Source organism: Notolabrus celidotus, chromosome 4, assembly GCF_009762535.1.
Source record: "Notolabrus celidotus isolate fNotCel1 chromosome 4, fNotCel1.pri, whole genome shotgun sequence".
In the NCBI taxonomy this organism is placed as follows: domain Eukaryota; kingdom Metazoa; phylum Chordata; class Actinopteri; order Labriformes; family Labridae; genus Notolabrus; species Notolabrus celidotus.
Genome location: NC_048275.1, coordinates 30,750,513 through 30,822,601, shown reverse-complemented (window position 1 = coordinate 30,822,601; position 72,089 = coordinate 30,750,513). Strand labels below are relative to the sequence as shown.

General features: G+C 40.6%; 1 protein-coding gene and 1 long non-coding RNA gene across 2 annotated transcripts in view; both read right to left on the bottom strand.

Annotated features, from left to right (window-relative positions):
• Positions 1 to 1,258, bottom strand: part of LOC117811663 (cytochrome P450 26B1) — a 9,203-nt gene extending 7,945 nt beyond the window's left edge. Inside the window, exons 1-2 of the mRNA XM_034682072.1 lie at positions 1,052 to 1,258; positions 1 to 191 (exon numbers count right to left, since the gene is read on the bottom strand). The exon at positions 1 to 191 is cut by the window's left edge and continues 34 nt beyond it. Of these exons, the coding sequence (XP_034537963.1) occupies positions 1 to 191; positions 1,052 to 1,258 (398 nt within the window). The remainder of the gene's footprint in view (positions 192 to 1,051) is intronic.
• A 40,909-nt stretch (positions 1,259 to 42,167) lies between these two features.
• On the bottom strand, positions 42,168 to 71,741 carry LOC117811898. The gene is made up of 3 exons (XR_004631078.1): positions 71,353 to 71,741; positions 42,972 to 43,037; positions 42,168 to 42,654 (listed from the first exon to the last, which is right to left on the bottom strand). It is a non-coding gene; the product is annotated as an uncharacterized LOC117811898 (long non-coding RNA).
• Positions 71,742 to 72,089: the final 348 nt, after the last annotated feature.

The following is a 72,089-nucleotide window of genomic DNA, read 5'->3' as shown; positions in this document are numbered from 1 at the left end:
TTGACCAGGGTGCAGGGTCCCAGGATGATGCGGGTGCTCTGGGGCCATTGGGTGCACACCAGGCTGTGCTCACCCAGAAGGATTTTGCGGATGTTTTCAGCTCCGGTCACCCGGATGACAGGCTTCCCGAGGAGGTGGGTCTTAAACACGTTGCCATGACGCTCTCTGCGCGAGATGTGGAAGTTGGAACCCTGAGGCAGAACGGAAAATGTCAAGAAGTGCTGCATATCAGGACAGAATTATTTATTACAAATGTCTTTCATTTTTTTTATTCAAGCATTTTTTTTTTAAATTGTGTTTCCAGATTTTATTTTATTTTTATTTTTCAAAGATCCCTCAACTATAGCCCGATTTTCGTCTGTTTTCTAGTTTGTATGATGTCTTACAAACTTGCAAATAGCTGTCAGTCACATTTCTTGAAAAGTGTCTCCATGGGTGTAGAAACAAAGCATGACGTGTAGGTCTTTATTAATTTACACCTCACAATAATTTGGAGGAAGAATTAAAAAGAAAAATGAGAAAGTGAAGGGGGAAATACGCAAAACCACCATAACACAGATCACGTGTGCTGTGCCGAGGCGCTGTGACTGACGTCCTGCAAGGAGCGGATAGGTCGTTGGATTGAAAGGGAGATGGAGGGATGAGAAAGCGCATTCCTCACTGTTGAGGAGACAGACGGAGAGAGAGGGGGGAGGAAAGAAAGAGGTGGAAAAATTGAACAGAAAACGTCTGTTTTCGCTCCACGAGAAGGACCATCAAGTCCGCACATGTCGCATTAACAACACAACTCAGAATGCACAAGAAGCTGCATTTCAATGTTTTCCGCGCGCTTCCAAATACATCATCAATAATTTTGTTGATGTGCTCTGCAGCACCCAGGGGGTAGGTTTATTTAATTTATGACAGCAAGAGAGCGTAAGACGTGAGAAATCTCGATGACAAATACAGATTTACACGTGCAGACGCGCAGGAGGCAGATAGCCTATATTTTGGAACGCTTGTAAAAATGAAAACTACAGAAGCCCAGACGTGTCGAACATCTCTCTCTCACCTGAAAAAGCCAGTGGAAAGTCTCTCCGACCAGCGGCCAGCCCATGGAACCCTTCGGCAGCGGTAGGCTGCTCTCTTTGTCCCGGGTCAGGCTCCAGCGGAGACCCCACAGCTGCCGGGTCAGTGCCAGCAGAAAGAGCGCGGACAGAACCGAGGTGAGCGCGGTGGCCAGGGCCGACAGCACCCCAAACTGGGCCAAGGGAATCATCTCCTCTGAGCCGATCCGCTTCCCAGCATCCACCTGTGTCTGTGCGTAAAGGCGCTTCTGCCCCTTTCCAAACTCTGTTTGGGAATGCTGCGTAAATCTCCTCCGTATTGGCTCTTCCCTTTCCTCTTCTTTGTCTTCTTCTTTTCCACGAACTCTGTTAAAAAAACGTTTTAGGTCAGTCTATGTCAGATCCCTCTCAGTCCCGCAAGAGAAAGCAGAAAAAGAGAGAACCTAAACTCTTTCTGAACTCATCTCTGCAGTGGCTGCGAGCCGTTATAAGCTGTTATTACAGCTGGTTAGACAATAATAACAGTAATCATGCAGACTGGACCCCAGTGTCCTGATTCATTCTGAAATATGCAGCAATGATGCACTTCTTTAATTTGTGGCAACTGGGGGAAGAGTAAGTTACATCGTGTTTTAGTGTTCATGGCAAAAGTCCGAATTTATTTCTAACTTTGTTCAAAATATTAATTTACACCATTTTAAATGATATTCAACAGATTTAAGAGTTTCCTTAGGCATATGTCAAGATAATAAATAATGTAAAATATAATAAAGGGTCATTAGACCGGATGGATACGTCTGCACACATTCATGTTTGACTGTGGATAAACTAAAGAAGAAACGTGCTTCTCCGGTAAGGAAACTCCCCTTCATTCCGCTGCTCCTTCGAAATGAGGAGTAGCTGTCAAGTATTCCAAATAGTTTTACAGGTTTACATGCGCCGGCTTGTCTATTAGGTTATGCGCCTTTATAGGTACAGTTGAGGGGGCTTAGCCACCCCCGGGCGGCCCGAGGTTTATAGAGCAATGGCAATAAATCAAGTTTTTAAAAAGCGGCAGAATAAAGGCGGATTTGAATACAGTAGGCTACAGTGTGTGGCGGATAAACAGACTGGTAAAGTAAGTAGAGGTGAGATGTGAGGATCTTGGAAACGAGGCGTATGAAACCGAAAAGTATGTCTCTCTTTTCCCCAGTTAGATGTGAAAAATAAGTTTTTGTGTGGAGAAAACTTACCTCCAAGCTGCGCCCCCGAGAGAAATCCGTGCGCGTTAAAGCAAAGTGTCTTTCGTGTCTTCTCTTCCAAACCGGTGACTATGGTTCCTCAGTGAGCGGGCTGCTGGGGGCTTTATAGAAAAGGCTGCACGGCATGATCCACCTTCATCGGATGACGTTGGTCTGAATATGTTAAAGAGGCTCGTTCATTCACCGCGCGGACCGGAGAGAGGGTTTTTTTTTTTAAAAAAAGGAAAAAGTTTGGAGATCAGATCAGAGACGCAGCGGTGCGATCAGACAGAGAGAGGAGGACCTTGGAACAGAAGAGAGAGGGAGAAAGAGATAGAGGAGGAGGAGAGAGAGCGAGAGAAAGTGAGAGAATTTGTGAGTCTGGAGGGGAAGAAGTGAGAGAAAGAAACAGACAAGTGAAGAGAGAGGGTTAGATGGCAGTGGATGGAAACTCGCAGGTATCCAATCAGCCGGTCTGCAGCCAGACTTTGTGTTCAGGAAGGAACACAATAAGGAAGATCAATGGGAGTAGTGTGCCTTGAACTCAGACTTAAGTCTAGATTTCAGGTTTTTGTTTTTTGTTTTTTTTGTCTGCTAAAATCTGACAGATGACGGTGATTCAAAATAGCATTCATAACTAATCTTTTACGCACTTGACATACGCAAATGTAACCATTTCGGTGTAATGAGACAGATCAAAATTAGAGAATTGAGAAGAAAGTTGAGATAAATAATGGTTATTTTGGTCATGTTGTTTTTTGTATTCGATACAGATTAATCTTGAGGGGAAGATTCAGTCTGGAGACATGCGAACTGATGCCCTTAAAAACACACAACACATGGTCAAAAGTATGATGTAGAAATAGATGGTGCAAGAGGTAGGAGGAGACGTTTCGTTAATTTATTTGCTGAAGCTGTGCAGTTTGCCCTCCGCGGCCTCCATAGCAGGAGAGAAGTGAATTGAAACCAGAAAAGGCCTTTTTGCAGCAAATGTATCGGCCCAAATTTAAATCAGACCGTGCGTAAAGGTTATTTATCATTTTGCACAAGTTTGAGGCCTACTTTTAAAGAGCATGTGGTCTCCCTAATTAAGCCGGCATATATTCACTGAAACGCCAAATAGATAGTACACGATTAATTCGTAATAGTTGTTAGACTTTTTAACAGGACAGAAAGTGATGATCCGTCATGTTTGTGGCGACTAGACTATTTAACTCCCTGCCTTTCTGAACGCTGTTGTAGTTGAGGTGCTGGGGGTGAATCAGATTTGGCTGTTTGTCAGCGTTTCAGTTCACGAACAAAAGCGTCAATTAACATCCTCTGGGTTTGACGCGGTCCGTTTGCTGTGTGATCTCTCGGCCTCACATTTTTGGCCATTAGAGCTGGATGTGTTAAACCGGACCAATCAGCGCCACGTGCGCACACCTCCAGCTGTTATCGGTTTGATTTCTCAGCCAGGGACGTTTACATTTAACCCGTGTTGATTGGAGGGTTTGTCGGGTTATTCTGGGAGTTGGTTTCCTTATCTAAACTAACGCATTGAGGTGAATGAGCCCCGACCGAGCAGGCTGATGGAAACACGGCCACACAGTTGGTTTTCCCACCTTCAATTAAAGTGACTTTATTAGATTCAAATGAATCACCCCCGTGGGCCTTATCTTCTACAGCAATGAAGCTGCCAACGCTACGAATCAGATGGATATCAGAAATCAAGTCCGCTGCGTAATACAATTACGTTTTCACACATTTGACAGAGCAGACTGGAAATTGATCCTTCAAAGCATCAAAGCATTTTCGGTGATTTCTTCATTTGTTGAAGTGATTCAAAAAGATCCATTATTTTCTTCACACGCTGTTATTTTTCCCATGTCTTGCAGTCGGGTTATTTTTTTCTGTGTTACTTCATGTCTGGACTTGATCATTAAAAGTCTCCATATATCATTGACAAAGCAGTAAATCTGTAGCTGACATTCAACCCCTTTGAGCTGCGGGGATTCCCCAAAAACACACGAATCGCACATCAAAATGAATATTAGAAAAATGATCCTCCATCTCAGCTTATAGGAGACAGCAGGGTTCATCCACAGAGGTGATCTGATGACATGCCTGGAAATTGCGTTTGAAGCTAAATGCAGGCCTACAGGCGATTGAATGTAACGTAAATGTTATCATGTAATTGTTGATTTTATTGTTTCTTTTTATTAAAAAAAACATTCCTCCAACTAATTAGCTATTTATAATAATTATTTTATAATCATTTTTTTATTCTTTTTTTTTTCATTTTATCATTAACTTATGAAACACAGTAAATGTACTCAAGTACAGTCATGGGTATTTATTAAATGTTTTTTTTTTTTTTTTTTCGCTGCTATACTCTGCTGCAGGCCCATAGTGGGTTTTTTTTATTGCAGTAATGTATTTGACAATTTTACTTTGTTTTGTTGTAGTCAGGTTTAGTGTTTCAAATTTGTAAAATAAATATATAAAGATGTATTATGTCAGCTTAATAATATACCCACCCCTCAGTAAAATTCAAAGGCCATACCCTGCAGTATTTTAAGAAAAAAATAAGCCCCAATCTGCAGCAACATTAAATTAATAAACACATACATGTATCTATAGGGGTAATATGAACATACATCTAAAAGTGAAAAAATGAGTTATTTCACTCTTGTTCTTTGGGGTACTTTTATGCTTATACATATGTATTTTTAAAATTATTTATAATAATAGAGGAATCAATTTTTGAATGATTATTTGAATGGACGTGTAATGCTTATCATTTGTGTCATGAGCTAAAAATATGAACTCAATTTGATTAGCTAAAAAATACTAATCAGAGTCCTAGAGAAAACTTTTTCATTAAATATAACTATCCACAAATTTGAACTTGTGTTCATATTCTGCTCTACCAGCTACTTTCAGTCATATCAGACCCATAACTCAGATTATTTATCATCCCAGTGTGCAGTAGTTTCAGAGCTGACTTCCTTTAAATGATTCCAGTTTAAAAATCAAGCTTCTTTAGGTTATCTTCCAAACAACTCTTCTTCTCTCCCTCCTTTAACCCTGCCCTCCTATCTGTTTCCTTTTTGTTTCCCTCCTTCTGCCTCCCTCCCATTCTCCCTCCCCCTCCTCTTTCCCATTGTGATAAAATTCAGTTCATACTTGTGTCAAGCGTTCCTGCCTGTCAGCTCCCATCACACACAGTCTGATCATTAATTGAAGCAGCAGGAGGAGCCGTGAGACGTCAGCGCTCTCCTGCAGTCAGGTCATTCAGGGGTGCAAAGCAGAGGATCAGCCACGTATGAAACTTGTAACTTTGCCCTCATCTTATACTCATAATAATATTACTTTCACACTTCTCTCGTCGGGTGTTTCAGTGATGATGATATTGTTTATATTCCAGCACATTTTTATGTGTAAATATTTTAATAAACTATAGAATTCTTCCTTCAAATCAGCCACACACCCTGCATTTGGACAGCTTGTGCCTAAGGATTCATAGAAGCTGCCAGAAAAAGTTAATTTACCACCTATAGATGCCCAAAATCCACATTAAAAACAAAGAAATAGTTTTGAACAACTCTTTTTTTTTATTTCAGATACTTAAATTCTGACATCAAGTTGAAATAAATAAAAAGTAATCTGATATAAAACAAATGTTTTGATTTATTTTCAGTATTTGTGAAATGAAGCATGGCAAATGTCTTTAAATGCAGAAAATATACAGCTATGAGCTGTAGAGGAGCATTGTTTATTTGTGAAGCACTCTCTCACACACATACACACACACATACACACACACACACACACACACACACACACACACACAAACACACACACACACACACACACACACAAACTTGCTGAGATGCATTTCCTGTCCTGTTGTCCCATCACACCATGCAGCTCAGCTCCGCACACTTAAAGGGCCATTCCACTAATCCTAATCCTGAGCTTTTAAAAGCTTCTGTAATGGAGATGTTCCTCCTGAGGAGCCCCGGGCTGCTGCGCTTGCAACCATTTTATTCTCTACAACATAGCTCTGGTTTCAACCTCAGACACTCTGGAGATGAAGGTGACTGAAAATATATCACATCCGCTTCTTTTTACTTCAAAAACAGAAACTTTAGGGAATAAAAACCACATCCTCTCTTAACACATTATAAGAGTATTGTAACTGTGTGCGTGTGTGTGTGTGTGTGTGTGTGTGTGTGTGTGTGTGTGTGTGTGTGTGTGTGTGTGTGTGTGTGTGTGTGTTTGTTTGTGTGTGTGTGTGCGTGTGCATGTGCGTGTGCGTGTGTGTGTGTGTGTGTGTGTGTGAGAGAGGCCTGAGGGCTGATGGGTTGATAAGTTAAGCCTGAGTTTAAAGCAGCACTGATCCTCCATTCTGGCTCAGATGTTCACATTACTGTTCTCAAAACAGTTACAAAATGGGGGGCGTGGTTGGGTCAAACTTCTAAGACTAAGACTTTAAGACTCCATGATATTTATTTAACCGTTGAGTGAGGAAGAGAACTCTGCCACATCATTTTTGCTTTCTCCATAAGGTTAATTGTCCCAAGAAAAGCAGTTCACTGGTGTGTAACAGAGGACACATATTCTTGGGAACACATGCATACTCCCTCTAGATCTTTTAAAAATGAAGTCTTGGATTCATACATAATATTCACTTTGTAGGTATATGTTTTGTAGGTTTCTTAAAGCTCCTGTGAGGAACTTTTGGTTTGTTGATTTTGACAAAGAGGTACATTCTACATCTTTGCTGATCTTCTGGCTGTGTAAGATGCTTTATTCTGATTGGTCAAAACCCCTTGACAACTTTCACCAACATGATCAACGGAAGAGGCAAACTGATCACACAAGCAGGTTGAGACAAGACCTCTATGCTTTGTGTCAGGGTTCTCTCATCCCGTCAAGATTCTATTTCCCATAACTACCTGCTAACCATACATTATCCCATACTTATCATCAAAAAACTGTAATTCCGATTTTTTTTACAGTCAAACAAATTGTCATAATTTTCTGTTAGAAATATATAAAAGCTGTTTCCTAATTGCACTGTAAATTGTCTCTTCTGGCACCTTCTCATCTGGCAGCACTTTCAGGCATTAACAAAGACAGGAAAGTAACTAACCAAAATTATTGCTGAAGGTTTTGTTTGCTTTTGTAGGTCATAAAGAGTCTATTTTATAACCAGTGAAAAACTCCTCACATGAGCTTTAATATGGACATCTTGCCTCTGTCATTTGTTGGAATGAAGTGTTGAGAGTTCACTTCGTGGTGATTTAAAATTGAGGATTTTTTTATTTTTCTTCATTCATATTTCATAAAATTGACTGTTCAAGGGTAAATCAGAAATAAGTTATTTGTCAGGGTTAGTCAGTCTCACAAAATATCACTAATTTGTGGTCTTCCGAATTGCATACATTGACATTAACTTTGTCTGTGATTTGGCTTTAACTGTAAGATTATCTGTTTCAAAAAGAAGTCAATTTTAATACCTGCAATATAGTATAAGCATTATTTGTCTGTTAATATGGCTACATCATGTGGTGGTCACGTCAAATACAAAGTAAGTAATGTCTAGCACATAATGAAAGTTATGTAAGTTATAATTGTTTAATAACATAAAATTTGAGTGTTTCACAAAGTGACCTCTATCTCCTGCAGGATTTGTGGATCTACACCTTGCTTCTCTGAAGGCTTTCATGTTACCAGTGGAAAAGACTCCAAAGTGAAATTGGTGCAGGCTGATACAACTCAGATCCATGCACATGTTTCTATACATGACATTTTTGTGACTCTGTCATGATGTGACTTCAGTTCAGTCAGGGACATTCTCCTGTCTCTATATTCTCCACTCAGCTGACATTAATCGTTTTAAAGGTGAAGAAGGGAGAAAAAAGGAGAGAACCACAGCAGACACTAAAGACAGGCAAGTAGAATCATGCAGCAAACACACTCACACACACACACACAGGAATAAGGAGCTTCAATCACAGTTAGGGACATAGAACTAACAAAAGCATCTGATGATGCATTCAGTTTTGCTTTAATCTCGGCCGTATGAGGCATACGGAGGGATTTAATCAGGTTTAGAAAGTTTGATATTTGGGGTTCGTTGAAGGATGAACTCACTCAGACACTTTGACCAACTATATGAACTGATAAATCAGGCATGTCCAAAGTACGGCCCGGGGGCCAATCGCGGCCCACGGTCCACTTAATTATGGCCCCAAGCTTCCATCTTAAATTGTGTTATCTATAGCACAGAAATTAATAACAATCTGAATCATCTGTACATTTGCAGTTTCTTTCAAGCGCACAAACAAAACTAAAGTCAATCCAGAAACGTCTCAAAAGCTTCATATGGACTACTTGTATAAAGCCATAGCTCTGGATATTCTGCAAGAATATGATTAGGAGGAAACACAAGAACTCTTAAAGCTGACAGGTTTTCAAATTAATGATTTTATCATGATGTGAAAATGTTCTTCATGAACACTAAAAGTTCAGAAGACACAAAAGAGGACACAAGACAAGATCAAAATTATGAAATTGTGCAGAAAATGCAAAATTTGGTGAATAAAAATACTTCAGAATGCAGGACAAGAATTATTTAGTTCTTAAAATGTTGTCTGCTGGTCAGAGAAGTCCTAAAAACAACACAAAATAGAAATGTGATGAAATCCAGATCGTGATCCTGCCATAGGAAAATAATCATGCAATATTTTTTCCCACATTGCCGACCCTAATGAAAAACATTTTCCTCCAGAAGAAGATAAAGTTTGCTAATGTTTACATGGCTTGTGGAGAACTGAGGACTACATAGTTACTGATTTATTGAGAGAAAAAAATAAAATAATTGTTATCAAATAGACATTTCATATCTAACTTTTATGAGTCCTAAGTCTCAGTAGGAGCCACTGGCCCTGAGGTATTCTGACAACATTAAATGTGGCCCTCTTTAAAAAAAGTTCGGACACCACTGTGATAAATAGTAGTGAAAGTTCACCCTGGTAGTGTACTTTACCATCTTCTGCTATTCCCATCTGTGTTACTGACTTCTGTGACATTTGACCTATCAGCTCTTGGCTTCTCATAGGCATATGTTTGTGTTCCAGGATTTTAGTGTTTGCTTTACACAGTCACTGTTGAAAGAACCCATTGGACGAACATTGAAAAAAATCCCTTTTTTTAATCTCTGTCCCCCAAATAAGCCGCACACTCTCATCCACAGCAGACAGCTTCAGGTGTATGAATATGTCGGCCATCTTATCAGGCTGCAGATCAGCAGGTAAAGTGAAGGCTGTACGTGTGCGTGTGTGTGTGTGTGTGTGTGTGTGTGTGTGTGTGTGTGTGTGTGTGTGTGTGTGTGTGTGTGTGTGTGCGTGTGTGTGTGTGTGTGTCTGCTGAGAGAAGAAAGTGCTGTAATGTAAACACTGGATGAACTGTGGCTGCTGTCAGCCTGAGGCATTGCTGCACTGACAGTCTGTAGACTTCTCTTTGATCTGACTCCTGCAAAATACGAGTGTGTGTTTGTGTGTTTATGGCTCAGTGTGTTTGTGCCAGAACAAGACTAAATGGTTTGTTGTTTGTGTGTACAGATTCAGAAAAGTGTTGTGATTTTCTGATTTATCTCAGTGTGTATGTTTGTGGCCCTTCAGTGTTGAGGTATAATATTAATGTCTATGTGTGTGCGTATACGTGTGTATGTGTGTGTAATTAGCGTAGCTGCATGCCTCCCTAGGTCAGGGGTGTCTCCTCAGGTTTGATGCCGACACAGTCTGACAGGTGCTAAAATCTGCTTCAGCTTCACCTCCTGCTACCTGAGGCTTACACACACACACACACACACACACATACACACACACACACACACACACACACACACACACAAACACAGTCACGCACACACAGCACAACTTTTTCAGGATATTTTGAAACACAAAAATTGACTCTATAGAGTATCAATTGGAGTGAATCCATAAAATTGTCTTTGATGTGTTAATTTATGGAATGGGTGCAATAAAACATCCTGCATCGTTACCGAAACTCTTCCCCATGAAACATGTTTTCCTTTGATTGATCGGCACGTAAACAGGAACAGATACATGCTATGACTGAAATCACAAACTCATTCCTGACTCCCCACATTTGTTTATCACCACTTTGTGTGATGGTTTAGATTGCTTGGTTGGTTGGGGACCATCTGTTGTACACTACTTTCACAATGCATTGTGGGATACAATGAGTCCTCTAACTCAGACTTCAGACAGCACTACAGCATTTTAAATTTCCTTTGCAGTTACCTTTTGCATGTGATGTTACAATTTCACCCGCAGCATATGAATGAATACACTTGTAAACAAATTCCCTGCAGTAATCGCTAATATTATTTTTTTACCATGGTTTTCTCTTGTTGTGTGGTCGAATCTACTAACAGGCAAGGGAAGGTTAATATAGCCTTTTATTGTATGCCAATTGACATGGAAAGAAGGCAAAAGTGGATCACAACGATAAAACTGAAGAATTGGCAGCCGTCAAAATACACACGACTGTGTAGTGCACATTTTCTACAAGGTAAGTTTCTGTTATTAAGTGTAATTAAAAAGCCTTGAATGTACCTAATAGATACCTACGACTTATTTTATGAAGAGTAAAACACGTCGTATCCAATAGCATGACCTCACAGAAACGTTGACTGGGCTAATGCTAGCAAACACCACTGGCTGTTAGGGTTTGTAACGTGACCCTGTTCACTGGTGACTTTGACCCGGATAACATGTAGAAAATAGAAAGAGTGCTCACGATTGGCTGAGTCATGTCGTTTGGACACAGCATGGAGAGTCTTTGATGATGTCACTCAGTCTGTTAATCAGCTGCTGATGCAGCACACCTGGTGGACAGGAGGTCAGAGACAAAGATGATATTTGACATGCTGAAATGATTCAACAAAATTGTTTTGTTGTTGTTTTTCAGAGCTGCTCTGTTCATCTTTACACACAGAATTTATTTACAGTATTAAATTATTTCTTCAAGTTTAATGCAACACAATTGATTAAGCAATGTACGTTTACATTTATTCTTGTGCTTACATGAGAAACATGTGTTGGTCTTACACATAGGTGTAGCAAAACAGCTCTTTAGTGCACCCTAGAAAATTTCGAATTGGGAGCCGAAGCACTACCTTTCACAGATATGGATGAACATTGGCAGACTAAGACCTAAAGAGTACATTTATGGGCGCGGAATTGGCCTGATGGTTGGGATGGGCACTAGTGATGCGGGCGGCCTGAGTTCGGGTCCAGCCTGCGCTCTCTTTCCCACGTGTCGTTCCCCTACTCTCTCCCGGTTATCCTGCACTCTCCACTGTCCTCTCCTCTATAAATAAAGGTGTAAAAGCCCCAAAGTATAACTTTAAAAAGTACATTTATGTATTGATGTTAACCAGAGAGGAAGTCTGTAACTTTATTTTCTGTCAGGGCTCAACAGCAAAAAAGAACATAAACAAGTGCACAGCTCAATAAGCAAATCACAAAGTCTTTCTCTCAAAGAGTTCAGAGATACCAAGTCCTGGAAATAAAGTTTAAGACTGGGTCAATTATGAAAGTTACTATAGAATAGAGAAAGCTAGAGAGCATACGGCTGAACACAAGAAATCTGGTTGAGGACTGATCAAAGTGTCATGATTAAATGTGCAAGGAACTAGAAGGATACAGTAAGCAGGTGAGTGAGGGGGAAGGGCAGGTGAGGTGACAGGTTGGAGTGGCCAGGTCTGAAATGACAGTAGAGTGATGAAAACATAATCATAAAACAGAGAAAATAATGAATCAAAACCATGATGTTATCAGGTTTAGGTGTATTTTTATAAACTTAGAAGTGCCATATTTGAACAAACTTCTCCCAGGCCATTTGTCTGATCCTCCTCACACTTAGTGGTTGAATCTAAGAGACCTTAAAGGCCTCATTTTTACACACTGCTATGTTGGCAGTCATTTAAAAGTCACCTACACAGCTAATTATGTTCCAAAATGTCACAGTGAGCCGAGCAGACATTACTAATGTTTACTAGTACTTATGGATGAAAGCTGAACCCAATGATGTCACCCATTAGTTGTTTTCATCTCTGCTGCTTCACAGCTCCTACAGAACAACATGCTGCAGGACATGTTTCTGTAACGTCTAATAGCACACTCATTACATAATGTCTCTGTGATCTTTAATTGCACCAAACATTCACACACACACAATTTAAAAGAACACACACACATACAGACACACACAAACACACACACAATTTTAATTAAAACCTTTATATGTTCAGACTTATCTCTCTCTTCTCTGTCATCATCTGGAAAAAGAAAAATGACAGTAAGAGACGGATCACTAGAGGACATAAAGTAATCTGAAGCCATATCCCTTAATCTACATATCTGAGGCCTCGACTACATGTAGGTAGGTATTTTTTGAAAACAGGTTTTCCTCCTCTGTTTAAAAACAATCTGTCCCCACAACACTGCAGAACTTTTAAAACACTCTTATAGGGCAGAGGTTGGCGATAATGTGTAATCAGTCTGTATGTCAATTCCCAGAAAAGAAAATTTTGCACAGGCATATTGAGCGACTTCTTGCGCCCAATTGTAAACAATTTTCTTAAAGCTGTGTACAGAGTGATTTATTGAGCTTGATACATGTATTCGCTCCCACACTGCGATAAAATAATGAAGAACAGCCAGTTTTCCTTGTAAACATGCAATTAAACGGGGTACTGTTGGCCTAGCGGTCTAAGCACCCCACTTACAGAGGCTACAGTCCTCGACGAGAGGTCGCCTGTTCGACTCCCGTCCCAAAATTTGCTGCATGTCTTCCCCCACACTCTGCTCCCCACATTTCCTGTCTCTCTTCAGCTATCCTATCAAATAAAGGCAAAAAAAGCCCAATAATAAAACGTACAAAAAAGAAAAATATAGAAAAATAATAAAAATCATGCAATTAAACCGAATAATGGGCAAACCCAGCACCGGTATCCCCCAAATACAAACAAACAGCATTCACCATGTGCATGTAAAGGTAATGACGTCCGCGTTGTCCAACATATCTGTAAGTTTGTCAGAAAAAAAAAAATGCACACCTATGAAAGCACAAAATGAATAATGACCCAGCCAGAGAGGTTTGTGGGAATGAAAGCAGAGGCTCATCAAATAAGAATAGATTGAGTATAAGGATGAAAAATAGAAATATAGTTTATCCTGCAGGGTTGCTTTTGAAAGTGTTATTTTGTTGTGACAGCTTCTTATCCTAAAACCTAACAAAGAGGTTCAATAAGCAGACCTTTTTTTAGCATGAACTGAAAGAGTGCTACATTTCAAAAGCGTCTGACCTGGACATGGACTTCCTGTCCTGTTAAAGAGCTGTCAGTCAGGGGACCGGTTGTCAATTTACAACGGAAGCGGCGGTCGGATATTTTACCCCGTCCTTCCTGGAAACCTAACACTCCAACAAGCAGCCGCGCAGCAGGAGAAAGGAGAGAGAAAGTTTGCACTTGTTCTCTGGAGATGTGAGACGATGAATGAGGTGGAGAGTATAGTGCACGACAGGGGTGATAACAAGGTTATGATGGTCATCGTATGAGTTTGATTTGATCCATCTGTCATCTCCAAAAGTTTATTTTGGCAGATTAATCAAAGTCGAGCATAAGTGCAGATAAACCAGGTCTTGTCTGCAAGAATATCAGGAAAAACCATAACTTAATGTTTTAACTTGGGATTAACAGTTTGACAGTTTTGTTGTGAAAGAAGAAAAGTTCACCTCAAGTTGTGTCAGACTTTCAGAAACTTGGGATTGGTTAAAATTTGCTTGGACCAAAAGCAAATCAAATGTTTCCCTTGCATTACTCATGAATACAGAGCATCCAAGGCGACAGGTAAGACAAAAAGAGCAATGTATAAATCCATACTATCAGTTCACCGATCCACGTGCACAGATCATAAATAATGCCCTCTGATTCCATCATTTGTGAGATGGGAAACAAAAAAAAAACGCCTCAACAGGACCTGACTTATTATGATGGAGGAGCCGAGGCATGTGCCGATAAGACGTCTGGTATAGCCTCACCCTTGACGTCACACCCTTCACGCTAAGCAAAACAACAACCTACAGATAAAACATTGAAGACTCCTCAGGTGGGTACAGTCCACAGCAGAACAGAGTCTTCTGTTTGTTTAAAGCAGACACTGATGGATTTGGAAAGTTGAATGACTCTTGTGTTAGACTTTGTTACATATTCTCTTGTATCTCCTCCTCTATTCTGGTCATCTGGCTCGGAACGCTGCAGGAGCCAGAGGATTTGTACTATTGTTCTGGTGACATAAAAATGATTTAAGATTCTGTTTTGAAGTCCTATGAACTTACGTGCATGAGTACAATGATAAACGGTTGAAACAACCCATCAACACACCGAGGGCTCCATCTCTTCATGACCCACTTCACCTCCCCTCCTGTGCCCTCTCTCTACCCTCCTCCTTCTCTCTTTGATTCTCTCCTCCTTTCTCCTCGTCTGAGTCACTGTCTGTCAACAGCAGTTCCCTCCAGGGAGTGAGAGTGTGTGCGTATGAGTGTGTATGTGTGTTTGGTGCTGTTGGAAAGTGACTGGGGTATCATGTCAGCAGTGTAACTGAGGGGTGCATTTGTTCATTTTGCCTTTGTTTACTCCAACATTAAGACTTTGACATCAGGGATCTGAATGTTCTCACGCTTTTACAAACAGAGCAGATCTAGACTATACTCTATCTAAAGATATTAACAAAGATCCAACATCAAGACAGGATACAATCCAGTCCCATTTTACAGACTCTGTCTGATCTCATCTTAATCCACCATGAGCACCTCACATTATTTAGCTAGTTATAGCAACAATGAAAAACTTCCTTTAACAGGCAGAAACCTCGAGCAGAACCAGACTCATGTTAGACAGCCATCTGCCTCAACCAAGTTGGGGTTGGAAGGAGGGATAGAGGAGATGAAGAGAGAGGAAAAGAGAGAGATGATAGTGGTAATAATGGATTCAGAGATTGCTTCATACAGGAATGAAAACCTTGTGACCTTTTTTCAAGCTTCTTTACAAACAGTTTGCTTTTTAAGTCCAGTAGCTCCCAACCTGCCCCTCCATAGACACACTGAAAAGTCTGAAGGGTGGTGGGATGATAAATGAGAGAGAGGGACCTCAATATGACATCTGATAGTTGCTCTTTCATTGAGTCAACCCCAGCATCGTCTAAAATGCAGTATTGTGTAACAGCAAGTGAACCAGACAGAGCACAAATCCATAACCACAACCAACATGCCCCCCCAGAATCAAATGTTTCAATTAAATTATAGTGTGACAGTAACAAACAACAGACAAAAAAAACAAAGCTCTCCTTTGGAGACAAAGGAAAGGAAGTAATCACAGCTGAGGTGCTGCACTCTGCACTTTAGTTCTCTCATCTGTGATGATCAAACTCAGCGAATTAGAAAAACTGATCCTGGTAAGTTATTTGTATAGTTATAAAACAAGATATAAATAATTCAGAATAATTTATTACACACAAGATAGAAAATCACAGTTTCATTTCTGATTATCTCATGTTACCTCAGGAATACCCGTTTCAATCTCCAAATCGACATCTTCAGGTTTCTTCAGGTTAGTATAAATATGAGTCCAAATCCCCCAAACTCTTCATACAGTGTAATGAATAACAAAAAAAAGCAGCAAATCCTCAAATTTAATAAACTAGGATCGTCAAGTATCTGAGTTTTCTTTTCATAATATAATTAATTACTCATCCTAAATAGTTTGAAATCAATTGTTTTTCGATTGACCTACCAATAGCAAGATATAAACTGTGAATCAGGAATCGACTCCACAAATGGTTATGACTGTCCCTCTCCTTCCAGCTCATCAGAGGCAGTAAGAAGACAGAGCGAAGCAGCTCATCTCACTCATAATTAGATGCAAAACCTGAGCACACTGCACAGAGCTGCAGAACTTTGTGGGCATTTTTGGTACTTCAATATCATTAGCACAGTTTGTTTTGTGAACTAGATCTTGAGCCAGAGCAGACCCAGTCTTAGTGAATCCCCCAAATGCAGTTGGATAAATCTTTTACACTGCAACTTTGGGGACCCGTTCTGTTGCAGCAAGAGGAGGAGGGATAAACCATTGAACTTTCAACAGGTTTTAACATTAATGTTAACCACTGTTAATTCTGAACAGTATATCAAAGTTAACGTCTTTTTCACAATTAATGGAGATACATTTTGGATGAACTGTGCCAATGTATGCTTAGTAACTAGGTGTAGCTATGGAGTCAGTATTTAGAAAGAAATATAGCAGTTTTTACAGTGTCATGATGCAGAAGCAAGAAATTATCACACTAATTCAACATTCAACAAACTAACATGAAGACAAAAAGTTGTTGATGTTAGACGACTTAGCAATAAATGTAGAAGAGAGAATAACAGAGACCCAGACAGAAGGAGAGAGGAAGGTGAGTAAGGTGAGGCGCACTGGGTTTGACCCTCAGGGCAGTCCCTGGGTGAGGGGTAACACCAGGACTACCGGTGGTCCGCTTCCTTATCTTTCAGGCGGAGCGCCCCGCCGAGCTGGCAGCCTGGGTATCGGGTTCGGGCCGGGGCGAGGGGTCTTGACCTCAGCCGGGAACAAGGGCTACTGTTCTGCTCCACTCGAGCTTTTAAAAGAGACGCCTGTATTCAGAGAGGAGAGGAGGCAGCGGCCTCATCACACATAGGGAAAGTCTTTATGTAATAATGGGAAAATGTAAAGGTACAAATATCACTAGACTGGCACAGAAATAGATTGTTTCCATGTGTTCCTATCTGTTTGAATTAATTTATCTTTATTTGACGTGTGATCATTAACCAAATCTATCCATCAGCTTTATATTAATTTGATTTAGCTTGTGTTACTTTGACCTCATTCAAATCACAAACTTGACACTCAACCTCTCTTGAGATCCACACACACTGAATGAATCTGCTTCATATTTGCTGGAGTTTACACTGACATGTCTATGATCATGCATCTCCTCTGATGTGACAGTCTTCATCTTTCTCTGACCTGACTTCAACTCTTTCAGCTTGGTCATATGGGGTCACAGTGCTGCATGCATCCTCTCAGCGCTCTCATTGATGTCCACTCATTCATTCACTGCAGACCTCTCTGATGTTGCATTATGATGAGAGCAGGTGTCCCCAGATCAATTGCTTATGAGCTTCACTTTTGGATTTAGTTGGAAAATGTAAATCAATTTGTCACGAATTGGGGTGGTTGAACAGAATGAATGGATTGACTATTAAGTAAAGGTCTTCATCAACAGATTATAGGTTAATTGAGTAACTGTATTAGCCAAAATAGATGCTGGTCAGCCTGGCCCCTGTAATGAAAAACTGCAGTGAGAAACACAAGCTAGGCTACAGTTGTGTGCAAACGGGGCCAGTTCTGCCAGGTAATTAAACAATTATTAAGAGACTCAGACCACTCATCTCGGTTAAGGTGTTCTCTCTGCTGAGACATTTTTGAGCACTTTACTTTGCCATCAGAAAGCCCATTTGTTTTTGTCAATTCGCAGACGCAACACGAATATGCTTTTCCGAATGCAGCGCACTGATCAGCTAATTTCATCCATGATGTATATCACTGATATATTGTGAGTTTTAATATTTTTACATGTCAGTTTTGCATAATATGAAGCACCAAATGGCTGAGATTGCCTGGCAGAGACCATAACATCTGTAGAGTTTGTTATTTCAGCACAGTCTTCCCCTTCAGCAGCTCACACGGTGTATTTTGATAAGGTAAACATTGTGTGGTCCATGGGTTGTCACTGTGCAATAAAAAAAACAATGAGAGATGAAAACTTACTTTGAAGACAGACTTCCATTTCTGGTTTTCTGATTTAACTCCGGAAGATTTAAGGAAGTCTATAAAAACTTTGGCTTTCAGTACAGCTGTGGACTCTGGTTGGTGAGCATTGCAGACTGCCGTCCTGCTGGTATATTTTGATTCCCCAAGTCCAGAAGTGCTGTTGTTACCAAGTCTCATTCATGACGGTAAGTTCTCTTCTCGGTTTGTTGGCATTAGCTCATAGTTACGCACCTGCACCGACAGGTAAGTCGGGATCTCTCCAGCTCTCCATTTAGCATAGACGTTTCCCCACCTATTACTTCAGTGCATTGAATCACCTTTTCCCCCTTGTAATAAGGCTCATAAAGGTGTCCACATGTGTTTGCAGCAAACGGCATGTCATTGGGGCTGTTAGAATCACTCTTTATTTAGTTTGGTTGTATTTTGTCACTTTGAAGCCTGCAGACCTGAACAGCTGATTAGTGAGCTTCAGGCAGAAGAGCATGTCTGTGTGATTGCAAAAACAATCAGCTTTCTGATGGCCAAGTGCAGTGCTGAAAAATTCTCAATAGAGCATACACTTTAACTGAGATGAGTGCTTGTGTTGTAGTCTCTCAAAATTAGCTAAATTACTTAGCAGACCCGACCCCGTAGCCCAGCTTGCATTTATTCTACATGTCTGTGAAGGTTCTCAGTCATCCAGATTGTGGTAATTCAAAGCTTGATCCGTAAGGCAACTGGACTTAGATTTCTACCAAGTCCAATTGCCTCACGGATCAAGCTTTGAAGTTACTTCTGTAGTTTCTAATTGAAGGGGCTGAGCTGACTAGCACTGACCCCACTTCAGAAAAACTGAAATATCCCTTTAAAATTTGGATAAACTGTCCACCTCTGGTGTAACCAACACAATGACAGTCATGCTAATGCATCTAATATACAGAAACAATCAATCTAACTTCTGAAGAGACGTCAGAATCAACTTCAGTCTACTTTATAATCACATTAAAAACACTTCCAAGTACATTAAAATAAATGGGGATTGAACCGTCTGATTTACAGCCAAACAAGATTCTCAGCACAGTGTCTGATTGTGTCTCTTCAGTCTTTGCTGTCAGAGTCTGTCTGCCTCAATCAGATCATTTTTATATCTTGCTGATCTCACTTACAGGTTGGGACTGCAATTTAGTTGCCTTTTAAACACCCAGCCAAGAAAAAACGATTAAACATCTCAACTTAATTTCTAAGTTATTGTCTGCTTTGAAAAGGGATCCAGATTCAACAGAGTGTTGTTGGACTCTAACAAATGTTTGTTTGGTTGCAGCTCACGTGTGGTCGCCTCACTCTGTTTTCTGAGCTGTGTCTAAAGGGAGAGGGGACATCTCTGCCACCAAACACTCACAGTGTCACTGAAGCTCTGCTGTGGCCTCAGGGCTGACATACCTGACAGCAGGGAATGACTCCTCCACTTCCTACCTGTTTTTGTGTGCGTGTGGGAAGTAGCATTCTTTGTTTACTCTGATGAGGGAGTAAACAAAGGAGAGAGGAAGTGTCCTTTATGTGAAGGACGAGTGTCCATCCAGCCCACTACACATGTGCACACACAACCAAACCACCTGTTACACAAACACACACAGAGTGAAGAGTCCTCAGGCTACGATCATAGAAAACACACACACACACATACACACACACACACACACACACACACACACACACACACACACACACACACACACACACACACACACACACACTGACTTTAATCAGCACTGAGCTGGATCCGCCAAGGTGTGTTTATAAAGTTTACGAGCTGAGATGACGTTCGTAGTAAACCACAAGGTAAGTATTTTCCCCTGTGGTTTGAGTATGGGTGGGAATGTGATTGAGGTGTATGTTTTATGTGTGTGAGTGTGTGTGTTTGTATATGTGTGTGTCCTGAGAAAGAAGCACAGTTGTGTTAAAAATGACAAGTCCTTTTTTAAGAGGACAAACTTATAAAACTGTTGCCAGAGTTCTGTCACAACTGCAGCAACAGTACAGCAGAACTCATAGTGTAAGAACTCAATGTAGCACTCAAAGTTACTTACAAAAACTTCATAGCAAATGACCACATTCACTTTTAATGCCGTTAAAATTGGCTTTAAAATATGCATTGGTCCTTTATTCTATGCAGGAATCACTCAGGAGGGAGAGCTGATTTTGGCACAGTGGTCAAGTGGTTCCCAGTGTCTCCTTTAATCCTGGATTCTGGGCTACAGTTTGAATGTTCTTCACACATATGTATAGTTTGTTTTCAGGTGTCCATCAGTTGACCTTCCTCTGCTCATTGTAAATCAGATGTGAAGTGTATTTTGAGCCCTGATTCTTCAGACCAACTTGACCTTTCCTCGCCACATGTTGCTAGTGAGCACAAATACGAACATACTGTACCTCAAAGTCTACAGCTAACATGTACACTCTGCATCCATGTGAGAGGAAATAACTTTGTATTAGCAGACAGCACAGTTCAGGAAAATGAATCCAAAAAGGGATACTTGTACACTTAGCGCTCCATACACAAGATATAACTGACAAAACTGTAAAAGGGACTGCACCCATCTATCACCTTTCGTGTCTTCTGACCTCTTACAGCACTTTGCCACATTCACCCCAGCAAACAAAGTCAATCACTGATGGTGGAGGCTCTAATGTAGGTTATTCACTCTGCCTTTGGAAACAATTCTTGTTCCGCTTCTTCAAAGAGCTTGGGGATCAGACGGTCAATCTCCTGATTCTTTATCTGAGAATGATCAATCCACACACAGGTTGACAGGACACCGCACAAAAACTAGGATGACATTAAGTTCAGCTTGGACAGCTCTGTTGCTGAACAACACCAACAAGAAGAGACAATTTCAATGCGGTGAAACGGTTGCAGGTAAATTCTCTACGAAATCTGTTTTAAATTGAGGGTTGAGTGTGAGAGGGCAGAAACCAAGGGACATTAACTCAAACACATACACACATACCGTTTTTACTGCTTTTACAGATGTGTGTGTGTGTGTGTGTGTGTGTCACGTGGTGATGGACAGCTTGTGACTCTGTCGTTCGAACATGTGTGCAGCTGTTTGTAGTGCAGATCTTATTCCACCATCTGCTTGAGGTTGCCGCAGGTAAACAGTGATCACTGCTGCACTCTGAACCAACAGGCAGAGACACTGATGAGACAGAGAGTGAGATAAAGAGAGAACAAGTGATTGAAGCTGAAAGGAAAGCATGAAGGAGAGACCCTCTATCAGGAATGGGACAGTCTGTGCTCACGTGTTTTCTTTGTAAGGCAGGGATTTACAGTTGTCTATTTTAAACCAGAACTCACCCTGAGCTGTCTAAGCAACAAGGCAGTAAAGAAACAAAGTCAGGTTTGTTTTTATTTTAGATTTTCCTGTCAGACAGCTGAGGGCTTGATTCCCAAAAGGATTGCAGAGCTTTTGCACCAACTCAACCTGAGAAAACGAGACAAAAAGACAGTGCAAGACAACGATTCACAAAGCCCATGCAAAAGGTTAAATGCACCACACTACACTACGGAACAAATGGCATCTCTGTGCACTGGAGCTGTTAGCACAAATTGAATTAGCCACTGTTCATTACTATTATTATTAACATTTTTATCAATCTGGGGCAAAATATGTATCTTTCTATGCAAATAAGCTTGATTACAAAAATCACAAATTGGCAAACATCGCCACTGACAGCCAAACACAAAGTGATTTTTTACCATCAGCCAATAGATGGTGGTAATTGCACCATAGTATCTTTAAGTTTATGTCACACTCCAGTCATTATGAGAATAATACCCCCTCTGGATAACACAAAAATGATATACAGTATCTGCACATAAAGTCTGTGAATATTCCTTTGACATTACTATCAGTGTTACAATCAGGAGTTGAATCAGTCAGATGGGAGCTGTCTGAGATTCAACATAAAGGACTCTCTTTTTCAAATGGGAGGAGATGGCGTGAGGCCATTGAGTTATCTTATTTGAACGAGTTGCTCTGGCTGGCTCACTCAAGAGATGAAGCCTTGTGAAAAGCAGAGAGTAGAGGTGCGGACAGCTCATATCCCCAATCAGACGCAACAGATCAGCTGCACAGAGCTGCAAAAGTATGGATGTAATTGCGCTGGAATATCATTAGGTCACCATGCTTTGTGAATTGGCCATATAGAAACAAAGCAGTGGGATGGAGGGCTGATGTGCAATTATTGGTGCTAATGATGGTCGCAATCCATTTATAGCTGATAAATTCCTCCCTGAGTATTAGATTCTTGATTTTAAATGCTTTAAAACAAAAAATCGAAATTACTTGTAGGTCATCTTCAGTTTCGCCAAATGAATGGTGCATTAATTGGGTGCAAAGTCAGGCACAAACTGTATACTGCTGTTCTTTTTTGACAGAACATGGGTTCAAATAATTAGAGTCATCTTCTTTCCCTTAAAAGCTAGGTGCTCCATTGCTAGTTGCAGTGTTATTTTAAAGGTGGATCTTACAAGTTACAGAAGTGAACTGTTTTTCTTCTGAAGAAATAGATCTGCTTGTGTGCTGAATGTAAAGTTCACATCAAACCATCTACAGGAAGACCAGGAAGACCAGGAATCCAAGTCCTCAGAGGGAGTGAAGCGTCATATGGGGTGGTGTTTCTTTGTTTCCTGAAATTCACAGAACAGTCACACGATGAAGAAATAAATACAGTAATGTCAAGAGACGTCACCTGTGTGTGGAACATGCCGCACAGGCATGCTGTGAACCCACTTGAGGAACTGCACCTACTGTATATTGCACCCTTGAAGCAGCAGGAGAAAAATGCATCAGAGCTTTTAGAAAGTTTTGGGTTGGTCATTGTCAAAAATGCTTTCTGCTGCTTTAAGGTAAAAATCCTTCAACACCACGCTTCATCTTAAGAATCAATACCCTCATAGGAACACAGGCTGGCACATCAACATTTACCATTTTAAGGAGGTGGCTGCTGAACTGTTATGATGTAAAATTGCCACGACTGTTGCACTGCAGTTTTCCCTATGTTCACTCAACCTCCTGACCATGACTGGACAGGTTTTCCAGGAGGCTGCAGAATGTGAAAGCTGCAGAAAACTATTCATTCAGAGGGAACACTGTCTCACATTCACTCTGTGTCTCTCCCTCTGTCTTTCTGACCCACTCTCTCTCGGCAGTGTCCTCCTCCCTCTCCTCCCTAATCCATTTATCATTTACAGTAGGAAGCAGCCTGCCACCACTGAGTTATCTGTGCTCCACCCCCAACCAGCACACACAATCACAGACTCACAAACACACCCGCAGGTCCTCCATCCCGGCCTGAACAGCCTTTCCAGGGGAAAGTAAGCAAGTGTATGGTACATTTACTCTGGTAAAGAGCACTTTTGAAGAACTCTACTTCATTATTTTCATCTTTTTATAAGTACTTTAAAATATTTTTATCATGGTCATCTGAGATATGGTCCTTTTTTTCCTCTCCATTCCTCTGGTTCCAAAAATTTTTTCTGATGCATGACTGAAGCTACTGAATCAATATATCGTATTCAAACAGGCAGTCCTTGTGAGCCTGCATGAATCTGAAGCCAGAGCATGTTCATATCTGTGTCTGTGTGAGTGTTTTTGCAGTGTGTCATGTCAGATGGAGTTTGTGAATGAACACCTGAACTCCGCCCACACACACATACCTGGACTACAGTGCATTCACACTCCCAAAAAGACCTAAACACACACACACATGCATGCACACACACAGAGACACCTCTTAATTCTAGGCTGCTCTCTAATTCCTGCCCCAGTGACCTCTGACCTCTATCCATCAACTGAGGTGCTACCTGCCCTGCAGCTGTGTATCTTTGTGTGTGTGTGTGTGTGTGTGTGTGTGTGTGTGTGTGTGTGTGTGTGTGTGTGTGTGTGTGTGTGCGTGTGTGCGTGTGTGCGTGTGTGTGTGTGTGTGTGTGTGTGTGTGTGTGTGTGTGTGTGTGTGTGTGTGTGTGAGTGCATGCGTGCATGGCTGCATGGCTGCGTGGCTGCGTGTCTGTGTGCGTGCATGTCTGTGTGTGTATTCATTTCCTGTGTTTTCTTCTCTCATAAAATGTCAGCTTAAATCAAATTATCCTTTCACTTTGGATCAATCTGACTTAATCACGTGTTTATCTTGGATAAAAGTGGGCTTTTATTTTGAAATAAAGAAAAACTAAATAATATGTTAAGCATAGGACAAAAAGTCAGTAGTTTGGATGTGAAAATTGAGTTCATATCTTGAGGTTTTGGACAACACATTGATTGAATATGAATTGACAAAATAACATGTAAATCAGTGATAATTCTAAGTTGCAAAATAAGAGCGCTAAAATCAACCAAAACTCCTGCAACACAGCAATGTTGTCGGAGACCTGTCTGACAGCCTCTTTGATTATCTGTCTACCTGACTGTTTACTTGTATGTCTGCTGCCACACCTGGGCTACATCAAGACAAACCTCTGAAATAGATTTGGGGTTTGGCCAGATGATTTTTCAGGTTCCCCCTTGGATCTGCCGTTTTTCAGATTTAATAAAAACAGTATATGTAGGCCTTGATAACTGACAGAGTTCAGTCAAATCAAGTCAGGATCATATTGCATTGAAGAAATTTAACCTGTATCAACATAAACACCAACCCATGAGGTTTTCTAACACAGCGCCATACAGCATTGTGGTGCATAAATACCTGTCTTCAGTGCGTGCGTCTGTGTGTGTGTGTGTGTGTGTGTGTGTGTGTGTGTGTGTGTGTGTGTGTGTGTGTGTGTGTGTGTGTGTGTGTGTACGTGTGTGTTCAGGTAACTGCTTTATCCCATCCTGTCCCTCTTTGGTGGTTGAAGCTGAGAGCTGTAATTATACTGTCTGGCCCAGAACCACCTGTTGTGTGTGTGTGTGTGTGTGTGTGTGTGTGTGTGTGTGTGTGTGTGTGTGTGTGTGTGTGTGTGTGTGTGTGTGTGTGTGTGTGTGTGTGTGTGTGTGTGTGTGTATGGTGTAACACTACACTTCTGCATAGCGACACATTATCCAGCTACTGCCCGCCACTGTTTATATCATACAGCTGGTGTAAACTGGTAAGAGCAACAAGTAGCAGGATAAATAAAAAAATCCGAGGCTGAAAAAGGAGTATCTTTCTTAAGATAAGAACTGCTAAGATGCCTGCACATCCCTCCTTTAAAATGTTGTAAACATACAACATGGTACACACGCCACCCCATATAATATCCTGGACCTCGAGACTCACCCCTCCCACCATCTTTTCTGTCCAGCAGGAAAGACTTCATGCTGTGAGGGACATTATGTGAATAAGCAAGTTTGGAAAAATTGGGGGGGAAGCTTCTGAAAATGTCTATACATTTTCAAGAGTTCTTATGTGAAAGAGGCTCAAGTAACTAAAATGTAGAATCCCCACTCCTCCATCCATGCAGAGTTTAAAGCAGACCAGTCATTCTAAGGTCAATGAGCGTAGAATTATATACTGTATTTTATAAAATAATTAAAATACAAAACATCGTCCTTCCCTTTGAAAGAACGCATCGTCAGACAGCACAAGAAGTATATTACAAGTTCAAGTTTGCTCTTGGTCCACTTTTCCCTCAAATTTGGTTTAGAAAGTGCCAAAAGTGCAATTTAAAGGAAATTTAATTTTCCAAAAGCCTCTATCAGGGGTAGACTGATGGGTTATCAATACATTAATTGAATAGTTGGATTAACTATATGAACTGGTGTCGGGTAGGACGAAGCACCGGCTCAGCTCAAACTGACACAAACAGATGAGATGAGCTGAGAACAAAGAGAGAGCAGAAGACACAGGGAGCTGCCCCGCCTAATGCCCTCCATGGTAATTGTATTGGGATGAGGCTGTGTGTGTGTGTGTGTGTGTGTGTGTGTGTGTGTGTGTGTGTGTGTGTGTGTGTGTGTGTGTGTGTGTGTGTGTGTGTGTGTGTGTGTGTGTGTGTGTGTGTGTGTGTGTGTGTGTGTGTGCCATCCCCTGCTAGGTGAGGGAGGGCCAGCATCACTATGAAAAGAGAGGAGGAAGGAAGTTTGGTTTGCAGAATAAAGCTTTTTTAATGAGAAAGTCAAAACCCTGGAGCTGGAGTACTGAGTGATTGGCGGCAGAGAAGTGTTTGTGTGTATGTGTTCGATATTGTAGCAAATAATTGGGCTGTTTATCAACATGTTAAAACCTGATCTCATCCCTGATACCAATTCATTGTGGAAAAATCATTTTACCCCTATTCCTCTTTACATCCCAAATAATAAAGAGAAACACTACTCTTAAGTTTTGCAAGGTCCTAAACAAACTGAATCCCTGTTGATGCACATCTCTGTTACCCACTGATTACACTTCCAACCCTGAATATGTGCAGACCAGGCCCAGGACTTAGTGGAATGAAGGCATTGAGTACCTAAACAAACTGAATCCTAAACAAACTGAATCCCTGTTGATGCACATCTCTGTTACCCACTGATTACACTTCCAACCCTGAATATGTGCAGACCAGGCCCAGGACTTAGTGGAATGAAGGCATTGAGTACCTAAACAAACTGAATCCTAAACAAACTGAATCCCTGTTGATGCACATCTCTGTTACCCACTGATTACACTTCCAACCCTGAATATGTGCAGACCAGGCCCAGGACTTAGTGGAATGAAGGCATTGAGTACCTGAAATAGTCCCAGTAGCAGCAGTTAATACAGACCATCACCAGGGAAATCCAAAGGAGGCTGAACTGGAGAATAAAATGGATGGATAAATTGTGTCTGTATCAGCATCTTGCTGGCAGATTATTCTTTCTTTAAAGGTGCTATCACTTAATTCTTACTCACCTGTGAAGTCACTATCTACAAAACTTCAATGAGATTCCTATTCTGTTGTTTCCCATCCTGTTTCTGGTCCTTTGAGCCGGTGCTGGACAGTTATGGGCTATGTGGCTAGGCTCTTCACACTGGTAGCAGCAGTCAGCTAGTCAGCTTGAGAACCTGGTGCATTGTGGGTTGTTGGGTCTGGTAAACTACCTCTGAGAGACTTAGGCATAGTGAGGCAAACATGCTGGCGCTCTCCTCTCTTGCTGCTGGGGGTAAGTCCAGGTAGCCATGCAGGGCATACAGCTTCATGTCTGTGGCATTGGTGCCCTCTCCTTCCTGGCAATGACATCTGACCTAAAATGCCACTCTAATGCTGAAGGTATTCTTGTTGCTCTTCCGGAGCCAGATTGAAGAGCACCTTTAGTGCCTTTCCTTCTAATGCCAAGGCCAGATGAGCTGCAGCTTCTCTGTTGTCCCAACTGCTGTAGCTTCACTATAGTAAAGCTAATACAAGTTTCAACTTCTTTGCTATAACCTAATTGTGGAACTCTTCCCTAATACATTCTATATTTAGCGTTAAAATGTTATTTGCTGGTGTTAGCAGACTAAAGTGGTGATGGTTAACTTAATAGTGGTAGCTTATAGTAGCTCACTCAGGGGTCACCTGCATATGTCCCACTGTTAGAAGAACTCATGCCTCATTGTTGTGGGGAAATGTTGCTTGTGTGGATGCTACTAGAGTACTTGATCAATAAAACAGCTGAAAGCTAAATGATTAAGAAAACAGCAACGCTATCTCCAAGCTACTGAGAAATGTAGTTAAACTACTAACATCAGAGCAGTATGCACCAGTCTTACAACAAGGCTGATTTTGCTTCAACAATGAGACCGAAGTGACTCCATTGTAAGCTTAATGCTAACACATTAAGCAGGAGGAGACACAGAGTACATCAGGGGTTAACATGAAGTGGGCTACCAAGTCCCAGTGGGGCCACATATATTCACTCATGGGACTGTGAGGTGTCTGGATAAAAGCCTCCATTAAATCAAATATTTGGAAGCAGTCCCTGCTCTGCCTCACCTCTGGCTCTGCTCTGCAGTAACCTGATTAAAAACCAGTTTGATGAATCATCTGTCAGGCAAAGTTAAAAAAGACATTAGATACAGAGGTAGGAAATCACTCACACACAATCTCAGGATTGTTTAAATTGATCAAGTGCACCACATACTTTAACTGTAGCAAAGTAAAAGGAAAGAGAGTAAATGACCAAGACAAGAAATTATTAGAAAGATTAAGGACGGGAACAGATTGAATGTTGGGCAGACAGGCAGGGGAACATGAAAAGAGAGGAGACTAATAGAAAAAAATAGAGACAGAAGGATAAACAAAACAAGTGATGGTCAGGTTCTTCATGTCTCCTAAGATCAGAAACCAACAACAACAGTGCTGAGCCGCCATTTTTGTTTGTTTGGACTTTCAGCATTGTGACTACTGGGAGTAGATCAAAGGTCAAACTGCAAGACAACTCTTCTGTCCTCCTGGAGAACCTCTGACCTTCTGCTGAATGGATTCTGCTGCTCAGACACAACTTGTGTCTTCCCTCCAACCTGATCAGCACCGACCTTATGCCTGCCTCTAGGTCAACCCTGATACCCTCTTTAATTCTGTCACTCTCATCTAAATGATCCAGAGCCAACACCCCCAAAACAATATTTTATAACTTTATCATGAAACTGAGAGTACAATCCCCTTGAGAAAGCATAATCTAATGATAAAATTGACTGTTATTTGGGGGGGTTCATTTCATTGTGAGTTATGGAGAGATTCAAAGTAGTTGAGCACAATGGGTTGAACATTTGCTGCATGTTGAAATCCTTTTTTTTTATGACTTTATCAATGATGCAGTTAGATTGAACTGAATGTTTAATATTATTCCATATTTAGGTAAGTGGATGCTATAAACTAGCTTTCCCTTACAAACATGGAGAAAGAAAAGAAAAAGAAAGCTAGCTACCCTGTGGTCTACAGTGGAAACCTAACAAAGAAAAGAACCCTCTCACTCAGCCTCTCGTGATGACTCTTGTGACAGGTTTGCTCAGGTCACAAAACTCACTCAACAGGCAGATGACCGGGTCAACTTTGAGTTCAGGTGAGAAAAGAAGAACAAGCAAAGTTGCAGTTTTTGCAGCTTCTTCAGTGACAGTTTTTTCTTCACTGCGTCTGACTCTGCTGACACATGCAGCTCCTGAAAGGCAACAAAGATACACTGAAGGGGTCAATCATACACTCACTCAATGCATTCCTTCCTTCCCCCTGAGCTTCTGTATTTCTTTCATGTCTTTTCTTCTTATTGGAGATGGAGGGGGGGCTGTCGGTCGTGCTGCAGCTTGAGAAAACAAAAACCCTGGAAGAAAGAGAGAATGGAGAAAGAAGAGAAGGCAGAAAGAAAGAAGAAGAAGAGAGGAAGAAGAGAGAGGAAGGGCAGGAGTAAAAGTGAATGGCTTTTTTTCAGAGCGCCACAAGTGGATGGCGTGACAGGTAGCTTTCATCATGGGCTGTCCTGTCACTCATGATGATTAATGGGTCGCTCAGGGACGACTGGCGCTTTGTGAATGAGAAATATGACTACTATCTGCTAATTTGTTTAGCATTGAGCTACTTAGAGTGGGGCTGCTAAGTATGTGTGTGTGTGTGTGTGTGTGTGTGTGTGTGTGTGTGTGTGTGTGTGTGTGTGTGTGTGTGTGTGGCAACTCCATCCATCCTAAAAAATCTGAAGTCAAAGATGCATGACTGCTAAACACATTTTTGATTGACGTGCTGTCAATCAAGCTAGGTCCACACAGGCATGGGGGGGTGGGGATTTTGTGTGTGTGTGTGTGTGTGTGTGTGTGTGTGTGTGTGTGTGTGTGTGTGTGTGTGTGTGTGTGTGTGTGTGTGTCTCTCACGGCTGGCACTTCATTGCCAGCTGAGTTCTCAAAGCCGTCAATCATTCAAACAATGTGCAGCAGGGTGCCATCCCCCTTCTTGTGTGTCACACTTTCTCTCCCCCGTACTCTCTCCCTCACACACACAGACACACTAAGCGAGTGTGTCTTCCTGTATTGTCATTGAGTCCCAACTAGTCCCTGAAAATTACACCAGCCTAATTCAATGTAATACATGTGTGTATGAGTTTGTGTTTACTTCCAAAAAGAAGGAACATGAGTTGGTGAGTCCATTATGACTGAGGATGAACTAAGTTACAGCATCCCTGAGTTGCATCTTGAGGGTTATTCGTCATCATATTTCTGTAAACTATGACCAAAAGCCTTTGATATTTAAAGTGAAACTAAATTGTGCATAGTTGCCATCATGTAGCCCCGTCTCTAAATTATCTATACTTTGGATCTAGAATTGTAAAACATATGTTGACAACCTAATAATTGTATTCAATGATTGCTCCATGTCCCATTCACACCAACCACAAATGATCATGCTTTTTGCGCACATACAAACGGAAGAATGTTTTGTGTTTACTAGCTTAATTCACGTTAATAACTTGCTAAATTTGCGCGTCAAAATCGCATGTACAAGAGTGTCCAAGAAGCCAATTTTCGAAAGAAGGGGGTTCTCTTCAAACGCAACACCAGTCTGTTGTTTTCAAACAAGATTGAGCTTGACTACATTGAATGGTGAAGCTGGTTATGCTAAAGGGGGCCGTACTAACTTCAAGCAAGTGACGGACAAAGGTTTTCACAATTTATCAGATCATCCGACCTCCTCACTCATTTTCCTCACTGTGAGCTCCTGTTTATTCCTGATCCCATAAAAATAAGCAATTTCAATTTGTCCAAAATATTCCAGATGAATGAACCTCCACAGATCCATAAGTCACATCACCGGAGGATCTGCACACCGCCTAAATTGCTTAATTTGCGTCACCCGGACAGAACTCACGTCTATTTGCATATTTACATTGACTTTACATGTAATTCACGCACTCAAATGATTTTATTTGCATTTGGTATGAACCCCCCATATGCTACACAATTATTCTACCAACATCAAAATTAAACTACGGCATAGACAGAAGCGTTGCATTCAAATTCAGTGCTCAATAGGGAAGACACAAGCAGCTCATAGGGCCTCATGTTTGAGCAAGTTAGGTGCATGAGGCTGCCTATTCATTATTCTGGTGTCTGCTACATGATCAGGTAATGAACATCCAGAGTTTGGCACACAGGTCATACCTTAGCTGAGGTATATTTATGGCGCCTAAATATATTTGCCGACTCATTTTAACATTAGATTTTATGTATCTATGTATTTATGTATTTTATGTATTTTGTAAATTGCCTGGGGAGAATGGTAGAGCCCTAGCACCAAGGTGTGCACAGCAGCTGGGCCCTCTCCCTGGCCAAGGTGCACATTTTCAATGAGAGATGGGGATGATCTGAACAAATGAGCAGGAAAGGCTGACCTCTAGTGAAAGGTTTTATGGGTAGGCCTTTAGAGTGTCTGAAGTGGGGGAAGAACTCTCATGGAAAGGTCTGCTCAGGTACACCAAGGTGGAGATCTTTGAAAACTAAATTTTGTCTATATTTGTATGGACAGCAAAAGTGAAAGTTTTGACAAAGGCTGATGTCATTACCTTAACTTAAACATGTCAACTTTGGTTGTCTATATGTACTGCACATGCACCTGGATGGCAGGCTTGGTACTGTCGGGGTTAGTTGCATGTTTCTAAGGAAACCTAGCTGTTCTTCATCGTTATACTGCAAGGACAAATGAATATTTCCTACTCAGTAGCTTTTAATTTGCAGTGGGCACTTTCTCAACACGCTCAATACTCATAGGCTCAATGTTCTTCTGGTGTTTCCCCCATCAATAATAGAGCTGTTTAACTTAGCGCCCCTACAGGCCTGAAGTACTTCCACTGAAAAGTCTTGATTGAGAGCATTTAACCTGTGCAGTTGTTTTCTGCTTGCATTGTCTGTGTATTCGCGACACATTTGCTGAATGTGCAGTTGTTTTGGCTTTTTGCAGCAATCTATTTGCATTGGGGTATGTTTTAGCTGTTGCGGTTGTTTTGGACTTTTGCATGCTTTTCTGAATTTACAAGCCTTTGCAGCAAGTTTCTCTTAATGAATATACAGAGCTCTGAATCTGCTTACATAATTGCAACTAGTGCGTTTATCATGACAAGGTTTAGCAGCCAGCTGCATTTCCATGATCCAAACAACCAAGAAGCTCAAAAGGACAATATGCAGAGTGATTTTTTTTGTAATGAGATCCATCACTGTTCACATCATTTAAAGACATATAGCTAATAAATGGCTGATATACTATAAATTGCACTGATGAACATGTATTTTGATATCTAAATTGATTCAGATGCAAACTCATTAAGAGTTTCATAAACATCCATATTTATTCTTACTTTACTTTCTTTATTAACAATCTTCAATGTTGTATATTGTTGCCTTACATACCTGGTTGATGCTTTGAGGTGTGCTAGCTGGTCTTTAAAAGAAAATTTAATAAGTTTTACAATAATGTAAAGATGAAGTTAGCACAAAAATATATATGAACTGATCAGATTGCCTCTCTTTTTCTCTTTTGTCTGCTCACTCACTGAGAATGTATATGCATGTATGGGAATCTAGATGTTAAAGGTGACCTACATGCAGGCAGTTGGTTCTTGTGCGTATTTTGAAATATAACCTCTCCAGAGCCGCTGTTTACGTTCACCCTTTTATGCACTTTTATGTTACATAATGTAAGACTAACAATCAGCTAATCATTCACACACAATCATAGAGTGTATTAATTAATGTGGGGTTCAGAATGGTGACCCATTTTGCATTTGGGCCACAGTCACCCCTGAGCAGTAGTAAGGTAAAGAATGCTCCTTCCTTGTCTGTTTCAACAAACTTTACTCACCAACAAAATTAAGTTGAAATAATATGCATTTTAAACTTTAACTCTAAGTCATCAAATTTAAGAGGTTGAAGTACCAGTAAAAGATGAATGACGTAGTGAAGAATCAACAAGTGGAGACGCAAGATTAAAACAAAGCTTGTTCTTAAAGTGTACTCCCCTGTGGCTGCTTGGCGGTGAAGGTGACTGTTTTTGCTCTGAGCAGTCTGCAGGAGCGGATCTGAGCACTGAACCGAAGCAAAGCAGAGTAATTGTCTCTTTCCTCCTTAACAGGATTAGAGCCCAGCGGTGTGGCGGGTTCAGCCCTCCAGTCAACCGTTCAGCTGGAAGCCGACAGAGGCTGCCAGCCAGACAACTGCGAACGTTAACCGGGGTCACTGAGCTGAGGTCTGGAAGTCTACAGAAGAGAAAATGAAAGAGAGGTCTGCCTGTTGTTACTGTATGTTTACAGTCTCACTAAACTGGAGCAAGCACTTTCATTGTTCTTTTGTGTGTGAGAATTCCTTTCTGACATTAGATACAGAAAACTAAATGGCTTGTCTAATTATCGAGCTATACAGAGAGATTTATTGGCACATCTGAAACTGTGAACTGTTATGGCTTTGGGAGGAAAATATGGTTGTTAAATTAAAGGCTCCCTCAACACCACTGACTTGATGAGTAAGTCTGGCACTGATACAGAAAAAGGAGCTTCTGACACTCTCTGACTGGGTGGTTGTTCCTTTTTTTAAAAAAAGACTTGCGCTTGTTGATTGCACTACTCAGCCTCTCAGGGAAAGTTTATTCAGGAGTGCTTGAAAGGAGACTCCTGCCAATTGTTTAACTCTTGAAACAGCAGGGACAATGTAGATTCTATCCTGGTAGTGGCATAATGGACTTACCCTTCACTGTTGAAGGGCTGCCCGGGGGTCACGGTGTGCACATCCAGTCATGTGAATTTTGGACTTGGTGAAGGACTACAGAAGAGTATGTGTTGCAATGTAGGAATATGTAGTGGGGCTGTTGCTGTGAGGCATCCAGTGCTTGCCTGTGTCCTTGGCACAAATTAAAATACTGTACATTCCCCCACTGGGTGTTTGCCTTCAACAGACTTGTCCATTTTACCAATTTGGTCTGTGATTAAATGGACAGGATCTCAATGTGCAGGAGGAAGAGCAGAGGGAAAGCGTCTGGATTGGGAACCTCAGAATTCCAGAAATTAGTTTGGTTGGCTGGTTCCCACCTTCGAGGTGGAGGGTATGAGGATCAAACATCAGGATCTGCTTGGTGTAAAGCTTCTGCTCATTTTGCTTCAAAAGAAACAAGTTAAGGCAGTCCAGGAATTCAATTAGGACAGCATTTGGGGTACTTACGTTGGAAGTTTTCTGGTTAAGAAAGGAAAGGAAAACTCAGAGTAGACCTAAAACTTGCTTTGGGAACTGTGGATGGATGTTTGGATGGATGTTTGGATGGATGGATGTTTGGATGGATGGATGGATGGATGGATGGATGGATGGATGGATGGATGGATGGATGGATGGATGGATGGATGGATGGATGGATGGATGAATGGATGGATGGATGGATGGATGGATGGATGGATGGATGGATGGATGGATGGATGGATGGATGGATGGATGGATGGATGGATGGATGGATGGATGGATGGATGGATGGATGGATGGATGGATGGATGGATGGATAGATGGATGATGGATGATGGATCGTGACATATCAACCAAGAGTATCTGTGCATAGCATTGTTCTATTCTTATGACATAAGCAAAACTAGTATTTTAGCATGAGTGAATTTAATTGTTATATAGAAATCACATTAAATGCAGTCAAAGTATACACAAAATATTATTGCAGCATATTATTGTAGCATTTAGCACTAAGCATTTAACTCTATACACTTTAGATCATCATGTCCGTTAGGCTCTGCATGACAAAAATGTAAGCCACTGTCCATGAAGGTCTTATGGAAGACCTGAAGCCTGATTCCCCATTTGAGGGGCTTGGGTTTGATTTCAGCCCTTCTTTTAGCCTTTGTTGTCTCCCAGCCTGTTGAAAAGTAACAACAATGTAGTCAGGCACCTTCATGATCTAGATTGATTTTAGCCAGACTGCGGGTGTGTAATTTTCTCTTACAAAACTCATAGAGCAGACAGCGTTAATTACCAGCTCATGAACTCATTTAAGGCTCCACTGACAGTTCAAACAATTACATAAAGCCACCCTGAGCTTCTAAAACCCTCCCTGCATGATCAGATACCAGACAGTGGTTTACAGGAAGGAGTCCCGTGGACAAGGTAGAAGGCATGTACACTGGGTGGTTCATTCATCCATTTATACTATTCACACACTAAGTTACATCAGTGGGAATTAATTTTCATGTAACTTTTGAAATCATTTCACAACAACCTCTCTCTGCCCAGGGCCTGGCTGAACCTGATCTGATAATAACATCAGCTAAAGGTAAATGAGAGGTGACAGAATACCAGCAGGAAAGTTACATCTAATGATGAAGAGATGGGGATGACACTGCCTCAGGTGCTGAGGTATCAGCTCAGTTGGTGTGTGGTCTTATGTTCTCTGTTTATGATGGCCAACTTGACTTTTAGACGTCAAATGTTGGCTTCTTTGAAGAAATCAAGATATTTTGACAATTTTGTCAATAGAAAAAACTTTGAAACATGTGGACATGGTGTAGGAAGGACTTAGAATTTAGATCTATTTGTCTAATGCGAAGACACAGGCCAAACGTATGGACATTTTTATGAAGTTAATACATTTTTGAAAATCTAGGATTGAGGATTTATCTATATGAGGGGGGAAGATGACTAATTCTGGGAGAAAGAAATATTGTTACATGAAATTCCAGCTTGAAATATATAAAGATTTTAGAAATGGCAATTTTAGTATTGCTGTGCTCTTGAAATGTACCATTCAAGCATTTCAAAAGAATGGATTTCAGGCTGTTACTTAGGGATCAGTTCTTCTGTGCTTAATTAATTCATGTATCACTGACAGTTACTTGTTCTGGGGTTGTTTATCATTTGAGTCAACAAACTGAACAGTGCCATGTGTTTACAACAAAGCTCTGTAAAGATGCCTGTGAAACAGATATAATTACAGGTGGCTGATTACAGTTTGTGTGGTTTCAGTGGCAGATTTATCCCCAGCAGCCATTTAAATACTTATCTTATCTGACTCAGTGAGCTTGGATCATCTCAGTCCAGTATTTAAATCCCTCCAATGCCACTACTGTAAATGTTTGACTGAGTCATTGTGGGGGATAAATGTGGAGGAGGTGAAACCTAGACATCACGCAAACTTGGGGCTAGTTGAGCTCCTTGGGTGGGAGCTTAATTAATTACACATAATCAATGTTGACACTAGCATTGGTCTTATTTTAGTCAAAGTTCTTCTCACTCTCAGGATTACGTTGTTTTTCTGGTTTTGAATATTCTACCAGGGCAGAAAAGTCAGTTATTGTTCAATCTGCAACAGTTTCTTTTAATAAATAAAAAATCGTAATTTGAATGACAAACTGTCACTCACACTCAAACAGAAGTGACTGTAAATCCTCTTCTCTAATGAGTGTGTTTAGGTTATCAGTGTGTGTTTGCCTGTTATCAGCAGCAGAGCAGTTCATGAGCTGATAGCACTGATGATTGTCTGCTGTCTGTGTTTGCTCTCCATCCTGAGCTGCAGATAAGAGCAGATCAAATTGCCCCAGGTATAACAGGTAGGCTGCCTTGATATTTTCTTACATTTGTATCTTTTATAAGTTTGCACGCATTCCGCTTATTCTCTAGAGAGTATTTTGCATTAACATTAAGAAACACAGTAAGGATGGAAGGTATGAGAGCACAGACAGGGGACTGTGCAGAAAGCGTCTAAATCAGGCTGGTGGTGCTGAAGTGTTTACAAAACAAACTTCAATTAGCAACAGGCGACAGCAGGCTAACTGTGCTAATTAGCAGACCACCGGGGGCATGTGTAACCAGTGTGTGTGTTTGTGTGTGTGTGTTTGCTGATGGAAGGGGGTTACCTGTGTCTGTCCTGAAAAAATCACGGATAAAATCAGTACAGATTACAACACAGCAGGTCACCCTATACACGGCTCCAGGGAGGATACAGTGCTGATATGGTAACTAATGAAGGGGCACAAACGGGGAGTAGGAATTGGATTCCAACCGCAAAATATGAAAATATAGGAAAGTCATGTTAAATCTGCCTGTTGTGGTTGATTTAACATGACAATGTCATCATCCAGCTCTCCTTCTTCTATCATCTGAGCTCAGTAGTTCACACCTTTAAAAATAAACAAGGCAAATGTCAGAACTTTGAACTCTGCTGCAATTATCACCACCGCTCATGGTTTAAGTTTCTTTCAAAAGAAGGAAAGAATAATAAATCTAACAAAAAAAAAAGATTCTTCACTCACCCCCTGACCTTTATCAGACAGTCTGGTATTATACTGATGACCCTAGGTTAAATTAGAAGAATGCATTTTGTGGTGTCTCAATATTTTTGGCTCACTTACCACAAACTAATTAAAATGAATAAAACTATTATATTCTTATCTAAATATTTTAAGTTATTCTGCAATATTTGTAGTCAAACAAGAGATGAATCTGGTTCCAGCCAAGTCTGCAGAGACCTGAAGATGATTTAAAGTGTATTTGTGCATCTCAGTCACAACAAAAGAAAGAATGTGAAGGATTCCTTCACACAGGCAGCACATCTTCTTTGGACGCTGCAGATTTGTTCTTACCTGTTTGCCGTTGCAGAAGACACATACCTGCTCTGTGAGGTGTGTTTTGCAAACAGCCATATTGCAGGATGCTACACACTGACATGTGGCACACACACGCACAGACACACACACAGACATACACACACACACACACACACACACACACACACACACACACACAGAAAAACAGGACATCATACACACACTTTGACATACTTTCAACATTCTTCCATACAATTATGTTGAACACACACATGCATGTAGAGTTGGCTCATCTCAGCTGCTCAGCTTTACATACAAACACATATATGCACACACATGTTCACACATGTAAAGTACATACACACTTGCAAGCCTATAGTCCAAATATTTTGGGGAGCCTGGGTGAAATCTTTTCACCTCAAAGGTTTTACGGTCAGTTTTATTTACATACTAAGACGGGAAAAGGAGGTGTAAAGAAGAGAGTTAGGAGCCCACAAAACTTTTATTACCCTTAAGTGCATCATCCTCAATTATTACCGTACTGATAAAAAAGCATTGGAAGCTGGGTTTTGTAGACATAGTTTAACCTTGTTTTTTTATTTGTCATGCTATATAAATGCAACATAAATTATTAATATTAACTTACAAGACAGGGGCAACTTTACTGGTTGCAGATACAACCTATTGAGCGTCCACTTGAGGCTGGCTGCAGAAACACCGGATTCCACATACACACCCATTCAAAAAAGACGATCTATACAGCAATAATAAACATGTTTACAGCCTGGTTCAAAAAGCAGCTTTGGTCTGAGTAGCTAATTTCTCTATCCGCACACACCGTAAGAGGGGTGAATTTTTTTATAATGCGACAGTCCAGAAGATATTAAGATTACGAGTTTGGCCAAATAAGGACATGACTGACTTTTCTGTCAGGAGGGAACACTGTAGCTGTTGGCGAGGAGGCTCAAAGCCCGCCTCTTTACCTCACAGTAGCTTGACAGCAGTTAGGTTGAGTTCAGCATTTACAACATGGCTCCCGCCAACAATTGGCTTCAAAACAGCGTTTCAGAAAAGTCAGGGATACTACGTCCATTAATTCTACAGTCTATGATGAGAATATGACCACTGCTGGGCAAGCTGCTGGGGAAATATAATTAGCTATGCTACTAGTCACATGACATAAATTAATTGATTTACTGGGTGATGATGATTCACTCCCAGATAACTGTGATTTGTCCACTTGGAGGGGAGTGACTTATTTCTCTGTTTAAATTAGATTAAGTATGTTAGGGTCATGTACACCAGTGAGGATAAACTGTTTTGGATTGACAGTTTTGTGCAACATCAGGAGTAAATGGACAGTTTCTGACCTTTTACTGAGATGTGTTGAAATGGAGCTGACCCCAAAGGCAAAGCTTCCAATTTTTCGTTGGGTCTACATTTAGTCCCTTACCTGTTGTCCTAAGCTTAACCAAGTGACTTAAAGAACATGATGAAGATTTAAGGTACATAAATGAGTTCATCCTGCAGGGAACCTGGGCTAAGCATTAGTGCACATTCACAAGTACATTAGACGATAAATGGATATCTAAAAGGAGCTTGTAGTAGTGCTGCAATACCCTCATGATGAAGGAAGACAGATGAAACGGTTTGGGCATCAGTTTCAGGACAAATATTCTGAGCTCACAGCCACTACGTGTGTACTCACTCCCAAGCAGTGGTGGACTAAGTACACAGCTTCATTACTTAAGTCAAAGTATAGATACTCCAGGTCAAATATTACTCCAATACAAGTGAAAGTTGTTCTGTCAACTTATTACTTGAGTTAAAGTACTGAATACCTGATTTTGAAAATACTTGAGTATTCAAGGAACTTCTTAAAAAATCTTAAAAAATATTTTTGAGAGCAGTCAAGACTACATATGAGTACATTCTGTTACATTATGTATCATTCTTCATTTCAAAAACCTCTAACACGGGCTGAAGATATGACCATGGGTGCTCAGGTGGAGAATTATAGCCATCATTACCACCTCTAATTGAACTTCCTGATCTGAGTGAAATTTGCTCTGTGTTTGTTCCATGTTCAACTGTGATGACACATGATATAAAGGTACGGCTAAACCACTGAGACAAACAGAACTACACAAACACATTTTACTGTCTTAGGGATCAGATTTCAGAAAAGAGAAGGAAATTCATCAGCTGACGTCAAAGCAAAAGTAGTGAGTAACTAGAGCATTGATAGAAATGTAGTGGAGTAAAAAGTACAATAACTGTCTTCTGAATGTAGTGGAGTAAAAGTAATAAGTTCCCACAAAAGATAATACTCAAGTAAAGTGCAGATACTCAAAAAATGTACTTCAGGACTGTACTCAAGTACATTTACTCTGTTACTGTCCACCACTGCTCCTGAGTCAGAAATTGAAATCTTTCATCACTCTCTGTCTTGAGGAGCTTGTAGAACCCTTCTGGAACACTGCCCTATTTACAGGCCTGCTTGTGTTACCTCCCTCTGGCTGTAAACCAACGAGTCCAGGTATCTGGGTGTTCGAAGAAAGTTTCTCCTCCTCAAGGTTGTTTAGTGCTTGCTCATTGGTGGATTCATGTTTGGTCGCTCTAATAAATACAAGTGTATACTGTTTATATGTGGATATCTGTCATGTGGTTATTTTCCTTCCTAATAATTAGAGCAAAAGAGTAAAATCTTTAAAGTGCTGTGTTCTTAAATCTGTTGGTTTGGAGGTATAGGCGTAAATTCTTTCCTGGGCAGGGTGGTTGCTCGCCCACACAGAGGCTCAGTCATAATTTTTGACATATGAGCATGATAAAATGCAGCTTAAGTCAACAGTGTAAAATGACTCACAGATCCTTCAGACATAAAAAGCATGTTGGATTGTTGAAAGGTCACGACCTAAATATTTGCTTGTCTCACCCCTCCCATCTTCTTCAAATGCGATGCACGCCGTCTGTCATCGCATTTGATGAATTATCCTCTGTTTGGGTTTGGATTTGAGTTTCTCCTTCATCCACCCTCAACTTTAATCCTTCCTTCATCTCAGTTTTCTCTCCTTCTTGTTATTTTTCCAGCAGTCATCCCTTTTTTTCCATGCTGTCTGTGTTGATTTTGGACTGCAGGTTTAATTCTCACATGCTAATGTAATCTGAAAGCTTTTATCACTGTGAAAACAAACAAACGCCTACACCTGGGACTGTTTCCTAATGAACTATTGTAACAGTCTGTGGGTGTGTCAGAGCGTTACACCCTTTCTTTGGGGCTCAGATTCTGGAGAACCACTGGAAAAAGGTTTGTTGAGTCGTCATGTGACAATAATCTGCAAGTGTTTCACATTTTTTTGTATTACATGTAATTTTGTTTTTAGTAATTAAATTGAGTTAACCCCGCTGCATTACAGTTGTAGTTTACAAACACTACTTGAGCAATGGTATACAAAGAGAGAACAAAATAGCGTTCTGTTGGCTTTTGTGAAGCTGTTGCTTACTGACATCCGCATGATTAGCCGCACCAGTATGCTTAGCTTGCAGGTGGTAGCTCAAACCTAAAGTACTTCAGTGATATTTTAATTCTGTTTGACAAAAACTGCATATTACTCTTGACTTTGGATTTTCTTTACAGTGAAATGTGCTATTCAACAGCACAGTGGTGTTGTTATTTCTGTCACGGCAGCAGTGAGTGTCGGCTTAATTGTGGTGTGCAAACAGGAACAAAAAAAGCACAGGATTAAACTCAAATATCATGTTGATTTCACACCTTAATCAGATTACAATGAACATGTTAACATTCAGAGCCAAATGAAATACACAAAAATCCAGATGACAGAAGTGAGGTGATGGATGGGTTTGCTGTAACCAAGACACTAGACTTCAAGTATGTGGAACCAAAGTAAGTACAATGCAATTATTATTATTATTTATTTTTGGAGGAATTTGTGTGAGGTCATTATATCACATAGATAATGTTGGCTAAAAACTGACCATAATTGTCATGAGTCGATGTTTGGTTCAGTTTTTCCTTGTGTTTTTTGCCTTGGTTCCTCCCTGTGTTTATTCTGGATTAGTTATTCTTTGAGTCCTCTGTGTGTTTTGTGATCCATGTCTCTTTTTGTGCTTTCTGGTGTTTCTTAGTCTTGTCTTGTGTTCTCTGTTTTGTAGTTTTGAATCCCCTGTGTTTCCAGGTTAGTTACTTTCTGCCCTTGTGTGTTTCCCTCCTTTTTGATTACCCTCATTAGTTTCACCTGTGTCCTGTGTTCCACACCTGTGTTAATTACTCTGTGTATTTAGTTCCTCTGTTTCCCCTATCCCTTGTTGAATCATTGTCCATCTTCCCTCTGTCCGTCTCTCCTGTGTTCTGTGTCCCTGTGTTTCTCCAGCGTTCCTTTTGGATTTAATTTAAAAATGCAAATAAATGCCAACAAAAACTGCACACACTTCTATCATTTTCATATGTTTATATAAGACAACCTTCTGAATCAGCTGTTCATTATTTCTAATTTTAAGTGAAGTTTTTAACAAGAAAGATCTCTCCAATTGAAGCCATGACCCCTCTGCTCCTGAACAATCATCACCCGCTTTCCCATCGCCACCTTATCACTGACAACATTATTTGTCTGTGGGATTAGAGCTAAACAAAGGTCATGTTAATGCTCTGAGAAACGCCTCCATCCCTCCAGTGATCACCGCTTCCACCCACAGTCCAGGGTCTCCGTCCGGGCTTAAAGGGTTCAAGGCGTCTTCTGCTCTGCAGCTTCCGTGTCTTTTGTAGACAACCTTGGGAGGCTTTCTATTCAGCCCAGGGTGTATTATAGCCGTCAGCACTCTGGCTATATGTAATTAGTGTTGGGGTCAAAGGTCAAGGCGGGATTTAAGCCTGAGACCCACTGGTCAGTCAACAAACCTGGGGACCAAATCCCCCCTGGACTGTGGGGACGGAAACCCTGCTGCAGACAGATCTGTGCCAAAATACACACACACACACACACACACACACACACACACACACACACACACACACACACACACACACACACACACACACACACCCATAAACCCACAAAAACAATTTGTAAGATATATTAAGAGAGCTCATACACACACACACACCCATACAAAGAAACTGGTTTTGAACACACACACACACACACACACACACACACACACACACACACACACACACACACACACACACACACACACACACACACACGCACACAAAGTATGTTAAGCACAAACACAAACATGCAGGTTTAACACTGATTCTAAAACAAACCTGTTTCACCCTGGCTTGTTCCACCTGTGTGTTTAAGTCCCACTGCCAGGCTGAAGTTTCATGACGCTGCAGGGGGAAATTGAAGGAAGTTAGAGAGAGCACATTTTGAACTTTGGTGAAATCTTGAAATCTCTGAACCTTGTTTGTACAATGTGTTTCAAATATCCCAACAATCTAACCACAAAAACTACAGGAATCAGCAAGACTCAATATTACACGAGTATTTAGACTCCAGACAAAGCAGAGACAAGCATCAGTACTACAATACAACATCATGGCCTCATATAGTTCTCTGTGCCAATATTTTCAAAATCTTGTTTTCTATATCTGTGTCCATATGTATGGATGTATGTACTAATTAAAGGCAAGTAATGCTTCTAACATACTGAAACATAGAAAGATTTTTCAGTATATCAAAGGTAATAATTTCACCTCCATGATTTGAAACTAGGTTCCCGCTTGTACATAAGAAAAAGTCATCATATAGACTTTTCTCCATCACCAAAGTAATCCAGTGACCATCTGTATTTTTAGTGTCATTTAGTCATGAGTATTTCTCTTTTGATACTCAAAGTCACACTATTCTGTCTGTTGAAACAAATGAAATATGATGATATGAAAGTGTTGCTCATGTGGTGAAAAACCTGAGGAGATTGAAGAGTTTGGTGGTGTTTTAAACTTTGGTTTTATGCTTCACACTATTTTCTCTTTGATTCACCAATCCATCTGAATGTCAGTTTCAGGATTTGGTTTGAGGCACAAAATCTTTTTACCTTAAAATGATTCTACTTTTGTTTAGGGTAAAACCGGTTCAATCTGAAAAACCTTCTATCTTAGATGTTCACAGTTCAATGTAACGTTTTAAAATGTCAAGTTTATTCTCCATCCTTCACAGAAACAAACACACTCCCTTTTCTCTGCAGCCACACAGCTTTATTACACAACACCGGGGGCACAGAAGTTCACACCTGTAGCCAGAGGCAAATAACAACACTGACTGACGACATTAGGCTAAACAAACACACACACACACACACGCACGCACGCATGCACGCACGCACACACACGCACACACACGCACACACATATACACAAAAAAGCAAGCACATATTGTACATGCAGATACAACATCCCCAAATTAGCAATCAGTGCACACAAACATGCATGCCTGAATAAATGCTGTTGAAATATAAACGTTCACACACACACACACACACAGAGGATCCACCTGCTTGTGCCAGTTTCCACACCAACATGAAAGCCTATAATTTCATGGTAATGAATGTCTGAGGGCATACAAAGTTCAGCTCCGTTTCTGAAACATCAAGGCTGATCCCTCTGTTTCCTGCTAATGTCAGCACTTACCTGTAAGTGTAACCCCACAAATCTGTGAGCCAATCAGAGGGTAGCTGTAACATGTTAGCAGAAATAACATCTTTGGCTTAACAATGACGTGATTTTGTTGGACAGAAAAAAAAAGGAGGGATGTGAAGTAGAAGAATAAATACTTGACCTTTTATATACAATCTATGGTCTTGACTGTGAGAAACTTTCCTTTTGTGCCAACTTTGGCACCAATCCATGTGCATTTAGACTTTGGTGTTCCCCCTCTGATTATCTTGTCCTGTACACAAATTTGTTGTGTTTTTGGGTAAAATATTTCGTTCTGCTGTCTTTCACTATTTACTGTGAACCATTGTTTTGGCATACGTAAGCAAAGGCTGTTTCTGTAGCGTACTGTGAGGTTGATGATTGTAATAAGCCTAGCCGATATTCTGAATGTTAGATAGCTGATGCTGACAAAAGCTTATGGAGCTAGCGCATGCCAGTCATCTTCTCCTCGAAACTGGACTTATTTTGGATCTTGTTAGGAATCTCAAGCTTTTTCAAAATCATCAGCATGCTTTTATTTTGCACACAATCAGCTTTGTCTATTGCTTCTTCTAAATGCAGATAAAACACTAATTCATGTTCTTTACATCTTCAAGAGCAGTGAAAACAGCATGGTCTGGGAAAATATTAAAAAGGACGGTCAACAAATTGAGTTGGCATCTACTTTGACATACTTAGGATTTTTATTTGATGACAGTCTTTTAGGAAGCAAAATCAGTATGTTACTTACAAGCTGAATGTTATAGAAACTATAGAAACTAGTCCTGCTTTATAAAGAAACTAGTGCAGACTACCTTTTTACCTATCCTCAATTATGATGATATGTTATACATGAATGCCTCTGCTCAAAGTCTTCACAGTCTGGACAGTATGTTTCATGATGATCTGAGATTTATTATGAAGTGTGGCTTTGCTACTCAGCATTGTACTTCATATTACGAAGTCCACTGGACTGCTGTGGGTAAAGGCCGGATTGGTCGTTGGTATATCTTAAAATTGAAAGTGATTTTGGACAAAATATCATTCCTCCCTTTTCATCCTGAAGGATGGAATTCACAACCTTCCTTCTTTGGATGTCATGAAATGGGTCATTCCTAAAATCTGAACTGAGTTGGGAAGAAAGCTTTAGGTTTCCTGAAGCTTTTACCTGGATCAATCGCCAAGGTAAAATACAGTTACCTTGAATGTTTTTTAAATCTTCAGTGAAAAGTCTGGACTCCTGGTTTTACCTGACTTCTTTTATGGAAAAGTTTAGTTCTCCTCAGTCTGATTGTCTGTTGTTGACACTTTTTGTCACTGCCATACTTGGACAGGTCTCCCTTGGGAAAGAGATGTCTGACCTCAATGGGACCAACATGGCAAAAATAAAGGATAAAAAAATAACATAATCATTAGTAATTTTTTAAATAATTGAAGAAACCAAACGTGCTGTCCTGGTTTTGACAGTGTCAGGCCCCACTGAAGGCCTCTATGTGAACTGTAAACCAAAGAGCAAACATATAACCTGCAGGCTAGAAAGTGAGGGAGTTAATGATGCATGATTTAAAATGTGACGTTACACTGCTATTAAGAAATAAACATAAAGCACTTTTATAAAGATGTGATTTTTATTATTTACTGCTGTCTTTTCATAATGCCCTTTTGATTGCGGTTGATGTTTTTAATGTCAGGGTATTTCATTTCATGATGTCTATTCTTTTCTGTAAATTGTTTTGCAAAGTCTGCTGTGGAGTTACATAAATCAGGTTTTATTGCAGGTTTAATTGTTATCATTAAAGATAATGTCAAATATTCCATCAGCATGCCACCATCACTCACTTCAGGTTCCAATCCTCTGAACCATCTAAATCATGCATCATTAATGCTTCACCTTTGACGTTTGTTCGTCTTCACACTCAGTCAAGTTGTTGTGCAACATGCAGCTGACAGAGGTTTTTATTATCAGTGATCTGCAGTGGTTATCACCCTCCCTCTTCTTCCCTGACGCAAATGAAAGAAGAGTTGGCTTTAATGAAACATTCCAGTCTTATCGTGTCACTCTGCATTTTACACATTAACCCTTCAAGCCGATTAGACAGATATCTGACTTTTATCATTAAAATAATAAATTAAGAGGGTTGAGCTGCCAAGTGTCAGAGCACTGTCTGATTCACTAATCATCAAAGGATAAATAATAGAAAAATCAATAATAAATCTGCCGATCTTATGCAATGAGTCATCCTGATGAATCCTTTATTTCTCCATTTTTTATTCAATGTTTTATTGAACGTAACAGATCCTTCATATGACAGAAAGTAAAGGATATTTTAGGGTGAATGAAGGTTGAATGAATATATTTCATTTGTACCCAGATAACAGTTGTCTGGAACCAAAATGCTTCAAACCAAGAATATCCCCTGTCTGCTGGTGGATGACTTAGTTTCTCAACTTGATGATCACCTGCACACATTTAAATACTTCCCTCCAGTTGCAGAGCAGTCATGGGTGGGGCGGTGTCCATGGTTGTAGACTGAAGGACCTGGCATGCTGCTAAGTCCTTTTTAATACAAGACATAGCAACCTTAGTGCTTAGCTGACTTAACCAGACTAACACAGAGGGGGTCAACAGATAGAGAGCAAGGGGGGGGCAAACGAAAAAGTTCTGCATGTTGAGTTTTGTGGCTTTAGTCTCACGGAGAACCAGTGATAATCTGGTTTATGTGTTATGTCACATGGAGGTTGTGAGTCTGACCTCTACAGAGAGGATGTACTTTGAGGTGAGGTTGGAAGCAGTCTGATGATTGAGGAAGTCAGTGATGGGTGCAAATGGACTCAAAGATTTCTTCTGTGGCGAACACAGGAATTAGGAACAGCAGTGAAATTATAATTTAAGATCAATTCTAATTGATGTCATCAAATTATCAGCACTTAAGCGGTCAATAAGATTTTATGTCCCAATGACACGTCTTCTTTAAAACTTTCAGGACCATACAAGAAGACAATAATTGTTTTATATCCATAGGAATTAAAAATATCTAAAACAGTAGGTCAAAAGTTGTATTTATTACCCTGCTGTGAACTTGGTATTGATTGGTCAAAACCCCATAACAACCTCCCACAAACTGCGGTTTGGTGAATGTTGTCTTCATGTGAGACAGAAGCAGGCACAGAGGTGCTGAAGTTCAGTGCTTCATTATGTGAACTTATGAAGTGTGTGAGAGGTCAAAGCCCACGCAGCGCTGCCTAATAAGAACACCTCCGCCCCTCCACACCCTCTCAGGCCCCCTCCAACCCCTCAGACACTGGGCCTGTCAGTTAGTATCTCAGACCTTCTTACTGGTCCTCTGTTCCGCACCAGTAAGCCTGCCTGGTTACCACTAACCACTGGGTTGAGTGTGTGTATGTGTGTGTGTGTGTGTGTGTGTGTGTGTGTGTGTGTGTGTGCGTGTGTGTGTGCGTGTGCGTGTGCATGTGCGTGTGTGTGTGTGTGTGTGTGTGTGTGTGTGTGTGTGTGTGTGTGTGTGTGTGTGTGAATGTAGATGCCACATCAGGAAAACTTGTTGTCTTATAATCTAATATAAACAAAATGTGGTTTTCAATGACCTCTTTTGTGGAGCGTTGACTTGTTGTCTTGAAAATGCTTAATAGTGTTCTTGTGCAGTGTGTCCAACGCTGACTTAACACCAAGCTAAACCAGTCAATAAAAATAATGTCAAAGTCGTTTTTGTTCCTTTGCTTGACACATCTTCACTGACATTGGGTGAAAACTGTTAACAAAGTACAACATTTTCTCATTTGACACATAGAACATTTTCATTGCACACAAACAGAACAATTTCACATAAATATAGATATACTACAACACTATCAATAATTAGAATTTACAGCACTGCCTCTTTGCTGATGGATGGCTATCGATTGATCCTCCAGCACTGCACCGCACCCAACACTGCCTGCCTCGATGCAGCTGAGCTTAGAGAACCACCCCCACAGGAAATGATATCATCACATCAACAAAAATTCACTAACATTAAATCGGAACTAAACAAATGCTTCAAAATCAATACATGCTTATAATTCCCTCATGCCCCACGTGTTGGTTGTATGTATGTGGCAGATGATATATGCAGAGCAATGGGGGATGAGGTCAAAATTTGTGGTTTTGGTTTCGCACATGCAGCAACCACTGGTGTTGAAAAATGGGGTCGATACAATATTGCAAAAAACGTCACATCCTCAAGTGTCTGGTTGTGGCTGGCTCCAAAAGCCAAGAAAGCCCCAGTTAAGAGTTCATATTGCACAAAGATGAACAAGTTTACGGCCTGTTTCAGAAAACAGTTCAGGTTTCTGTAGCTCACCTTTTATTTTCCTACGTACCTTGGGTAAGTCAAGGGCTCAGAGTTATTCTTAAAATTGCATGATCAGTGGCACCACTGATAACACTGTCATCTAGGCGCATTGTAGCTGTTTGCGAGGGGGCTAAATGCACGTCTTAGCACCATCTCTTTGCCTGCATGTGTCTTGATTGTTCAAAATTTAAGTTAACTGAGTCGACATTTCCGATGTGGCAACTCCCATCATCAAATCTCATAACGCTTCTTCAGAGACCAATGGGTGACGTCACTGAGACTATGTCAATGTTTTATACAGTCTGCGTTTCAATATGTTTACACATTTCACCTCTTCTGGCATTGTGGGGCTCTGCTAATATACCATAGATAATTCTATAGAGTAACTTGTTTATGATAGGTCCTCCTGCAGTTTTAAGGCAGGAGCTGAACATTTTAGAGGTTTACATAATACACTCAGTGCAATTCAAAAATTGTAAATTCTTTTAGGTCAAAAACATTTTATGGCCTCTTGACAATGGTTATTAACTTTCACTAAAATAAGCAACACCAGAGACAAACTGTTTACACGTCAGATAAAATCAATCTGCAGAAAAGAGTTCCGGCACATTTTGCTTCTGCTTGTTGACACCATAGACCGTAAGGTGAGGTAAAACCGTTTGTGTCCATTTGCATCAGAACAATGTGGCTAAAACATTAGTTCCAGTTAGCATGCTAAATCAGCAGGCTGCATATATTTACATATTGGTAACATATTTACAATATTAGCAACAAGAGGAGCAGGTGAGAGAAATTTCAAGTTACCAGTTGCTACAAAGAAACTTAAACCATGAGCGGTGGTGATGATAACAGCAGTTTTCAAAGTCGTGGCATTTCCATCGTTTATTTTAAAGGTGTGTGAACCGCAGAGCTCAGAGAAGAAGGAGAGCTGAATGAGGACAGTTTCATGTTAAATCGACCGCAACAGGCAGATAAGAATCCATCAACATGGAACGCTAACTGCTGAGGAATCACAGGGACTATTTTTAAAAACTCTGTACATCAATAATTTTAGATCAATATATTAATCTTTTAATTAATGTTTTTTTTGCCAGCGTGTCTGTATCTTAAGATAGTAGCTGAGTTGAGTCTGGATTTGGTTCTATCAAGGACAACAAATTCTCTATAACCACATGAAGCAACAAAGAATTTAAGTAACTCTGACATGGATGAAAGAGGGGGTCAGGCAATGTTACTGCAGTGCTACAAAGCATGTGTGAAGAAGGGAACAAGGTGAATGGACTACAATGATAAAGGTCCCATCACCTGTATAAATATCCTAATTAAGCTCAATAATATTTTCCTAAACCTAATTAAGTACTAACTTGTCGTCTGTAGTGTAAAGATTTATGAACAAGTCCAGGTTAATCAGTTAAAAAAAAAACAAGGGAGGATAAATCAACCACATACTTTAAACACATTCTCCAGTTATTGTCAGGGTCTGAAAGCAAAGACAGCAAAGAAGCTGGCCATGTGTGTGTATGTGTGTGTGTATGTGTGTATGTGTGTGTGTGTGTGTGTGTGTGTGTGTGTGTTTAGGATCAGGGTGTATAAATCACTGAGACAGGAGGCAGCAGCCCTGTGATCAGCTCTGTCCACTGACCACACACAAACAGACCCAACCTGACTACGTGCCTAACCCCACACACACACACACACACACACACACACACACACACAGTCCAGGATGTCCCTGCTCTGTCAGTAGCTGGCAGCCTCTCACTCTTTCAGGCTCAGAGGTGCTGAAAGCGGTGAGGCACTTGCTGTGACTGCAGCAGTTGCAGAGGAGAGAGAGAGAAAGAGAGAAGACAGCATGCAGTGCTACAGCTTGTTTCCACAACAACTTATTGGTGATTATTTGAAGGTGTCATTTCCTGGTTCTGCTTCCCTGCTGCAAGAGACAACCAAAACTATCAAGAAGGAGGGCCAGTCAGGCGCCAGTCACCTCTGATGTGTGTTGGGTTGATGAGGATAGAACAACAAATAAACAAAGGCTGCAGGAAGTCTTGTCCGACACGTCTGAAATTAAAGTTACACTTCCTGCTGCACAATCCATCACTTCTTTTTAGTTTTAGTTTAACTGATCCTCCAAGGCCTTTCACTACCTGGAGTTTCATATTTGTTGCAGAAGTCATAACTGGGTTCAAAATTAAAAACATTTTATTCACTTAGCTGTAAAAAATGACCTCTCTCACATTGTTCCAGCTTTAAAAGCAACAACATACATCTCCTTGAATTTTAAACCAGAGTAACTCTGTCATCATCAACTGTTCAGCTGTCATAAAGATGTTTGAATTAATACGCCATGACTTCAGCCGTCATAATGTTGTCAGCTGTCTTCAGGATTGATTCTTCAAGCAATACATGTTATTTAAAAAAGAATTTCTGCTGCCTCTTTCTGAGGGATGAAGCGTTGAAATCTAAAACCAGGCATCACATCAACACCACCTGTCTTTCTTTCTGTCTGTCTGTCTGTCTGTCTGTCTGTCTGTCTGTCTGTCTGTCTGTATGTCCATCTGTCTGCCTGTGTCGGTGTAGATGTCTTGCCCAAGTGTCCTTTATGTGTGTGTGTGTGCATCTGTCTTCTGAAAGTGACCCAAAACATCCAGGAAGTGATGAGGGATGAACAGACTGTGTGTGTAGAGAGAATAGAAGGAGGATAATCTCTTTTCTAACACTGAATGTTTAACTTGCATTTCCAGCTCTATTATCTGTTCCAAATCCTTCTAAGCGTACTGCATTTAGATCCTGCAAATAAAAAGTCATCTGCACACACTGAAATCCTGCAAGTGAAACAGACATGCTGTAAACATTCACTGACAGTGACGGTTTAGAGTCACACAGGTGTGATTCTAACACATGGTGTAAACTAGCGAATAGCTGCTATATAAGCAATATGCTCCTGATAGTCTACATTTATATGGAGTCTTTTTCAAAATGTACTAGCAAAGACAAATTATCCATTATATCAGTGTGGCTTACATTTGGATGTTAATTCATTTTTAATGATAGGCCTACTTTTAGTTGCTCGGTATATTGCACAATGCGACAATAAATGTCTTACTTTGAAGGCTGTTGAGGATTTCGGGTTGGTTTATGCTTGAATAAAATATCAAGCTGTGAGTAGCAGTTCATGTTTTTATAATTTTTTTTAAATGCCACAGGTCTGCAAAAGTTCCTTTCTTCTTTTTATCAAACAGAAACACGTGCAGACATTTCCTCTCTCCTCTGTTCTCAACAGCGGCTCTATTGACAGGAGCCTCCCAGCCCCTCCCTCTCCCCTCCACCACTCCTCCCTCCACTGTGTCTCCCTTCATTCTTCAGAGGGGCACAACCTGCACTAATCTGCCACCCGGCGCTGGTTCGTTCCCTCGTTCACCCTTCTCATTCGTGCACAAGAAGAATACCGGCTCCTCTTCCCTCTGTTTTTCTTTCTCATTCTGTTTCTGCAGCTCCGGGGTGAGCGGCAGGTCAGGCCTATTAGCCTTTTTCGCTGTACACAGCCTGCTAAACAAGACAAGCTTTTATTTCATTCATAGAAAGAGACACACACACACTGAAGCACGCACACACAAACAAACAAGAGAGGCACGAATGGCTTTACACCAACAGGCTCTGTAACTCATTTTGTTCTTTTGTTGTTTACCTTTTTCAGATTTATTTCATGGCTACTTCATAAATGAAAAAAAAAAAGATAATTATCAACTTAGTTGTATTTTTACCTCACCGACAGCAAAGGATCATAGGTACTATTTGGGGGGGGCATTGTAGAAGAAGCTATCCTAATGGTGCTGTAAAATATGGTCAATGGTGTCATTGCCACTTTTAGGTGATGTATAGAACTTGCCAGTTTGAATTAAAAGTAAAACCACAACTACATGAATGATGTGGTTATTTCAAGTGGTTACTTCAGCTTTCATTATTTCCACATATTGCAAACTCCCAAGCAATGCATTACAAATTTCATGGACATGGAATTCCATCTGAACAAATGGAAGTCCAGTTATCTCTGTCATTGTATCTCTATAAACAGGTAACAGATCTAGATACTTTCCTTGCATGCATTACGGGGACATGGTATCAGAATATTCACACATTTTCAACTTGCTTTAAGTTCCTCTGCTGCTTCATCTGTGTCTGGTGTCTCTTTTGTCCATGCTGTGACTAAAAAAAGTTTACTATACTAAAAAAAAGTTTACTTCTGTGTAATGTTTATGCAGCCTAGAAAAAGTAGCATCACTAATAACTCTTACGTCCATCTGAACAGATAGAAGTAAGAGGATTTCTCCTTTGTTTTACTGTTGTGATTCTAAAATCACTATTTCATAATTATTGTTTGTTCGTTGTTAGATGCTCAACTCTTTCTTTGGCTTTCACCTCCCTGAAAGTTATAAGCTGTAGAGCGATTTCTTGTCACGCCTGTTGTTATACCTGTTCTTCATCAATTTTCCCTACCAAGTGATTTAAGTCTGTTGTACTGCTAGTCAAGTGTAAAGCCCGAGATCCACAGGATACGTCGCGTTACGTTACGGCTGCGCCGCGCACATCGCAGCAAATAGGTTCCCATTCAAGTCAATGCTCTAGAGTCCACAGGGCGCGCTGCGGCGCGTCTCAGCTCCGTCTCTGGAGCGTTCCGCCGCGCCGCTCTGCCAGAGATACGCGGGGAGTCTATTTTCGCCGCTCCCCGCGCCCAGCACGCGTCAATCGACACAGAAATGATCGAACTATCCCGGAAGTCAGGCACGAGGATCGTATGCAACATCCGCTCACTTTCAAAATAAACACCATGTGCAAACACAAGATCGTAAATTTCACCACTTCTTCAACATTACGTCATAACCTGTGGCATCGGGCCAGACGTCAGTCTCAAAAGATATCCGACACCATGGACGAGGAAAAGTTTATACTGTGTTGTTCTCGCGCGTTTTGGAGTTCTCGAGGGATCTTGAGTTTCCTGCTCCGGAGTGCGCGCCGCTCCAAACACGCATCCTATGGACCAGGGCGAAAGCCCCGGGACGGAGCAGAGCCGTGTCGCAGCCGTAACGCGGCGCACACGCATCCTGTGGATTCCCCGAGTAATAGTTATGCACTGAATTTATAATAGAAAAAAACAGCTTTACATCACTCTAGACCAGAAGCTGGGCCTGACTCTCAGAAATCTTGTCATGGTGATAGATTTCTTTGTCACTGTGATCCCCAGCTGCTCCATAATAATGGGTCTTCAGGTTTAAACTGCCTGAGACCCTTCTTAGTATTAATACACCTTTCTGACAGCCTTTACTCGTGTAGCACACACAGGGAGGTTTCCCAATGTCACAGATTTACATGGTCCAATACCTTTCTGTTTCTGATATTTTAGTGCTCCTGTCCGCCATGGGGCCTACAACCCTTCTAACTCCCCATACGGCACACCTGGTCATAGGTTCCATATTCTGCCGAAAAGTGCATCCCTTTATCTCATGTGTTTGTTTTGTGGCAGTGGGGCCAGGGGCGTGACGGAGGCATCAATGATGGTGACAGGTTAGCGAGCCCTTGACCCCATGCTTGTGCTGATGTGCTGATTGACTGACATCTGACATAGGAAAATGATGATAGCCTTTTCTTGCCTACTACACAGCCACTGGACAAAAGCAAGTTTATGGGATGGCAGTGGACGGTCCTTTTGGGAAAAAAAAGACATTCAAATGTAGGACATGGTCACACTTTGCTGTATGAGGAACACGGGATAAAAATGCTTTGCAGTACCATACAAAGCAGGCCACCTGGTCTACCTAAAGGTGGATGTAGCAGCCCATTGTTTTGTTTACTTACATTCTCAGGTCTTAAATTGAGTATCAGAACCATTGTGATCAGCTGTGACTCTGTATCAGAGTGTGTCATCTCTTAATTGGAAGGTTGGTAGTTCAATTCTTGGCTCCTGCCATCATGTCCAAGTGTCAAAAACTGAATGTTAGTGAATGTAGGAAGATTGGCAGCTTGCATAGCAGTATCTATAATCTGTTTACTAATGCATGTCTAAAAGTGTGAACGTGACATGTAGAGTCAAAACATGTCCAGTGATTGCTGTGAAGGTCTCTGCCTAACTCTCAGTATAGACTTGACTAACCCATCCTTCTTTCTCTTTGTTTTGAAAGGCCTGGTTCAGATCATGGTCTTGGCGCTTTGAGGGCATAAAAGCCCAACACCAGTGATGCTCTCTCTCTCTCAGGACTCATCCCATCCATCACCTAAACATTATTGTCTTTGTTTGTTTTGCCCGACAACACTCCACACGCATCGACATTTACATCACTGACTTTGCTGACTAACACACTCCATATTTGAAGTTAATTCTCCAGTTGTTATTTTCTTTACAATAATAATTATAATTTGCATTTAACTCTAGTGTCTTTCCTGTTGCAGACATTGCAGACCATAAAAGCTCTATGAGAGTGCAGTCCATTTACTTTCTTGCTCTTTGTGGCCTGAACTTTCCAAATTTTGACAAGATGTTGGATACCTAAGGTACCACCTGTAACTCAAAGCATCCACATCTTAAGGTAAGTATATTTTGAGTAGGTGATTTAGATTTTTGACAATATATACCCCAATTTGTACAAAGAGGAATAATAGCTTAATAGGTATAAAAAAGGATTAAACAAGGCTATTATTATTATTATAATCATTATTATTATTAGTAGTGGTAGTAGTATTATCATTATAAATACAATACAAGAAAAAAGCTGCGAGTGAGTGCAAATAAGTAAATAAAATAAGATAGATAAATAATTAAAATAATAATAATAATAAATACAATACAAGAAAATAATTCCAATCGCTACTGAAATAAATAGATATAATAACGACAACAACAACAACAATAACCATAATAATAATAATAATAATAATAATAATAATAATAATAATAATAATAATAATAAAGAAAAGACAAGAAAACTGCTACAACAACTAGTGAGCTACATTAAATGTGTTGTTGTAGCTTAGCTTGTTACATTTCTCTTTGGGTAGCTTTGATGCAGTGAAGCTGAATTTAATAAAGGGTAACTTATAGCTTGGCTCACTTCATTTGACAAGTAGCTTGCCTATCACAGTTGAATCCAATAACATTAGTCCAATTACAACATTTCCAGCCACCCAGTGATAGATCTCTGCATGCAGAATCAGTCCAGAGAGCTTACATAACCCAACAACCTCGGACCACGTGCGGTCAGGACAAAATGAGGTGCATTATGGGATGTATCAACCAAACAGGGACAAGGGGAGGTCAACTGGACAGAAATCTCATCAGTGCGGATCCCATTTAGGCACTCATGCGATGGCTTCAAGGTTACAGAAGTTGGTTTGAGTCTGGAACTTTGACGGTTCAATTCCCCCAGTTTGGACAAAGAATCAGGACAATGTGTTTCAGGTGCCCCTGAGCACAGTGCCTCAGATACAAACCCATGTTACTGGACAAGTCTATTGAAACTTTGTTGTGTCATCTTTACATTGTCCTGTTTTCGCATGTACACAAAATTAGAATGACCCGCTTGACATTTGTTTTCCTGTCTTTGTTTTTGAGCAGTCAAATTAGATTGTTGTTTTGTTTATTTGACCAGCCATTTATTAAATTTCTTTGTGCTTTGTATTCAACTTTTGACTTGTGACTCTCTGTTGTATAGTGGAACCACTGGGTTGACAGCCTTTTCTTTTAGCTCAGCTGAGTTGTTTGTCGCACTGCTTGGCCACAGCTTCACTCACTTGGTTTGGTAAATACTTCTAAACTACTAGATCAGTCTCACATCCTAAAGTCACTTTTAGGGCTCAAAATATTCCAAAGGTCATCCTTTTGTATGGAGAATTTAGAGTAGTCCCAATGGACCAATAAATAAAAGCTACTAAAGGCGAAGTCCAACCAAACCAAAGTGTTAAACTCTCATTATTATTCAGATCATGAATCACTTAGCTACAAGTGGTTGATGTTGGTTTAAATAATACTTCAGCACACTCCACATTTCCTGTTATCATTTGATGTTTATTGTACCTGAATTTATGAACCTCCATGTTCCCCAAATTTTTTCTACCCCTCTTATTGCTCAACTGTTTCCCAACATTTATTTACGCTGCCTGGTTGCAGATGGTTTTGAAGCTGTTATGCCCAGCCCGCATCTCTCCGTGGGTGTGCTAGCTAGAAGTGGATGTGAACTCTAGGGAGACGCTGGGGCTGATTAGGCCATGTCCTGCTGCTGTCATTAGGACACAGTGGAGACACTCAGCTTAATGGGGGAGACACATCGCAGCTAATTGCCTCAATTTGGATGAAGCCCTGTGACAGCTCGCTGGTGAGGAAGGGCACACACAAGGTCAATTGTCCTGCGCCTGAATGCTAAACTCATTTCTGATGTGTTATGATTGACCGAGTAGACACTAATGAACAAGGAACGGTCATTATTTCAGGGTTCAGAGAGTACAGAAACCACAGCCGAGCAAAAGGAGCCCGTTTTCCGCCTCGTTGCACCAAGCTCAGTGAGCGAAATCATATCATTTCAACTTTCGTCATTCCAACGTCAGCCCTTGTCATTTGGAAAATGACCTGTTATAAAGTGATTCCCAGGGCCTGCTGTCTCTCTCTTTTCTCTGAAACGTTTATTAAACAAACAATGTTATTAAAGTACAAGATGAACACTTGACCTGGACTCTCTGAATACAGCAGCAGACTGCCAAATGTGTTATGACGAAGTACGGCAGATTCAAAGACAAGATTGTGTGCGTCATTGACAACGACAATTTCATCATTGAACTAGTGGGACAGCTATGACGGAAAGAGGCTCCAGAGAAACTACGCACAAAATCTGTCTGACTACGACCAGACTGCCAAATCTAACAGAGTAATTAGTGATGGAGCAACATTTTCATTTCACACATTTTCATTAAGGAAATCAAAAGAGAGCCGCTACGGACTGCAGACAGAAACCCCTCAATACATCAGCGAGCTGTGACGGATGAAAGATGAGATTTTGTGTGGCACAAAAAAAGGAAAGAGATGTGATAAATATGTGCTCCTACACTCCTCTTTGTCTTTTCTGAGCACTCCACAGAATTTGTCATGTGATTTTTTTCTTGAAAATTAGGAGAAAATCATCATTTTAATTATAAATTCCAATCCAGTTGCATAAAATGACAACAGACAAAGTGAATGAAGGATGGGATAGTTGTTGAGGAGGAGATGGTGAAAGTGACAGGAGGCGGGTAAAAAAATCATAGACAGGAGGGAAAGTTTAATAAAGAAAAGTTGATGATCTAGGATGTAAATGTGAAGTTGAAGTTAGGAAAGTAAATACAAAGAGAGAAAATAGTCAGAGCATTAAGATGAAAAGGAATATACATGCAAAGTGTGATGGGGTAGCCACGAAGGTGAGAGGTGAGAATTAGACTTGGAATTCTTCAAAGTGGAAAGACTTGTAGTTTGGATATAAGGAAGAGAGATGGAAGTGGAGGTGGAGGTGAACAAGAAAGAGAGAGAGTTAAAGTGGGGAAATGTCATGCTTGAATGGAGCTCTTCAAGTGACAACTTGTTGTACATTGATAAAGATGTTTTTATTGTTCGAACAACCAGTGTTGACGGTATCCTGTTACTAGGTAATTAATTACAGTAATTCCACTACTAATTGCAGTAATTAGACGTGCATCTAGTTACCTTTCAAAGTCAATAACGCATTTCAAATTACAGAAATGTAGGAGGTCTCATTACTTTTCAACTCTACATTAAAAAGCCAACAACAACATTTTGTCAATCATCTGAATTGGCGGGTGAGGCTACACCTACGTACGTCAGCGCAGTAGTATCCTGGGAGAAATAACACTGCATGCAGTAAACACACACAACAGCTGATGATCACTCAGGCGTGACCTTTCTGTCTTGGAAATAGCAGTAGTGTTTTTCCATCCTCCAAGGAAAGGATAAGAATATAGAGGTGAGTTTTAGTCAGTGCAACAACATAGCACGCTTCTACTGAGCTAGATGTCAGAGAGCCCAGCGCTGCAAATACCAGTGACTCAGGTGCAGCTCAGGTTAGCTCCAAGAGCAAGGAGGAGCCTCTCCATCCACGCAGCCAAGGCTTTCAGATCCCCAACAGCTTCACAATCTGTGAGCCAGGAAGGACTAAGCAGACTGCAAGGTATGTTGATGAAGACATGCGTCACATACCAACCGTTGAGTTGGCTGCTTTTAAAGAATTATTTATCAAAATAGCAGTGAGACAAGAGTCAGGTCCATAATGCAGCAAGACATTTTTCAAGTAACTGGACAACAGATAAGCTTGTAAAACATTTGAGGAGTTACAATATGATGACACATAATAAAGGTGGTCTCGGCCTTATTGTATATTGGATAAATCAAAACAGCTACAAAAGTAGAGTTTCAGGACCATTCCTGATCATTTTATTCTGTGTAGTGTGTCATAGTGAAGAACAATGAAAGCCACATCTGTGATGTTTCACGACTAACTGACAGAAAGTGTAACATGTTGGATTTTTCTGTCACCTCAGTGACATTAAACAATGAGAGCCTTCTACTGACGCAAAAAGTCACTAGTGCAAAAAAATGTAATGGTGAAGCAAAAGAAGAATGTTTGCAGAGCAAAAATTTCCCTGCTTTATGATGTTCAGACGAGAGACAACCAAGACAGACAAAAAATAATTAGAATGTTTCTTTCATGCTACTATATAGTCTTCCTGTTTGTATTCAACATTTGTATAAGTTTAGAGAAGGACATTATCATTTCAGAGGGAAGTGTGTGTTTGAAACATGTAAAGCTAGAACCAACATAAAATCAGATGCATTTCAGTTTTAGGAGTCAAAATATGGAACAGCCTCAGTGACGAGTTGGAATTGTGCAGTTCTTTGCAGAGTGTCAAAAAGCCTTAAAATGCGAATGAATTAATGAACACAATATAATACAAATAATATAATAATAAAAATAATCCTATCAGATACAATAAGCTCCTCGTCCTTTTCGATGTTCGGGCCCTTCTTTTCTGGTTCTGCTGATGTTTTTGGGTCATATTATGGACTGTACAGGATAGGCAGAAATAAGCCTTTGAGCTTCAGCCTACTCCTTTTTTGGTCATTGTTGTTGTTGGGTTTTTTTTGTGAGTTTTATTGTGAGAACAAATCAGTGTGAACAAGTAGAATGTGTTATCACTATTGACTACTCACAAACTGTAGAATGTTGTTCTTGTTAAATTAATGACTGAAATAAATATTCATTCATTCATTCATTCAAAAGAGAGAAATGTTGGTGAAACATGACAGACGCACTTTGGCAACCTCAACACCCAGTTGGCACTTCATTAGGTACACCTGGGTAAAACAAATGCTGTTTAATAGATCAGTCCTACAATAAATTATGCCTTTGTATTTGTTATAATGATCAGTTTGTGACAGCCCTCTTTCCAGGGGTCATCTAGCCCATCCCCTCTTCCTTTCGTTTCAGAGTCATCACATCAGTTGTGATGACTGATTGATCAGGTACCACCGTGTGGCCTGTCATGTCTGTCAGTCAAGTCATGGTAGGAATTTATGTCTCTATGATAGCCTGATCTGATACAGACAATCATAACAAACAGGTGAGGATAGACTTGTTGCTGTTAACTTTAGAAAAAGTTGTTGCCAGTCAGCTCACTTCTGTTTAATATTTTGGACAATTTCCAATCTAGTTTCTGTCACAAGCATTCAACCGAAAGTGCTCTTCTTAGAGTCTCAAATGACATCATGATGTCCTCTGACCAAGGTGATTGCTAAGTCCTGGTCCTCCTGGTCCTCCTGGTCCTTAACTTGGATTTGGATACTGTAGATCACAGTATTTTGATAGACAGACTCAGGAGATGGGTGGGTATCACTGGGAGCGCCTTTGATTGGTTCTCGTCCTATCTGTCAGATAGACGATTCACTTGGTGACATATGTCCGAGTCAGCTGCTCTGTCCTCTGGTGTGCCTCAGGGCTCTGTGCTGGGACCTATTTTGTTTTCATTGTATATTCTCCCTCTAGGCCAGGGCTATTCAATTAAATATTTGGTCAGGCCGGATTTTCAGACTAAGGACATGAGCTGGGCCGGACATTTTTAGGAGACAGAGAGCAAAGTTAACCATTTAAAAGAAAAACAAAGCTAACAAACACAGGATGTTTGATAACGTATTGCCACATCCAAAAGGGCATAAACACAATAAAAGAGCAGCCTTTTCCACACAGGATTAAATCGATGATTTTCCTCGCCGATTTTTTGTTTTGGGGTAGATAAAGACATGCTATTTTCTCCTGGACAGAACTGCTAATGTTAAATTTTCAAACGCGCCTCCTCAACAACACAACACAACGCATTATGGGTTAGTTGCTAGGTAACAATAAGTGTTGCATTCTGTGGAACAATCTAGCGCCCAAGTGCGCTGTGCTACTTCCACCGAAACTTTTAAGAAGCATCTTAAGACACACTTGTTTGTCATGCTTTTTGACCATCTTTTGTAATTTGTGGTTATTTTGTCTGCTTTCATTATTGTCTTATTTATTGCACATTGTATTGTATTTTTCTTGTCGATATTGATTCTCTGTGAAGCACTTTGTGACGATGCTCTGTGAAAGGTGCTATACTAAATAAAGTTTACTTACTTAATTACTTACTATTTTATAATGAGAATCACCATGCCAATTGCAGACTTTTCTCTGGCTGAAAATGTTAGGAAAGGTGTGTAGCTCTTCCTAAAGCCTTTCAAAATCGTTTCAAGCCAACGAGAAGAAATGTTGTGTTGTGAGACAGTAGGTCAACATACTGAAAAAAATTGCCTGCTGTGAGACATAAAAAATAAATGGTGTAAAATGTATCAAACTGGGTTCGTAATGCTGTAATGTGACCAGCATATGACATTTGCACAAATGTAAGGTTCAATATACTTTTTTAAATTCTGAGATTAAAGTCAGAATTCTAAGAAAAAAAAATATTGCACTGTATTTTTTTATGCATAAAAAACATTTACATATTCGGTACATATTAGATTTTGATTGAGTCCTGCAGAATTATTTCACTGACATCCTGAAGCCTTGGCCTTGTGACATGCACAATAAAGTCATAATAACTAGAATACTCTGCTGAATGCTGCCATGTACATTTATTTTCTGTAATGTGAGAGATGACCAGGAGGGCAGATTGGATGCACTTAAAAATGAGTTCAGTTAGAATGCTTTTCAGATTAACTTCCATTATAATGTTTTACCTTAAACAGATGGGAAAATTAATCAGATTTTGTAGATAAATGTAGGAATATAAGGAAGGGATTTGAAAAAGCTTTAAAGCTGGACATTTTAACATCCTGTTCATTCATAAAAACAGAAAGAACTTACATTTTATAAATATTCCTGAAGTAGTACAGAAGTAGCTTGAAGGACATAAGTAAGTCTAACAGAAGGATTTAATAAAAGATAGCGATGGTAAAAAAGAAGAAGACAAGGAATCAGACAAGCACAGAGTTTGTTAAGGGAAAAGAGGAGGTGGTATTCTGGAGGCGGGTGGCGGTAAAGCGACATGTGGGAGTAGGACAGGGTGCGTGCCTGAATCCCAGACACACTGGAGACACTTTAACAAAGACAGGAGAGGAGACGACATGCAAACGTAACACACTAATGACCTCCATCTCACAAAACACAGGCCTGACAATTACACAAGTTTCATACCAAACACATGCATCCTTCAGATCAAATCACATCATTTTTTCCTGATACCAAAAGAAACATTGGGAACCGTTTCAAGGCTTGTTAGGAGCTTTGTTGAATAATTCCATGAGTCAGATGAAGAAGTTAAGGTAGTGGATGAGAAAATCAGATATAAAGGAGACATTAAAGAGCTGTAACAGAAACACATCCTGACAGAAAAATGTATAAATACACCCATTTTAGACAAAGTAAGAAAGTGGGGTTATTTTTGGTTGAAATGTTGTAAAGAAAGTATTTTAGTTTCTTTGTCCAAAGCAGGATGATCTCTTTGAATCTATTTAAAACAATTATTAGGATCCACATTTTTGAGGGGAAATGTTGAGGTCATGGTGAACAGAACAAAAAGGGCACATCAAGACGACTTTATTAGTATAGTGAACAGGAGGTTATGCATTTCCTAACTCAAGACCAACCTCAGACAGTTTTTGCCACAGTGTCAACAGGCAGAGGTGAGCGCCTTTACGCAGAGTGATTTGATACAAGGTGTGATCACGTTATCTCTTTAGCTCCTGAGAATTGACTACCCATGTGATGGGTTTTACCCAATAAGGATCAAGTTGTAACTTTTTGTGGCACATCTCAAAACAGAAGTTACAAAGTGCTTCACATTAAAAGCCTTTAGTATGTTTTCTTTACAAAGCGAGGAGACCAATGGGTTTTAGAACTTGTGTTAGAGTTTATTCTGTTGTTGGAGCAGTTTCCCTCTACTGTTGAACAAAAAAATGAATAAGTATTGTGGTAAGGAAAATATATCAGATTCCATTACCCTACAGACCTGCTTATCTTTTAATGTAACATTTCTTTGTTCAATACAATCTGTGTAACTGAGGCACAGCTGTGGTTTGTTCAGGAAAAATGCCAACGTATTTTTTATTGATTATTCTTAAGTCTGTAAATCTGGTTCTGACAGCAAAAGTAAAGGAGAAAGCCGCAATATCAAATGTTTCTTCCTTACATATTAATGCAACATTTTGATAACTTGTTATAATTACAATCCCTCTCACCCCCTGCATGAGACTGTGGGGTCCCTGAGCAGCTCCTTCAGCAGCAGACTGAGACTCCCACCCTGCAGGACGGAGCGCTACCGCAGATCCTTCATCCCATCTGCAATCAGACTGTTTAACACCAGCACTGCTGTGTCCCGTTAATCAGCTGTTCTCATCTTTCATTACACTACATGGAAGTTACTATGTGACTTCGCACATTCACAAATAACTACTGTATCCATCTGAATGGCACTGTTCTTCATACTGTGTATGTTTGTTTTTAAATAACCTGGTGAATTTTTTATCGTGCAATAACTTACCTATCTATTCATCAGATAGAAGTGTACATAGTGTGTATACATCTTTAATAGTTGCCATATTTTATTTTATTTTTACTTTATTTTATTTATTTTATTTTATTTTATTTTACCCTTGTCATTGCTCACTGTTATTATATTTTTGAACTATGTTAGTACATTGTTGTATTCCCCTGTCCCGTGTTGTAAGCTGCTGTAACAGTAGAAATTTCCCCCAACAGGGGACAAATAAAGTATATCTTATATCTTATCTTATCTTATAAGTTTGTTGTTACCTCATACTTCGTAGTGCTTGTTTGTCATTTTGGAGATACAGTCATTGTCTAAAATATAGCATGCTGTGCACTTTTGCAATAGAATATAAAGACATGCATAGTATTAGTTCACAAGTGTTTTTACCCTTCAGTTTAAATACCAAAAGTCAGTATTGTCACAGTTTAACTATTTAAAAGTGATGGCCTGTAATTTGGAACAATCCATAATAAAGTACATCCAATCAGGTAGAACTTCAAAAGGGATTAGCTTTAACAGACATATAAAAGGTTGCCATGAATTCTGTATTACAAATCTTTCTAAAAGATACACATCGTAATTGTTTGTGATATATGTGAGAGAAGATTAGCAAGAGAGAGGAAACATGAACAAAAAGTGAAATAAAACCAAAAGAAAGGATGAGAGAAAGAGGGAGAAGTTCGGGGGAAAAACAAAGAGAAGTGTTTTGTTTCATGCTGCCCTTTTCCACTCTGGAACACCACTGGTGGCACATTCAACCGCTGAAGCTGCTAGCCAATCGCCTCCCCTCGTTTCCCCTGTCACCCTGCATCATTGGGGTCAAAGGGCCCTCTGCCTTCCAATTAATGAGCCAGTAAGCACCCCCCTCTCCACTCCCCAAACTCCCACAGTTCAGGGGAAGGCTGAATGAAACAGAAGGAAAAGTACATCCTTTCTGTGAGACTGTTACCTGACCATCACCCAGCTGTTTGGCCTCAGCTTTGTGGGTCTTTCAGCACGGTGTGGGGAACCAGTGAGGCTGAGAATTTGTTTTCATTTTTAAAAACTAAATACAAATAAGTTTGGTTGCACGTTGCGAGTTCCCCTTTCCCCTGGTGGTAACTGTTCACCCTTGTAATCAGATCATGCTTGCTGAAGGGTCAGGAACAAAGACATGCAAATTCTAATTAAATGTGCAGCGTTGGGATAGGCCCCGTTTGATCGCTGAGCCCTTTCATGCCCCCTAATCGCTCCTGACAGCTCCTTCCAACAGATTCTGTGACAAACTTCTCGATTCAACTGAGTGGGATTTTTGAACTTTGGTCGCTCCTGCGGCCTTGGCTCTGGGTCTGTCAAACAATCCAAATCAATGACCCAATTGACCACTGGTCCCCTTGTTGATAACCTCAATGAGCTCTATGTTGCCATTCATTGTGTCAGAGGGCCAAATGCCGATAGCATTTTATGGTAATTAAACACTCCTTTGGTTCCTAGCTTTGAATACAAACACTGGAGGGGGGGTCCGGAAAGCACGGGGCAGCACTGGGGGGGATGCAGGTGCAGGGGAAGGACGAAGGGACGGAGGGATAAAGCAGAGGGGGGCCACTGAGAGAGTGGTGCAAACGCAGTACTTTCCCACCAACGTGGCCCAGCGCCACCGGCTCACTCATTAGGTCATTACAATAAGGAAGGGGGCATTTTTTTGTTTTATTAAAAATCTCATTAATCCCACAACAAAAGGCACGTACTGACCTCATTGGTGCCCCTGTTATCTGAATATGCCTTTATATAATGGAGCGTCTAATTGCAACTCGGCGCCTAGCGGCTTTCTCTTCGTCTGACCCGACAGCATTTGGTGTGTGAGCAGTGAAAGGGGAGCTAAAGAGAATTGGCCTCTCGGGGCGACCACTGACCAAATGGGAAACCGCCTGGGCCGTGAGTTTCTGATGCTGTCGGACGCCTGAGCTTCTCCACAGGTGGGACACTCAAGCTTCCCACTTGTGTAGATGTCAGATTGTATGAGTTTTGTTACACTGCCTTTTGAAAACTTCTTTATTTGTCTTGTTCTGTTTCTGTAGATAAATCATATCCGTCTGGACCAAAGTGCCGTATGCATTCATGTCGGTTTAGTTCTTTTATAGCTACCTTTATATCTACTGCACAATTTTTTGCAACACGAGTTCCTGCGTATTATTGTCGCAGACCACCCGCCGAAGTAAAATTGCTAGACTCCAACTGCAATTACTATAATACCAAGTCATGTGCTTGATTGAGTGGCATTCTGTACTTATAATAGACTGTACATTAAAATGAACACCATAAGTGCTCACTGACTGTGGAGCCAAAAAACTTAGAGCTCACCCTGCTGATTGGCTACAGTAAAGGTCAGAGACCCAGCCTTCTCCACGGTAACAGATGGAACATGGATCAAACTATAAAATTAAAAGACACTTAAATTAAATTGTCCTCAAACATGGTTTCCGTCATTATAGTTACTGCTTATGCTGATTTATGTCCAAGCGTTTATTTTTGAGAATTTTAATTAGTTATTTGATTCTAAAAAGATGGTTGATTGACAGCTTTGTTGATGAATACAGACTCCTGCATAGTTCTGTACTGGATCAGCAGAGTGGAGGAGAAGAAAATGTAACAAACACAAGAGTCAATGAATTTCCCATAGTTACACATGTCTGCCTCAAACAAATACTGGATTCTGCTCGGCTGTGGACTGTGCTGACCTGAGGGATCTTCAATGTTTAACGGTAAGTTAGATGCATGTTTTGGTTAGAGGAAAATGTGTGACATAAGTCTTGCGGCTCTACCAGTCAGGTTGCTCTGGTGCATGTGTAGGCTGCACCAGTGCAATATCTCAGGGCCCATGTAAATGGTAACAAAAGTGCTTTTCTCATGTTTCTGACCACTCAAAGTGCTTTTACCCATTTGCACTATTCGTCACATTCACCCATTCACACAACTTTCACTGATGGTAGAGGTTCTATATAGTAAGGGACCATCAGTATTAGCTAATCTCATCCATACATAGTCACACACCACAGGAGCAAAATGTGGTTCAGTGTCTTGCCTAAGGACACTTCGGCATGTGACTGTAGGAGCTGGGATCGAACCACCAACATTCCGATTGATAGTCAACTGACTCTACCTACTGACCCACTAAGCCACAGCCACCCCATGTGGCCCTCTTTTGGCTTCACATCTTACTAATAGGCAGAAATGAAGGCATGTTGTCCATTCTATATAGAGTCAATGGTGCTAATACAGAGAGCAACATCATTGGGACTTTTCACTTTGCATATTGCTCAGCATAAGGTGGTCTGAGAACAGTTAAGTAACATTCTGTGATGAAAGGTTTTCAATACAGTGAGTTCTCGGGACCAATGGGTGCTGATTTTAGAGGGTCCTTGGGAATCTGAATGGGTCCCCAATACATTTTTGAGTTCTTAAGAAATTATAGCATTAAACTCGTGTTTGATGTTGGTATAATATGATAGGGGCGAAATAGTAACAATGTCTGTATTACTAAGTTCTAGAATACCGTTCAATTGAAACCGAACTCTGGGCTAAGTTTTCATCAAAAAGTGTCCACCTGATGTGCGTCATCAGTGTCTGCGATAACTGTTCCTGATCTTTGCGTTCATCATGTTTTCAGAGCCTAGGTGACCCCACAAACCTGAACTGAACTGGAGTTAAGGCTCATCGGAGTGAGCCGTCATGTGACTCCCCCACCTGTCAATCAAACAGTGTGGCAGTCAGGGTGACGGTGCTGGGATCACTGGACAGCTCTCTGCAGAGGTCAATGTGAACTGAGACCAAACAGCCTGCGGTGAAGGGGTGATGAGTGGAGGAGGAGGGAGAGAGCGACGGGAGAGATGAAAGAGTGCAGGAGGAGAGATGAGTGATCCAGTCATCTAGAGCTACTAGACGTCCCAGAGGACAGGAAGCTCTGTGTTGACCCAGAGTCTGTAACCCCAACCACCTCCTTTTCACTTCCTCCTGAGGTCTGTATCAAACAAATCATGTGGGTTCAGATTATTAAAACTATGTTGTTTCAAAAACCTGACTTTATATCAGATTATAGGAAACAGTAAAAGTCAAGCCAGGTAACCAAAATTGTTTACCTGGCTGCATTCATTCAAACTGAAATGCCATGTTTTAGCTAAAATAAAGCAAAGAGGAAATATGAAGTATAATGAGGGATTTTTAGACAAATTGTTTGCTTTACACCCCACCACTGACGACATTTAATGCTGATGTTGAGTTAGGAGGAAGGCTGTTTTCGAAACGGCCTACTATACTGGTAGTACGTACTGATTTGGCCAAAATGTAGTATGTAGTATGTGAACAAGAGTAAAATCTGCAGTATGACAAAACCACCCGGATGTCTACTGATTCGGGTAAAGTTTTCAGTATGCATCGGACCAGTCTCCCTCGCGTACTGTTTCCCACAATGCACAGCTCTAACATTCTGCTTTTTCTTTTTTTTGACGGGGCACTCAGTTTTTAGGTGCTGTGAAAATTATTAAATTCCATATAAACCACTTCTTACTTTTTAAATCATAATTGGATGTAAAGGAGCAGTTTCTCTATCAGCTTGGCCGTTGTTTACTTCCGCTTTCCGAAACCAGAAATCTGACAAACGCCTGACCCAACATACTGCAGAACAGAGCCAACAGAACAGTCAAACAACATACTACCTTTAAACACAGTATGCCTACCACATTCGTAGGTAGCATGGAGCGGGCCGTTTCGAAAATAGCCGGAAAGTTAGGATTCCTTTCTTCTTAGATGAGGTTGTTTATTTGGCTTTTCATTTTTCGGTGTATTAGCTACAGAGGATGCAGGTCAGCTCAGCATCATGTTGAGAAACAAGCCAGAGAACCAGAACAGAAGCTCAGCTATCAACTGCTATAGACAAGTTCAATTTTACTGTTTGATTTAGCTAATTTCAAGAAAGTCTGACTCAAACACTTATGTCATTGTAAGCGTAACTCCATTTAGAACATTTTCAGTGTTTTACTTCAGCGTCAGAAAGCCCATTTTTATTTGCAAAATGCATAAACCCATGTGTCCTTCTGCCTGCAGCACACTAATCAGCTAATCAGGTCTAGTGATGTTTCAGTCAACTTGATTTTTCATGGATACATTACGAAATTTGATGTTTTTGCTCATCAGTTTGACATACAGTAATTTCAAGCAAACAAGCATTCTCAAGCTGTAGAGCTCAGTCTTCAGTAGTTCACACAGTCTATTTTGATAAGGTAAACATATATTGTGGACCATGGGTTGTTTCATACTGGAAATTAAAAAACGTTGAATACAGCTTTTCTGATTTTCAAATTTAACTTCTGAAGATTGAAGAAAGTGGATAAAACAGCGTTGTTCAGTACACAATGCAGACTGCAGCTGTATGTGATCGGCTTTTAACCTCGCTACCAAGTCCCACTCTTGACAGCGTTAGCTCTGGGCATAGGCTAACAGTTTACACACCTGCACTGTCAGGTAACTTGAGATCTCTCTGCTCACCAGTTAGCATAGAAGTGTTGCCCCTCTCTCCTCTTTCCTTTGAGTCTTCCGCTGTAAACTAGTCCATTAAGGTGTCCTTTTGTGTGCATAGTCAGAGTAAAAGTTATAACTTTGTCGACTGGAGGGGACCAAAGCCAATACAAACTAAAATTTATTCACAGGACCTTTAACATTTTAATCAATCAATCAATCAATCTTTATTTGTATAGCGCCAAATCCCAACAAACGGTATGTCAAGTCGCTTTTACAAACAGAGCAGGTCTAGACTGTTATAATGTTAGATTATTAAGACCCAACACCAAGGAAGGATAAGACTCAGTCTTACCCCAACTTAATCCACCATGAGGATTGCACCTCGCAGTACTTAACTAGTTACAGCAGCAAGGATAAACTTCCTTTTAACAGGCAAAAACCTCGTGCAGAACCAGACTCATGTTAGACAGACATCTGCCTCGACCGAGTTGGGGTTGGAAAGAGGGATAGAGGAGAGTAAGAGAGAGAGAGAGAGCAATGATAGTGAAGAGACGAGTAGTAGCAGTAGAAGCTGTTGCCGCTGGAGTCCAGCCCCTTCGATATTTATCATATTTGGCTAATTATATCAAAATAGACATGTCAACATGTACTAACCTGCAAATACTTGAAAGCCTGATGAATAAACAGCATTTTCAAATCAGTCAATTCATTCTTGGTGTTTCAGCAGAAGTGTGCTGCCTTCAGAGCCTTGAGAAGGATGAATACTGTTGATTGATTGATTTGAAGTTTGATTTATTTATTTTTGATCAATGTATCTATTTGTTTTATGAATTTAAAATGTGTTATTGCTGGTGTTTTTTCTGCTCTTTTAACTTCCTCCTCCATGCAGCGTCCTTTGCCCTGACCTCGGCCTCCTCGCCTCCTGCTGTGGTATCCCAGAGGCCCCTGGGGCACCAGGCTCCGTCTTCCCTTCCAGCCCCACCTCCACAGGAAAGCCCCCAGACTGCCGCCAAATACCTCCACAGATTCTTCCTCCTGCTCGGATGCAATGAGAGGCCCCTCGCGGCTTCTCCTCACTTCCACTCCAGGACTCGGAAATACCTGAGACCCCTGAGTGTGGTCGCCGGTTTCTCTGCACCTCTTTGACTGAAACTCACTTTCAGGAGGTTCAAACCACATGTTCACACTCAGAATGAAATCACTGCTCAAATCACTTCTTTGTGAATGCTGATCTTTATCACTTTGAACACAAAACCAATGCAGCACCAGTGGGGTTAAAAAAAAGTGCATTAAGGACTTACAAATGTAGAGAAATGTGCTTTGCCAGGGATAATGTATAGTTTGCCAGTAGTTATGCAAAATAGAATCACGATAGGGTGAGAATAGACCCCCTTGTGAATCAGAGGCATCCTGTCCACCATAATGGTTACAAAATTCTTACTAACCTTACAGTACTCTCCTACTGATGTGGGTTTTTTAAATGTCAGGGGGTCACTCATGTCTCCACAAAACTCTCTGCAGAGGGGCTTACTGTATCACATCTTTCACGCATACATACACGCAAATACACAGAGTTACTTCTGCTACATGCTTAAATTAAGAATGCAATGTTCCATCCTTATGAACCAACTAACACAACTGAGATGCAAACAAATGAACCCATGCCACCACAACAGACAACAGCAAAATAGCTCCACCCACTGACCATAAAGAAGCACCCACACATATTTTAGGGATGCAGATCCTTTCCATGGACCCTGGTCACAATCTACTGTATGTCAATCAGTCCAGCAAAAAATCATCAACCAGGGTGCAGGTGGCCTAGCAGTCTAAGCGCCCCACGTAGAGGCGAAAGGCCTCATCGCAGAGGTCGCTGGTTCAACTCCCGGCCGGTTGCCCATTGGCTGCATGTCTTCCCCCACTCTACTCCCCACATATCCTGTCTCTCTTCAATAACTGTCCTCTAAATAAAGACAAAGAAGCCCAAAAAATATACTTAAAAAACAAAACAACAATAAACAGCTGACATGCCACCTCCACAAAGCAGAACGATTAAACAAAATTTTACTCACCAAAGCTGGGGGCTCTTTTGAAGAGAAAAGCAGCGCTGCGGTTCTTGTTCTGGGCGAACTTCAGCTTGCATTAGAGAGCATGGACAGTTGAAAGTTGAAAGTTGTTATCCTCTGCACTTTATGTCTTAACTGGAATTGTTGTTATAGTTTTTATCAGAGTCACTTTCTCAGTAAAATCCTCCTCTAAGTTTTAGACACAAGACCCATCTTACCTGCGTAAAGCTCAATGGGACTGTACAGAGTGGTTTAGAGTCAGAGAGATGTTTTAAATCTAGGAAACCCGTCCACAACCAGTTTAGCAGACACGGACAACAAAAGAGTGCCTTCTTTGCCATGCTAACTGTTAGCCAACTTTTCTTTGCAAACCAGCACTATAGCATTATGGCAGTTCAACTAAAGCTACAGCCCTGGTTAATGGTAGGGGGCTGTGTTGTAGATAAGGCACAACAAATGACTGTCATTTTGGGTTTACAATGATACAAATAATATGTTAAATAATAACATATTTGTTTATCTTACTTCTGGTCAGACTCGTTGATTGGAAGACACTAATAATCCATTGCTAGGAAGTCACCGTATAGCATTGCAATCCTAGCTTTGAGAACAAAAAGGAGCATCTCAGCTAACGTTTGTGTAAGCTAGCTGCTGACATGGATAAGTAAGATGTTCACAACTCACTTCTCAGAGACCCATTAACATTATTATTATCTTTTCCTCCTCAGGTTTTGACTCAAAAA